General features: G+C 45.9%; 9 protein-coding genes, 1 long non-coding RNA gene and 1 pseudogene across 10 annotated transcripts; 7 read left to right on the top strand and 4 right to left on the bottom strand.

The window, feature by feature from the left end:
• Positions 1-491: 491 nt before the first annotated feature.
• On the top strand, positions 492-2,714 carry LOC129598448 (cyclin-K-like). Its single transcript, XM_055496351.1, has 5 exons — positions 492-501; positions 685-967; positions 1,101-1,321; positions 1,713-2,386; positions 2,472-2,714. The coding sequence occupies exons 1-5, from the start codon at positions 492-494 to the stop codon at positions 2,712-2,714; spliced, it is 1,431 nt and encodes a 476-aa protein (XP_055352326.1).
• Positions 2,715-12,996: 10,282 nt separating this feature from the next.
• Positions 12,997-13,738, bottom strand: LOC129598447 (uncharacterized). The gene is made up of 3 exons (XM_055496350.1): positions 13,409-13,738; positions 13,157-13,323; positions 12,997-13,006 (listed from the first exon to the last, which is right to left on the bottom strand). Exons 1-3 carry the CDS (start codon positions 13,736-13,738, stop codon positions 12,997-12,999), a joined length of 507 nt encoding a protein of 168 aa, XP_055352325.1.
• A 35-nt stretch (positions 13,739-13,773) lies between these two features.
• On the bottom strand, positions 13,774-16,277 carry LOC129598446 (uncharacterized). Its single transcript, XM_055496349.1, has 4 exons — positions 16,062-16,277; positions 15,926-16,005; positions 15,656-15,866; positions 13,774-14,092 (listed from the first exon to the last, which is right to left on the bottom strand). The coding sequence occupies exons 1-4, from the start codon at positions 16,244-16,246 to the stop codon at positions 13,774-13,776; spliced, it is 795 nt and encodes a 264-aa protein (XP_055352324.1). The 5' UTR covers positions 16,247-16,277.
• A 169-nt stretch (positions 16,278-16,446) lies between these two features.
• Positions 16,447-20,833, bottom strand: LOC129598445 (uncharacterized). The gene is given in 12 exon segments (XM_055496347.1): positions 16,447-16,604; positions 16,764-16,857; positions 17,083-17,276; positions 17,549-17,975; positions 18,026-18,163; positions 18,301-18,501; positions 18,561-18,943; positions 19,001-19,246; positions 19,249-19,669; positions 19,948-20,258; positions 20,325-20,402; positions 20,487-20,833. Coding segments are annotated over 12 exon segments (2,958 nt in total). The 5' UTR covers positions 20,794-20,833.
• Positions 20,834-30,812: 9,979 nt separating this feature from the next.
• On the top strand, positions 30,813-31,784 carry LOC129598444 (melatonin receptor type 1B-like). The gene has a single exon (XM_055496346.1). The coding sequence runs from the start codon at positions 30,813-30,815 to the stop codon at positions 31,782-31,784; it is 972 nt and encodes a 323-aa protein (XP_055352321.1).
• Positions 31,785-33,096: 1,312 nt separating this feature from the next.
• LOC129598438 (mucin-2-like) lies at positions 33,097-34,369 on the top strand. Its single transcript, XM_055496341.1, has 3 exons — positions 33,097-33,142; positions 33,270-33,348; positions 33,508-34,369. The coding sequence occupies exons 2-3, from the start codon at positions 33,286-33,288 to the stop codon at positions 34,261-34,263; spliced, it is 819 nt and encodes a 272-aa protein (XP_055352316.1). The 5' UTR covers positions 33,097-33,142; positions 33,270-33,285; the 3' UTR covers positions 34,264-34,369.
• A 1,089-nt stretch (positions 34,370-35,458) lies between these two features.
• Positions 35,459-36,163, top strand: LOC129598441 (uncharacterized). The gene is made up of 4 exons (XR_008691701.1): positions 35,459-35,640; positions 35,797-35,843; positions 35,975-36,026; positions 36,097-36,163. It is a non-coding gene; the product is annotated as an uncharacterized LOC129598441 (long non-coding RNA).
• A 180-nt stretch (positions 36,164-36,343) lies between these two features.
• LOC129598440 (uncharacterized) lies at positions 36,344-37,460 on the top strand. Its single transcript, XM_055496344.1, has 3 exons — positions 36,344-36,409; positions 36,470-36,516; positions 36,789-37,460. Exon 3 carries the CDS (start codon positions 36,868-36,870, stop codon positions 37,198-37,200), a length of 333 nt encoding a protein of 110 aa, XP_055352319.1. The 5' UTR covers positions 36,344-36,409; positions 36,470-36,516; positions 36,789-36,867; the 3' UTR covers positions 37,201-37,460.
• A 4,277-nt stretch (positions 37,461-41,737) lies between these two features.
• LOC129598443 (uncharacterized) lies at positions 41,738-42,342 on the bottom strand. The gene is made up of 2 exons (XM_055496345.1): positions 42,196-42,342; positions 41,738-42,096 (listed from the first exon to the last, which is right to left on the bottom strand). The coding sequence occupies exons 1-2, from the start codon at positions 42,326-42,328 to the stop codon at positions 41,738-41,740; spliced, it is 492 nt and encodes a 163-aa protein (XP_055352320.1). The 5' UTR covers positions 42,329-42,342.
• A 7,831-nt stretch (positions 42,343-50,173) lies between these two features.
• On the top strand, positions 50,174-53,773 carry LOC129598442 (uncharacterized; annotated as a pseudogene).
• A 1,099-nt stretch (positions 53,774-54,872) lies between these two features.
• LOC129598436 (uncharacterized) lies at positions 54,873-56,702 on the top strand. The gene is made up of 4 exons (XM_055496337.1): positions 54,873-55,009; positions 55,335-55,536; positions 55,624-55,873; positions 56,074-56,702. The coding sequence occupies exons 2-4, from the start codon at positions 55,501-55,503 to the stop codon at positions 56,430-56,432; spliced, it is 645 nt and encodes a 214-aa protein (XP_055352312.1). The 5' UTR covers positions 54,873-55,009; positions 55,335-55,500; the 3' UTR covers positions 56,433-56,702.
• Positions 56,703-66,231: the final 9,529 nt, after the last annotated feature.

Below are 66,231 nucleotides of genomic sequence, written 5' to 3'. Positions count from 1 at the left end.
AGCAGCAGGAGTCGGGTCCCTCATAGAGTTTGCCCAATACAGGTGGGGCAGCCGCAATACAAGTGGCGGCTGTCTCTACCAACCTCCCAAGTATTAGCCGAGGAGGCAGTTACGTTAACTGTAGCTACCTAATTAAGTGGTGCTGCATATGTATATTTGTGCACCTGTTGAATTTAAGTTTTAAAAAAAAATCATTCTGGATTTTTTTTATTATCAAATCTTCCTTTCTGCCATCGCCAGAAATCAGTGACGACGTCTGGTTGTCGTCTAATTATAGTGCGACGACCCTTTCATTCCCGCCACTGTTTCGGTAACCTTTTTTAGGCCGCACGTGACTGATTTGTCGTTTTTAGCCGTACCGGCGATAGCGACCTTCCCAATTTTTCACGGAGGCCTCGGAGTTCTCCGTCCCATTTCTCCTCCCCACCGACGCTCTCCTCTTCCTCTTTGAAGGGAATTTCGCTGCAACACACCAGCAACGCCCGCTGAGAATGGAAAGCGGTACGTGTTGGGTATACTGGCCGATTATGTTTTGCGTAATTCAACGTTGTGTACCATGCAGCGGTCTGCCCTTTGCGTAATAAATTCATTATTGTCACCCAAAACGCAGTCAGCTGCACGGTGCACAACGTGTTGGATTGTGCATATCGGCCGTCGGAAACTTTTGTTTCTTTAAAATTTCAGAAAACAACGCCGAGCGGCCGCAAATGAGCGCGCCCCAGCAAGGGCAGCCTCAGGGGCAACTGCCCCAGGGCACCGTTTCTGTTGCTGATGGCAGCGCAGCACTGTCTCCAACTCGCCCGAATACAGCCCGCGGTGCTGTGGCAGACACGGACCAAGGATCCAGAGCCAGAAAGGCGACGGAACTGGAGCGGATGAGTCCGCAGATAGCAGCCCCTCGCCTCCGTATTGATGCGCGCCGCTCACGCGCCCTTCCGAATGCAGACTCCGCCGGCAAAACTGATGCGTGCGTACTGCAGTACTTAAATATTATATTTTTATAGTTATAGTTACTAACATATATTTATATATATATATTGTTATTGATGATGTTAAACAGTTATTATTATTGTAATTAACAAGATCTTTTAATTTTAAAGTTCTCAGGGCAATACGGCTCCGGCGAAGAAAAAAGCGGCGGTGCCGCTCTCGTCCGAAGGCTGCTCCCCACGCTCTTCTTCCCGTAAGAAGGCTACAAACCAGCGACGAAGAAGAAAAGCCACAGCTGCAAAGGTGCCCTCGACTGGGAAAGCGGCACCGACATCCTCTGTGCCGAATACTGCTGAGCCATCCGCGACGCCAGCTGCCAAGAAGGGCGGCGGTAAACAAAGCTCCGTGTTCAGGGCAACGCGAAGAAGAAGGCGGCCGGAGCTAAGCAAGACTCCGAAGCAAAAAGGCTGCTTCCGCTGCCAAAAAAGCGGAGGCCGCTTCCAAGAAAAGCCGCTGCAAAGAAGCCAGCATCGGCAAGGCGTCCGCTGGTAGAAAGTCAAGTCGACTTCCACCGGCCTGTGGACCTTGGCTCCGCCGGCCTGGTCTCCGGCCACCAGTCTTCCGGCCACCGGTCCTCCGGCCACCGGTTTTCCGGCCACCGGTTTTCCGGCCACCGGCCCTCCGGCCACCAATTCTCCGGCCACCAGTCTTCCGGCCACCGGTCCTCCGGCCAACGGCCCTTCGGCCACCGGTTTTCCGGCCACCGGCTTTCTGGCCACCAGTCTTCCGGCCACCGGTCCTCCGGCCAACGGCCTGGCCTGGTTTTCCGGCCACCGGTTTCGGCCACCGGCTTTCCGGCCACCGGCTTTCCGGCCACCGGTTTTCCGGCCATGGTTTTCCGGCCACCGGCTTTCCGGCCACCAGTTCTCCGGCCACCGGTCCTCCGGCCAACGGCCCTCCGGCCAACGGCGCTCCGGCCACCGGTACTCCGGCAGCCGGTCTTCCGGCCACCGGCCCTCCGTTCACCGGCCTGCCGACCCTGACCCCAACTACCCGGCCTCCACCGTCCAGGCCTCCGCCGACCCGGGCCCAGCCGACCCGAGCTCCGCGGACATCCGGTCCGTTGACCAGGCAACCCGCTAAGCGAACCTTGAGCCCGGCACGTTTCGACCAAGAGCCCAGCACCAGCAGTGGGCCGAACGGTTCTGTCCGCAAGCAACAGCTTGGGCCTGCGCAGAAGAAACAGCGCTCAGCTGCCGCTCCGGACGGGATGCATCTGTGCAACCGCATCACGAAGTTGAAGGTCGGCAGGAAGACCCATCCGGTCGCCCACTGGAAGTCGACCGTACTCGAATTTCGCCATATTGATGTACCGTCTGACGCCGAGCTTTCCGAAGAAGAAGGAGAGCTGGAAGATTTCGTGGATGCCCGTGACGGGCAAAGTGGATATGTAGAGGTAGGTCACTTTCATACACCCACGGCAACACCCACGGTACACCCACGGCAACACAAACGTCAGTTTATTTTATGTTTAATTGCAGGCTCGTGAACGCCTGGAGAAGCTGCGTGAAGACATCCAGCTGCGCGGCGGCAAAAGGTTCCGTTGTCCATTTTGCGGCTTTCTTGCCGGCAGTACTGGTCGTAAGGAGACCGTCGCGCGTCACGTGGGCGGGATTCCAGGACACGGAGGTCAGCGGTCGTGCTGGGCTTGGGCCACGTCGGATGATCCAGTCTCCGTCACGAATACCTGCGGCGCTTCCCCACCCGCAAGGTGCAATGGGTGATGCTGAACGAGAACGGGGACGAGACGGGAGAATCGGGCGAGGAAAACTGGCCTCCGGCGTGGGTTGGGCGCACTACTTACCTGTACCCAGAGCACGAACTAGACGCTCATGTGGTCCAGCAACACGCGCAGGCCGATGGGCAGCAGCCTGCACTGGAGGTCCTGGCCGGTGGCGACGCAGAAGAAGTGCCGCAACAGCCGGCAGCGGCTGCAGGGCACGCCGCGCTGGACAGCTGGACGGAGGAGGACGAAAACCTGGTGGAGACCGGGGCAGGTTGGGACGCTCTGATGGCTGGTGGGGAAGCGGTTCCCGAAAACCCATTGCTGTCGGAGGATGAGGATGGAACTGGCGGGGCAGCCTAATGTTTTGTTTGTTTTTTGTAGTTCGTTGCGTATATTTTTTGTATACTTTCAAGGAACCGTAGGTGTTCAGAATACACGCTGTTACTGCACTTGGTTTTACTGGTAAAGATGATTACTGTTATTATGGTATTATTGATTTTACTGTGTTATTACGTTTTTTTTTTTTATTTGCTAATACGATTCTTGAGTTTGCAGTTGTTGGTATTTTGCTTGTACGTAAACGCTAAATAAGCTGCGTTATATCAAAGTACAGTAACACTGTATTAAAATTTACCGCAGTAATTACAACTTGGATTAAAACAGCAGGTAAGTTATAAGAATCCTAAAATTTTCGAGATTCGACGGCTACCCGTGGCATTATCAGATTCAGATGCAGCGTAGAACTGCAGCGGACTCGAACTGCCATTCACCGGCAATTTAAATTCGAATCTTGCACACGGTACGCTGGTGACGTAATTGAACTCGAAGAGAAGAATGGGAGGCAGGGCTTCCGATTCTTCGTTCTCAGTATAGCGAATCGTGGGAAAGCCAAGTCCAGCTGGTTTTGCCTTGCAATTTTAGCCAGTTCTTCTACAGTCTCCATTCTCACTGAGTCAAAGTTCTCTTCTTCCACATTTCTGGCCAATAATTGTTTTCCTATGGTTTATAATGGACTTCAGCTGGTTAGATTTTGATGACTATGATGCCGATTTTAATCTTGATAATCCGCCCGCATTATCTACAAATAGCGGGCCAGTGGACGCCGACGCGCAATGGATCGCTGATATGGCTGTGGTTCTAGCTGAGATGGGCATGCCGAATGGTGACCCTACAGAGCAGATGGAGACCGGAGACCCATTGGTTACGGAGGTCGACGCCCGTGTTTCTTTTGAGCAATGCGGTATGCAAACGGTGGAACCGGGTACGCAGAGCAGCTTTCAGAGAACCACGCCAATTTTGTAGCTGAGGTTAGTGCTTGGACTGACGTTGATTCTGCCGGACCAACCAGCTTGCCCCTATTGCTACGCTTATCGGTCAGCCAACTTTTGTGGATGGAGTTCTCACGGGCGGAGCTGGGAACATTTTCAACGGCGGTGTTGGTTCTCCCTTACAGCCGATTACCGTAGAAGTCTTGCAAAGTGGATTCAGCGGTTTGGAATCGCCTCCGGACAGTGGCAACGAAGTTATTCAGGGGCAAACGGTGAACGAATGGGTGGACCTATGGAAAATTTTATCGTCGCCGTTACCGCAATCAGCAGAACCGTCACCAAGGGATCAGTTTCTGCGAGGTACTTAATGTTTTTGTGTGGATATACTGTATTACACTGCTCAGGTTGTCAGAATTTGATTAGTTTCGTCGCTAAAATTGCATAACTCTATCAGAAGTACGAAAACTTCGTAAGTTGTATTTGCAGTCGTAATAACCAACACCCACGTTCACACCCACGGGTGTATATTTTAGTTCTTGTTTTAAGTAAAGCGTTAATCCAGAATGACTGTATTAATTTTTGGATTGTTATGTGCAGAAAGCGAACCCGTAGAACGGATGAACTTTGGAAACGCATCGCTTGCACTCACGAGGGACAACCGCGGCGAGGTCTACACCGTTCAGTTAATGTCTCCCATGGGAGTACTTACTACAGGAAAAGCTGAATTCGTAGCATTCCTCCAGTATATGCTTTCGTATAAAAGCCATTTGGACTGGAAGCGACCAGCCAACATCAAAGTGAAGCGACGCCACGCCATGATTGAATGCCCTCTGCACGATTTTGGCCCTCGTCTACGGGGAACGTTTGTCAGCATGGGTCGCGGTGAAGCGCACTTCAGATTCGAGGCTTTAGGAAGGAAGATATTGTATCGAAGTGCGCGATACCGAGTCTTCAGAGATTTCCGGGATGCCGACGAGGTACAGCAACTACAGCTGCTGAATGAGTTTGTGCCGCGAAAAGACCGTGGATATGCAGGTAAAAGTACATGGAATGAAACAGCAAATTCCGGTCAGTCAAATGTATGTGTTTTGAAGAGCTGCCAAACGCATTTTGGAGCATCTATCTCGACAACATCAACGACGAAATTCAGCGTTTTAAGCCGGACTTCATGGGCAGAGACCTGAAGCGAAACGTGGAGAAACGTCTTTACAAGAGCTGCCGACGGGATGTTTCTACGTGCTTGTATGATCATTTGGATTTGTTAGCATTGTATGACTTGCGACAGCTGTCTGATTTGAAACAGAAAGTGACGAATCAGTTTTTTGATGAACTTAAGTTTTAGTTGTTCAATCGTAATTCGGCGCAATTGCAAGTCAGTCAAATGTGTTTTTGAAGAGCTGCCAAACGCATTTGGAGCATCTATCTCGACAACATCAACGACGAAATTCAGCGTTTTAAGCCGGACTTCTGGGCAGAGACCTGAAGCGAAACGTGGAGAAACGTCTTTACAAGAGCTGCCGACGGGATGTTTCTACTCGTGCTTGTATGATCATTTGGATTTGTTAGCATTGTATGACACAGCTGTCTGATTTGAAACAGAAGTGACGAATCAGTTTTTGATGAACTTAAGTTTTAGTTGTTCAATCGTAATTCGGCGCAATTGCAAGTTTTCCTTTTTTTTATTTCACCCCGGGGACACCCGGTAACAATGAACATTCTATGCATGCAGTATATCTCGGCTACTAGAACAGGCACATTGGAAACGTCTTCGTAAGAAGGTTATACATTTATTCTCATGGTATGAGACTGTGCTGTTGGCGGTTGATCCACGGGCATATTTTTCTAAAGAACAGCGAGTCGATCAGTAGCCACCACTCAACCTTACATACAAAGCGCTTTGTCAACTAACCTTTGCTAGCTCGTCACGACGTGAGATTCCGAACAGTACTGTTCCAGTGATCGGTTTGCAGGACCTTTCAAACGCGTCTAGTAGAACAAAGAACGTAAATAGTGCGAATAACAGAAAATAAAAACTGCCACCGTGACCTTTTCCCATCGCCGCTCGCGACGGTTAAGGTCGGGTAGCATAACTTGGAGATTAGACATTTCGACTTTCACTGCATTTGCAAAAATCTGTAACTGTCGTGATTACAGGCGTGGCCTTAAATGATTGCAAAAACAGAAAAAAGCAAAATGCAACTGAAAGCTGACTTAAAGCCTGAGTGCTCAGCGCTAAAATTTGCAGTATTGTTTCTTGATACTTTTGCAATGGAATCATTTGGCACATCTGCTTATAGTTCCGTGGAAAGTCGCGTACAAACGTTCCTGCTGAAAAGTTTACTTTACGTATTCGAACTCCACGTCGTTTAGCCGAATGTGGATACATTTTTGTTCCTTCGGAAGGTTACTTTCTCGCTGAGTGTTTTTGTTGTGGTCATCAACTGACACACTGTGATAGTGATACCGACTTTTGGGCGGCTCACGCTACGTATAACCCTGACTGTCGCTACTTGCAAGCACTGCGACCGGCTTTTGCGCAGAAATTTCGAGACGTAAATAAGTACTGGCAGGATTACTGAGGTAAATTCGTTGTTTTTTTTTTTAACAGTACACGTATCGCCTGCCCATAAGACATAAGCTCTAACAAAATTGATGTTTTCGTGTGTTTCGTAGATTAAATGGCTCCGTACAACAAACGGATGGCGCATTATCTAGCCCGCCTTAACAGCTTCAACCATGTCAAGCAATGGCAGTTCACCACTCAAACGAAAGAAGAGATGGCTGCATCTGGATTCTCCTATACGTGGTCGAACCTTATACACTGCTATCAGTGCGGACTTGGATTGAGGATTTACTGCCGTACGAAAACGTAGATGTGCACCATGCTCGCTACCGCCCTCGGTGTCCAGTCATTGTGAGTCGAATCGGTTTGGATGCTATCGACCAGATCCGCCAGCTCAGGAAAGCGCTTACGCATCAAGCTACCGCGTTCGGGATCTGTGGGACCGGGAAGGACCCAGCAATGGTAATATATGTTTCTGTTGCGACGACGACGCTTTACGACCCCTAAAGTTATGAAGACACCGGAAGAGCGCTTGTCTTCATATCCAACAGAGTGGAAATCCATATTGTCCACCCAGTGCGACTGGCTGCAGCAGGATTTCAATGGAACGGAGGGACACGGCTGGGTGTGTTTACTGCGGACTGATAGTAAGCAGCTGGAAAAAGGCGACGATCCCGAAGAAGTTCACCGTACTCTAAAGCCTGAGTGTAAAAGCTTGTGCTGTTTGTATTAAAGCGGGTTTGTAGCTTTTGACATAAGTTTTCCACCACCATGTATTGTGTTAAAGAACTTCCGCGCTTCAAGCGCCGTTTGGTATGTGTGTATGTGGGCCAACCATGTCGGGCAAAACGCAGTTCGTGTTATCTTTAATTAAAGACCGAGAGCTGTTGATTAGTCCACCTCCGCATCGAATAGTTTACTGCTATGGTGAATGGCAAAATGTTTTGATGATCTACAAGCGTCTGTTGAATTCATTAAGGGCATTGAAACAGTTCTGGAGTCTCCTAATTTTTCGACACTAATCAACAAACACTTTTAATAATCGATGACTTGGCTAGCGACATATGCAAAGACGTGCGCTGCTCAAATTTATTTACGCGCGGCATCCATCATAAGAAGGTTTCCGTTGTGTTATTGCTTCAAAACCTGTACAAACAGGGAAAGTCAATGAGGATATTACGTTGAACTCTCAGTACCTTGTTTTGTTTAAGAGCGTGCGTGACGTTAATCAGATCAACCTACTTGCTCGGCAAACCGGACTCAGTCAGCTGCCAGACGCGTACCGCAAAGTCACTTCTGTGCCTTTTGAACCGCTCATTATTGATATGAGATCAACGTGCCCGGACTATTTAAGGGTGAGATCACACGCACTTCCCGAACAATCGGCGCGAATTTATGTTAAAGCTAATTGCAACGATATCCCCAACCATGTCGGAACGAGTCAAAGCCCTCGCCCTTTTGTGATTACTTTGAAAGGCCTCAAACCAAAACAACGCCGCGTCTTGATGGGATTTGCCAACAAACCGCAACTAAAGGCCATAGAAGAAATCGCTGTGAACATAATCAAAACACCGTCAGCCTATCGCCGACTGAATTGGACAAGTGCAAACGTCATCGCAAAGCATTAAAGCTGCTTGCATTGCGACGGTATCCATGAAAGCTAAGAAGCGCATTCTTCAGCAAGGAGGATTCTTGGGTGCAATTTTACCTGTTATTGCTGGCGTCTTGACATCGTTGATTGGTAATGGATGAATACTTTATTGTTCCTCGCCGCGTCATGGAAGAAAAACTTCACGAAAAGATCCAAGTCAACAGGAGCCTCCCGAAGCAAAAGCCGTTGTTTCGTTGGACAATTTAATTGCGCAAACTTTGCAGCGAAAGGATATAAGTGAATACGAGAAAGCGAGCCAGCTTTCCAGTATTCTGGAACGTTTTCTTGCTTTAAAACCAAAAGCTATGCCGGATGAAAACCCCGTAGAGCCGCCCAAATACGTGCCTCCAGTACCACCATCGCCACCAAAGAAGCCGCGCCCTAGTCGTCCCAAAGAAAAATCTGAGGAAATACCTATTCCAGTTGAACGGTTGCGGTCTGGCAGAAAGCAAACAGGGAACGGGATGAAACGCAAAATTAACTGGATTACTTTATCATAATGTGCCGGATTTTTGCCGTCGGTTATTAGGTTGTGCCGCTTCTTCAAAATTAACTGTGTTTCTAATTGCTGCAACGATGGATCGTCTAATGAGAAAATACCTCGACCCTCGTCATCCCGGAAGTTTTGGAGGCGTCGAGGCGATTCCGAGAACATTAAAAACCAGGACCAACAAACGGAGAGCCCAGGAGATACTGGAAGAGATCGATGCATACACTGTCACCAAAGAAAGTCGGAAACGGTTTCCACGAAATCCAGTGATAGTTACCAATCTGCGGCAGCAGTACCAAGCTGATTTGGCAGACTTGTCGAAATATTCCAAAGAGAACGATGGGATAAAATACTTGCTCTTTGTCATTGATTGCTTTTCCAAAATGCTGAGCATCCAAGCCTTGAAGGCCAAAACCGGAAAAGAAACACGTGATGCCCTTCAGAAAGCCTTTTCGAACAACTAGGATTTCCTGAAAAGCTGCAGTACGACAAGGGCACGGAAATGCTGAACACAACTGTTCGCGCATTTCTGAAAGACCACGACGTACAGTTCTTTACCTCCCAGAACGAAGACGTAAAGTGTGCCATGGCGGAAAGAGTAATACGTACAATTAAATCCCGCATGTTCCGATTGTTTCGCTACCGCGTCAGCACCCGCTACATTGACAAGTTATCTGATATGGTGCACTCATATAATCACTCACCACACAGCGCTCATGGAATGCGACCCATCGACGTCAAGCAGAGAATTCTCTGCTTGTCTATAACAAGTTATATCCAGCGCTAACAGTGAAAAGACCTCGGTACAAGGTGAACGATGCCGTGCGAATTTCGATTCGAAAAGGAAAAGTGGAAAAAGGATACACCTACCGATTTAAGGAGGAGATCTTCTTCATTCAACAAGTCATTCCTCATCCTGTACCGGTCTACGTTTTGAAAGACTATCAGGACAATACCATTGACGGAAAATTTTACGAACCAGAATTATCTCTCGTGCGCAACGTGCCTGACAAAGAGCACACTGTGGACTTTATTGTAAAGCGTCGCGGAAAGAAGGTGTTAGTCCGTTGGTTAGGTTACGGACCCGAACACGATCAGTGGATCGATGAAAAATGTATGAAGGTGCGCCGTTCTACCTAACTCTACCCAGCGATGTGGCTACCGATCCCGCCAACACCCCGTCAATTGGACTACCAAGCTAAAGCATCCTATTACATTGAAAGGCAAATGGGAGATGGCATTGGTGGAGTTACAGTACCTGAACTCTTTTTACACTCTGCCAGTTGAGCAGAAAATCCAAGTGGATGTTGTGCGAGAATTTTATTTGAGAAAAGACGGGGAGTTTATCCAAACTCCAAGATATGTCAGTGCCCAGAAAAGCATTGTTGTACCTCCGGGTAATTACAAGAACGCTGAGTTGCTTCTTCAAACCATAAACTCTCTGGCTCCCGTCATTAAGACCTATCTGTTGGATGGAAAAGTGATTGACGACAAGAGTGCACTGCCAAACAATAAAATGTTTGAAGTGCAGTTTTACGCCAACCAACCATAAAGTCAAGCTGAGTATTGGGAATGACCGAGTATCGTATACTTTCCGCCCGAATCTTCAACGTTGCAAAAGATTCTGGGTTTCGATCAAAGCCAGTTTGAACCTAATGTTCCTGTTGAAACAACTGATACCGCACAAGGTCAGGCAAGAGCAAAATACTTAGCATTCTGGGACAAGGCGCCAGCACCAAAAGTAACTACGTTCATTTCCGACCGGCCTGTAAACCACATTGCTGGGCAGTCAGGTCCTATTTGTGTACAGCGACGTGGCCGACTACAGTTTGATCGGTGACACAGCGGCGCAGTTTTGCGTGCCGTACCTATTAGAGGCGAAGTTAATCAGACCGTGGAAGCACGTTTTGACATTCCTCATTATGTTCCTGTTCTTCGTCAACATTTTGAAACCATAAATCTGATTATTGCCAACGACCTCGGAGCCGAAGCCAAGTTCCAAACGGAAAGTCTCTGGTGAAACTACACTTTCGACCACAACGCCTGTACTGAAAATGCCTTTCGTTCAGTACGTTCCTGATCCGCGACGCTACGAAGAAGTGTTTGTCAGCCAAACCGGAGGAAGTGCGCTCATTCGTTACCGCGGCACGCTGCAGAATGGTTCCAGGTTCCCGCAGATTCTAAAGAATTTGTTTGCAAAGATTTCCGCATTTGCCAAACCAATTATTCGTCGAGCAGCACCCCATGCTAAAGCGGCTTTGGAAGCGGCAGCGCCGCACCTGCAAGAAGCGGCTAGCGGGGCCATTAAAGACGTCACGGCTCAAGCCAAAAAGCTATTACTAAGCGTTTAGCACCTCAAGAAGGAAGTGGTATTCGTAAGAAACGTCGCACAGTTCGTAGTCGCCATCGCATTAAACGTATTCCACCAGCCAACATTCCTGACTACTTTTGAACATGGCTCTGCTGATGATGGAAAATTCCGAACCAGCGATGCAGTTGGACAACCAGCTGTTTGCTTTACCGGCGACCTTGACTGATCGATGGCGTACCGAGCATGAGAAACTTAATCCAACAACGATCCTGACAGACAACGGTTCGGCTGGTGACATAAACTTCTACATTCCTCCCAGTACCGCTGGTCTGCTCAGCCTGGGTGATATGATGCTGGAACTCGAGGTCGGTATAAAGGTTAAGAAGGAGCAGCCGATTGGGATCTAATTACCAACACCGACGGGTGGCTCCAGTTAACAACTTTCTGCATTCATTGTTCTCTTCGTGCCATGTCACCGTGGCGAATCGTCTCATCTCGGATGCGGCAACGTTTTATCCTTATCGAGCATACCTGGAATCATTGCTATCCTATGGCGTGGATGCCCAGAGATCACAGTTGACATCAGCAGGATATTACGCCGACACCTCAACTAAAATGAACGACGAAAAGAAAACAACGGTGAAAAAAGCCGCAAAGCCTTGTTCAGCGGAAGCAACTACGTACAACTATCAGGCAAATTGTTCGCTGATCTGTTCGATCAAAGTAAACCGCTCTGTACCGGCGTACCAATCAACATCCGACTGGTGATGAGCCGACCTGAATTCTGTTTGCGAGTGTGGGATGCTGACGCAACAAAGCAGTTCAAACCGTTTATCCGGAACGCACGACTATCTGTCCGTCGATACATTCCAGCACCAGATTTCATGACAGCTGTAGCGTCAGAAATGCTGAAGAAGACCGTGAAATACCACATTGAACGCGTAGTGATGCGTGTTTCTGATATTCCCCAGAAAACTCAAAGCACTGTAGTAAGCAACTTGCAAATCGGACAGATTCCCAAAGTTATTTTCATTGGGTTTTGGAAAGCGATGATTTCCACGGCAGTTTCAAGAGTAATCCTTTCAACTTTCAACATTTTAATATCAATCAGATCAGCGTGGAGGTGGACGGTCAAAGCTATCCAACAAAACCCTATACTGCCGATTTTGGACGTTCGCTGTCATTGGAATGTTATGATGGGTTGCTGGACATTGGGATATCGCACTCATGCGCACAACAGCCTCCATATTAATCGAACCGCTTACAACGGCGGATACACGCTGTTCGGGTTCGATTTAACGCCTGGACATACTGGAAGAGGACCGCTGACTTTGGTGAAGCAGGGCAATTTAAGCGTTTCGGTTAATTTTGACAAACCGCTGGAAAAGACCGTAATGATGGTGGCTATGTTAGTCTACGACAGCATCATTGAGATCAATCAGCATCGGCAACTGATTGCGGACTTTTCGACATGAACACCGACCAAATCCTCAGCGCTCTCCAATCAAACCCGGCTACAAATGCTGCACTACGCGGAGTGTTTGCCAGCGATAAAGTGCCCCTGCGCTACTGCCATATCCTGGAGCGGCAGTGATTAACATTGACCCAGCGGACCAAGATGGATCGCACTGGATTGCTGTTTACCAAGAAAAGATGGAGTTTTGGAAGTGTTTGATTCGTTTGGGAGGAAACTGGGTTCATATACTAAGAATTTTGCTGATTTATGTTCATCTAATCGGATCGTAGAGCAAGCCGAACAACTGCAATCAGAATACACTACAGTCTGGCCAATACTGCTTGTTTTTTATACTTCGTCGTGTTAGTGGCGAAACTTATACTAATATTGTGCACTTGTTTACTGAGAATCGAGCAAGCAACGACAAGATGGTCTGCCAGTATGTGAATTCTTATTTTGACATCAATACAAAGATAATTGACGGTTCATTCATCCGTCAAATATGTAAACGAATATCGGAATTAAAATGAAAAAAACCATTCTACTGCTGCCTGTAATGTGCAGTTCGTAAATGAAACACGGAATAATCCAAAACAAATACAGCTCGTTATTGACGCTACTTAAATAAGCTTAGCGAACATAGCACGAAACTCCAGAGCATTAAGTTCCAAATACCCTTAACGTCCAGTCCAACAACTTGCCCAAGATCCACTTGGTCAGCTTCCAACAGAACAGCCTCCACATAGCGCGACTCCACAATAGCCTTTTCAGCCGCTGCCCACTCGTCATCGCTGGCACTCCCACAGCTGACTTTTCCATTGCGACCGCGCATTTGGTGGATGAGTTCAGTGAACTCTTCAGCCACTTCCTATAATCAAAACAAACTGATTACCGCACAAGTCTTTCAGAAACAGAGATCAGCATAAAATTACACAAATAAACGGAATGCTCACCTCTTTGAGCTTGTCATAAGCCAGAGCGGATTTCAAGGTCTTTGGAACATTGTTGGCTTCATCCACTCCCAGGAGTTCTTTCAGCAGCGTCATATCCATAACCAGTTCTTTGAGACCGTCGTACGTCTTCAGTCCAAAGGTCACGCCAGCTTTCGTGGGAATCAGGTCTCCGTTCTGACCGAAGGTGTAACGTCTTACGGTGGCCGTGTTGACACGGTTGTAACGTCCCCAGCCAAAATACAGTCCACTCTCCAGCGCATACAGAGGCGTCAGCTTACCGTCGGTGCCACAGTTCTGAGAATTCTTGTCCAGGTCCGCTTTACCACTCATCATCAAGGCACACAGGCGCAAGAAACCAGGCTTCTTTACGGTGATGGACTTCTCCAAGGTGCGGCGGTAGGTGTCGTCGCTTTGCTTTCCTCCCCGATGACGATGGCAGAAACCCCATCTTGGAAGCGGGCGTAGACGTACTTCTCGAACCCAATCTTGTACACGTTGGATCCTTCATGAGAAAAGGCATGCCGCGGATGCTTGGTGTCATCTTGCTCCTTGAACTTCTTGGCAAGGTTCAGCTTGATATCGTCCATCTCCGGTGCGCGTCGCTTGGCAAAGGTGCGGGTTTTGAGAGGCGTGGCTGGAATCTCGCGGGCAATGTTGCTGGTGGAAGGCTTAGGCGACGCGGCGCTGCGAGGAAATGAAATCAGGGATAAATTCCATGGCAAATGGAGTAAGAAGTACTACAGCGTTCGAATAAAGTAAAGGTCAAACAAAAAACTGTTGCAAACTAAAATTGTCTGATATCTGGAACTGATCGAGGGTTTTATGCGTTGCCTGACATCTGCCTTCATATACAAAATTTGAAAAAGCATAATGCAAGACAAAACAGTAGCACTTTTGCCTTGCAAGTTGAAGGTAAACTTGAGGCGTACGAGCAAATACGTACGTTTTTTGTACTTGGGCCAGCTTTCCCTTGCAAAAATATTATTTTGAACCGTTTCAGTACAAAAGGAGGCGGCGCTATAGAGTACGGTTCAGTTGGTTCAGCCAAAAATAGTAAAATGGCTGTAAGGTGTGTTGTAGACGCTGATTGGTTTGTAATTGACAAACAAAAATACCTCAAGCAGTTGTCTTTTCTGTTTGGAAAAAGCCGAGGTCGGCCAGTACATTTACATTACCACGCACTGCTGCCAAATGCGCGGGTGATTTGGAAAGGCAAGCTCGTCACTCCACGGTCTGGTTTGGCATACCTACGGGGATTATCGCCACAATCAAACAGCACTGGCCTTTGAAGATATTTTACTAAAGTCGGGCGACCAGCTGACGTCACATTTTATGCGAAAGGGCTTGAAAAGTGCCGCCTGCTAGAACAGTTTCTGCCAGAAGTGATCAACTTGGAAGAATACCATTGCCCGCCATTTCGTAAATTGACTGCATCCAGACCAGACAACGCAACGCAAGGGCGGTTGTTTCCAGGATTATGGTTGTATAAGAATGGTGCGGACTACCAATGTTGTCGCCACAGCAAAGTTGAACTGTCACCTAAACCTCAGCGAGATTGAAAAACGGTTGCCCTTGGCACAATATACACCACGCTCCTTTTTCCGGTTTGCGTACTGCGGCCGGATCACGCTGCCGAAGGGCCACTGTCAGCTGTACGTTAACGGTAAAGTGACGGTCAATGGAGGGAAAACTTGGAAGCGCGTTCTCTTTGGAGTATTTCATACGACTACTACGTAATATTGGCTACGAATGTTTTGCGACTGAATATCGAATTGTAAACATTGTAGGCACTCATGATTTCGGCCAGCGGTTTGATTTAGACAGTGTCAGTAAACTTTTAAATGTTCCATACTGTGCCGACAGGTTTCTTGGCCTGCGCATAAAGTTACCAGAATGTACTGCAATTTTGTTTGCTAGTGGTCGCTGTAATTTTTTGGGAGCTAAAACAGAAGCCGATATGACATGGGCCATGATTGATTTAGTACTAAGTTTGCCAATAAACTGAAAATCACGCGTCTGTTTGCCGTATGCTTTAATGTTATAAGGTATCACTGCAACACGTAACCATACGGTAGAGTATTGTAACAGTTACCAACAATTCGCCTTTTATCGTATGTTAAGCTTAAACGTTTAGACAAATCAACTTGGCGCAATACCATAGATTTTTTGACACGCTGAATCGATTCAGGATATTCAGCTACCAGAAAATCAGTTTTCTTATGCAAAACATCAACCATCGATTCAAACGTAATGCTCTCGCTCGTCTGTCCGTTCAGCGTAAAACCTTTGACCTTGGCGACACTTTTCCCATCATTAGTCTTGTAGGAATACGTCTTGGGACCGAGACTGACAAACTGGGTGATAAACTGATCGGGCTGCAATTCGTCCGTTAGGTCTCCCAAAAACTTGCCAGTTGGAGGAACGATTGCTCCCGGCTTCTCCACGAAAATGATAGAATCTGTAAAGTAAGGTTCTTAGTCTCACACACTATCTAAAGTTTTTCAAGCAGTTAATTACCGGTATCGAAGTAGAGCAGTGTATCCTGGACTTGCTCCATATAGCCGTATAAATGGAGCCGGGCCCAGCATGTCGTAAACCTATCAAAAAGGTATTATCAGCAAAAACACCGATCCTTCAAGAAGCAATTGCTTACGCAGCTAAGACAACGTTCGTATGAGGGTTCTGGTCAATAAATAACTTTTCCCTGGTGTACGCAACTTGCAGAACATCCTCGCTGAACATATCCCACGAGTGGATGTGGAATTCACCAGAAAGAAGCATTTTGTAAAACTCCTGCGGGCAAGTTAGGTACTTGGTGTTCGGCTTGTTGTCCTGCATACCCAGGCGACCCCAGAAGCTGCAAGTACAAATCCAGTTAGCCTCAGTTTACAAAACGCGCAACAGCAGATATTACCTATTCAAACACAACTTGGCAAGCGCCCTCATGCCAGGGTTGTTCTCAATCTTTTCGCGGTCCAACTGAATGCCTTCATGATCTTTAAAATCTCGTAGAAATTGATCTTTCTGGTCGTCGGTTGTCATATCCGCTGGCCAGCCACTTGCTTCCGTTTTATCTTGAGGAACCGATCAATGTAGTCCGCAAACAACCTTTCTTCCGACTGCTCAAAGTGCCACACTTCCAACATCTTTGTGATGACATAACCGCGCTCGATTGCAGCGTGCAGCTCTGGCGTGCCTGTAAAGGTTACCGTGGGTGTTGTCGTGGGTGTTCAGAATTTCAACGGTACATACTTACACCATGTTCCAGTAAGCGTTCTTTCTTCGTCGGAATGTGCACAAGGGGCGTTAAGTTGTTTCGCAGCGCATGTGTGGCACAGAGGAAATACCAGCTTACCGTTGGAGCGGTATGGCAGAATCGGCAGGTAAAGATCCGGAGGCGGTAAGATTTTGCAGTGCACGATGCCAAAGTAGTGCGCGATTTCCAAAGTCTTTAACGATAATGATGGGGTGTCCGATCGGATATTTCTTGTTCTTGTTGACAAACGGATACTCGCTGCAGACATCAAAATGCAGGATCTTCTCTTCATTGCTAACGCTAGTGATACAACTTTGTGGCATTTGTTCGTCCGCCGAAGAATACATCACGTAGGGTTTATCGGTTGGGTGACGGTGATTTCGTCAACAAAATCCGCGAAATCTGGTACCTGCTTTACCTGGTCGTCGAACTCGTGCTCCCAGATGACAAACAGTTCGTGTCCCATGTCCCGGATGTACGTGTCGCGTTGCAGGGTTTCTTCGTAAATTTTGCTCATTGGTAAGTTTCTGAACGGGTGGACGGTATCCGGCGTTGTGCATTCAGGACATCCGTGGTACCAGCAGCCGTGGAACTCAAAAACCTTGCCTGTTGCTGCAGAGTACCCATCCACAAAATAAGGTCCAACTTTAAACTCATGCCCACTTGCTCGTGTCTGAATTGTGCAGTTCTCTTCCAGTTCCATCCACTGCATCCACTTTAGCGCTTTAGCCGACTGGTTGCGGTTTACGTTGTATCCTTGCGGTGGGATCAGTCAATCTGGTTCGCCTTCAAAATGTTTGACCTCCAATACAAACCACACAATCCAGCGATAGTCATCGAAGATGAGAATGGGCAAATGCCGTTACTGATGCCCAAAAACAAACTTCGAAATTGCAGACAGCACTTGCGGAGCACGGTGACATCGTTCCGACAATAATCCACAAATTCTTTACGAAAGTCGAAAGTGTTGTTCTTGGTGGCGACCTCCATATTGTACCACTGCTGAAATGTTTCACGATCTTTCTTGTTCATAAACTTGGAACCGTACTGCTCCATAGTAGGGAATTCGGTAACCTGATCCCAGTTTTCCGGCCGATTAAATCGATGTGGAAAGGAACCTTTTGACGTGTCCTTGATACCAAAGGTAGCCGGCCATTTGGACAAACTTTGCGGGTTGTAATTGATGCTGTCGCGGAATCGAATGTTGAATTGCGGAACATCCAGCTGCATGATCTTACCGCCGTTTAACACAACTTTAGGAGTTATACCGTTGCTGAGAAGCCAGTTCAGTATAAAGTAACCGTCAAAAGCCTATAAAACGGCAAAATAAAGGACCATAAGAAAAGACTGTACAATTTTACCTTGAAATTGTGGGCGATTATAATGTGATCGCGATGGTCTTCACTAAAGAGGAATCGACAAAGAGGATCTGTAATGTCGCAAAGCGATTCGCCGTCATTTGGAAATATCCACTCTTCGCCTTCATCATTCTGAACAACCTGTATAACATACCGTGGGTGTTACCGTGGGTGTGTCGCAGAACTTTTTGTTACACAAATAGTGTACGGCATAATGCCGTGGGTGTTACCGCGGGTGTCGTATAAAATTATGATTGCAAACTAGGAACTATGCTTACCGCGAGGTTTGGATACAGCCGCCCATCCTCAGCAACGTAAGTTTCAAAGTCGAAAAACAAAAATTGGGCATCCGAATACTGCATCTTCTGGAAAGGAGTAAGTTTCTGCGGCTTCATAAAACAGCGGTGATCTCCGATGACATGCTCCTGGCACGTTTTGCAAAACATTTCTCCACAACGGTGTGCGGATCCCAACTTTCTCTTCATTAAGGAGTACACACAACCACATTGAGTACACATTTTGACGGTACTGCAGATACTCCTTCGACTGCGAAACAGCACATCATTTCCCGGCCCAGCTTGTGATGGTCGAAGCAAGATTGGCCATGAAACTTGCGATTGCAATCAGCGCAAAGCATAATGTTGACAATATCCATGGGACAATCCGCTCGCAGACACTGATTACACTGACCGCTACATCTGTGACTTCTACGGTTGTTGTATCCTTTATTGCAGTTAAAACACCAGTAACAGCGACTGAAAAATGCCGGCATGGAAGTCAAGACATCAAAGTGCCGGTTATGTAATAAAAGGCAGATATGTTTGTCCTCCAGGTTCCCGCTGTACACAATGCTGCTGGCTTGCATCGTACTCACTACCACTATCTGGTAACCTGGCAATACTTTTTCAAAAGCCGAAATGTCTGCAAGGGTGTACTCACGGATTGAAGGCCGGCTTCTTCAATCAATTCCGGACAAACGCAGAATTTCTTGTTTTCCTTTCGCTATATGTCGGGCGTAATCTTTTCGGCCATCGGCAAACGCTTTTCCGATAACGAGGGCACGGGCCATACAGATATCGTCCACGTTGTTCACCAAAATCACTGACGTCATCCTCTTCAGTCTGTCGTACAATAACTTGGGTACGTCGCGGGCACACCGACCGGAAGGAATCTCCGTATGTTCTACAGAAACCCCAAATGAATCATCAATGGCAAATTCTTGGTGGAATTCAGCACTTTTGAGATTTCTGCCATCCAGCGGCGCACTGTCAGCTGTGATCGTAAAGTTGGTGGAGTCCAAATAGGGAACGACAAATACGATGATTCCACAGACACTCGGACGTACTGATGAGCGGCCACACCCGCTAGCACAGCATCCAAAACGTGGTCCAAGATACCCACTATTACTGCCGGTGCGTCACAAAATTTCACAGCATCCAAATCAAATACATGCACGTCAAAGCGTTTGAAATGCATATTGTACGTCTTCGAAAACCGGTACCCATTCCGTTCCACCGTAACATGATCGACAACATTAAAATCTTCAGGGACGCCACCCCAGCTTGGGATCTTCATGAACCCAGTCCTCCAATTCTGCCAACTCGGCAGCATCTTGGAGGTCTTGCTGCGATAAGGCTTCGTGCTGATCTACCCAATCATACCCAAATCGTATCCAAATAAGTCGCCGATCGAGTCACGCCGCATAATAGCCATTACAACGCACAGGTTTATACGTACGTACAACAATTAAAACCAGTACAAATAACAGAAGCACAAAATTAGTTTAGTTATGAAGAAACCCAGTTAGTACAATCATGACTGAAACAGTAAATAGAATAGCCATTACAACAAGAAAACTGAACCGTGGGTGTATTGCGCAAAATATAATCAGCGCATTCCGAAATAAGAAAAACAATTTACTCAACCAAAACAACGTCGTCGTCCTTGCCATTGTCGCTGTCCTTCTTGTCGCCGTCGTCCTGGCCGCCGCCTTCGTGGTCACTGCCGTCCTCTTCATCCACTTCGTCCTCCGCCTCCGAGCACGAGTCCGGAATTACGTCGTCGCCTCCACTGCTGTCTGCTTCGTCTTCAGCCTCCGAGCACGAGTCCGGAATTACGTCGTCGCCTCCACTGCCGTCTGCTTCGTCTTCAGCCTCCGAGCCCGAGTCCGGCATTTCTTCATCGCTGCTGTGCATCCAGTCTGGAGTTTCGGCACCAGGCAAAATCCAAGTGTGATCTACGAAGACACAAAAATTAGGCTTTTTTGAAGGCGTAACTCGAAAACTTCCTGAAAGTTGGTTACCTGATTCGGCCATGGATTCGTCGTCGTCATTGTCTTCTTCTTCGCTGTCCGTTGCCGGTTCTATAAACATGAAGCGCTCTGAAAAATTACATAATTTAACTAACCGTGGGTGTTACCGTGGGTGTTACATGGGCCTATCATTATAAAACTGCATTGACCAACCTTTCATTTCTTCGTCGCTGTCACTCTCAAAGTCCCCGCCGTCACCATCCCAACGCACGACCTGCGGTACCGCCAAAACCAGTTGCCGATGATGGGCTCTGGTGACGGTATTGGAGTAGAGGTCCACGGTCCGCAGGGCTGGCAGGTTCTTCAGTGGTTCCAGCTGTTGGACAGTGATGATGCCGTTATTGGCCAACGTCAGGCGCTTCAGATTAGGCGTGGTCCGGGCCAGGGCCGCCAGCTGGGGGTTGTTCTCCGCGAACCCGAGACGGTTGTCATTCAGCTGGAGGAACGTCAGGTTCGGCATCAGTGGCAATCCGACAACGGAGGTCAATCCGCACGCGTTAGCCGACAAACAGCGCAGGTTGTAAAACGCTGCAGCGGCAGACCCGTAAAGCTGGTAATGGGGAACTCGTCCAGGATGATGGTCTTGGCATCGTCCGGTTTGCCCTCAAATAACCAACAATGTCGTACTGGGAATACACACCGCTATGAAACATTGTAACGTATAGGAAAACCAGAGTAGTGAAAAGGATACTACAGTAAAGTATCGAAATAAAATGCAAACAAATTACAGGTATTACAAGTGCAGGCAATTACCGGACTGCAGTGTGCAGTACGCTTTATAGCTGCAAATTTGCCATGCAAAATTGTCTGAGCGTGAACACAATAGAAATCCGTAGTATTGCATGGGAAAAGTTTGCCTTGCAATTTGCCGGACAGAATGATTGACAGGCAGTTCGATTATTGGTAACCGCGCTATCGCAGGTGGTGAGTACTGCGACACACAATCTCTATTAGTGACTGCCCTACCTATAGCAATACACAGTACACAATTAACGTAACTGCCGCTTCGCATTTTAGTGCCAACATACGGTGGGGGGTTCTGGTAGAGACAGCCGCCACTTGTATTGCGGCTGCCCCACCTGTATTGGGCAAACTCTATGAGGGACCCGACCCTCCTGCTGCTTTCGTCGCACTTGACGCTTACTATAAAAACTGAATTCTAAATTGAACTACCGTGGTTTTCGTCATACGATGGAAAACGATGACCGTCGAAAAAACACCGCCAATCCACCAGCACCAGGATGCTTTTTATTCGACCGTATAAATTAGGAGGAGCTGTTGTGTGTTCGCTGTTGTGTATTTCACTGATGATGATAGTTCGCGTATGTTGAATCTTGCATGGATACTTTCTTCGAAGCGCTACGTTTACCCTAAAACTAACACCTAGCATTTCTGGATTAGCATTTAGTTTTTGCTAGCTCAATAAATCAATTTATACGCATCAGGAAAGTTTTCTTTTAGTATCGTTTTCATTGTTTGATGTTCGGGCTCTTGTGTTGTTCGCCCATCGTGGAGCGTAACAAGAAAATCATCGTTTGCAATTCGAATAAATAGTTAATAATGAGCAAGCGTTGGTATTTGTTCCATGCGCGCAAAGTGACTCATAAAAGTCAGAAGATTATTCTTGCAAGATTTCCTCTCATGTTTCGAAGCTGCTGCTGCTGGTGTGGTTGTCTCAGTACTGATTCTCTGACGCAAAAACTCCCCCGACCGAGGGTTACCGCTACATTCGCAAATCTTCCTTGACAAATCCCTAAAAAATTCTCCTAGTACGTACCATCGGAAATACAGTGCTGGTGCAGCGCGACAACGGCCAGTGGTGGCTGGGATACGTTCAGGATATTGACGGCGACCTGTTCTTCGTTGACTTCGACGCCACCAAGCTCAGTGCAGAATGGATCCATTCCAAGCAGTTGTGGCCGCATTATTTTATCTATGAATTGATCATTGACCGCCGGACACTTTCTAACTTTTCCGTGCATGTGGCACTGCCAGACAAGGACGGTGGGCCGTTGGTTTTCCGACCGGCAACAATTATTGAAAATCTGGGATGTATGTTCTGTTCTGTCCGCTTGGATAATTCCCCCGAATGCCGCATTGTGCCGGCGCACCACCTAATCGCGCAACTGCCGACCGCAAATGGCGAGCCGAGTTATTTCGGGCGTGTTGCCGGGCTCGTCTACCGCAAGCATATCGTCCCGTTGGATGAGGCGTATCTGTTGCGTCACGTGAAATTCATACCGTGCATCCTGATCTGGGCATGCCAGTTAACGTTGGCTCAGAGTCAACGTGAGTGCAGTGTCAACTGCCAGTTCAAACTAGATATGGTTTGGGCGGAACAGTTCAGGTTCAGCTGTAAATATCATCCGGGTGGTTGACACGAGTTTGAATGTCGTGTGTTCGCCCGAGCCGGCATGGATACGGTGACCTTTATCTGCAGTGAAATGCAGGGGAACGCCATCGGGAGCAGCATGTTCTGGACCGTGGAATCGCTGAAGGAAGCGTGCTGTAAATACCTCGCCGAGCAACAGTCGAGGGAGCTCAAGCAGGCACGCCCGTTGGTGGTTGAGAACTTTCCAATGGTTTCTCTGCAGCATGGTTAGTACTGAATACTGAAGCTACTGTAGATTAAGGCCTTGGAAAAAAATTTGCGGCTTTAGTTCTAAGGTGTCATTTTGCAAAAGCGAAAATGAAAAAAAAAATGTAGCTGATAAGTGGGTTCTTTTGCAGAACGCGAAGAAATGCACGTCAACGATCTCGCGATTGAAATTCTGCATTGTTTGTTGTGGAATCTGGATGCCGCTACTCAGTTACGAACGAGCCAGTAAGTTGGCGAACCAAATGTTAAAACTAAGAAATCGTTAAAAACAAATTATCAGGAAAATTCTCTCGGCTGTAACGTTACTATAGCTTCTCAATGAATTTGCGCCTGATATCGCGCCGGTGCCGCTGCTTTCGGACTGCCTTTGACTCGCGTAATCCACAGATTCGCGGGTAGAATAGCGCCTACCTGATAGTTAAACATTAAAAAACAACCACATGATACTATCGTCTTTCCGGTTTAATGATACATTGCCATTGTCCTGTTTGACCGTTAATGTAACAATTATTATTGGTTAAGAAATCCGTTAAGATTCGTAAAAGTGAAGTATTGTCCGAACGTCGCTTTACAGAACTTGTGCGTTGTGGAGATCCGTACTGCATGGTCCCTGCATCTTTGAAGCTTGTGCTGCAGGAACCTTCGTTTTCGTCATTCGGCCGTTGGTCATTAAGGAGCGCTGGAACTGGTGCATAACCGAGGAACTGAAGTTCAGTGAAGCATATAAGTTTGCAGCGCTGTTACAACGCACCATTTCTCAGCGCACACGAGCAGTAGCGTTGGTTGATGAGAGAACCAAGGCAGAGAGGAGCCAAGACCGTAGTGATAGAGAATTCACATCAAGAATGGAGAGTCTTGGCAATATACTGAAAAAAAATGCCACGCAGCTGCCACTGCTTATCGCCAAGAACGGCAACGAAAACCCGTTCTATTCTAGTGTGCCATTCCTGATGCTCGAATTCGGTCTTAAGAATGGAAACTACGAGTGCTGCCGGCTGTCAAATTGGATGTCCGCATGTGAACGCCTTGTGCTGGTTAACTACACCGCATCCGATGGAACCGGCAGCAAGTCTCTGCTGCAGTTTTTCTACGAAAAAGGCCGGACATGGCCATCCGCTGAGCAATCGCTCATGTGGGATGCCGACGAAGGACGGTTAGATGTGATGACTTCGCTGCTGCGGTTCCACTGCACGGAAACAGTCTCTGAACAGTGCCGGCGTTTTTTGGCAGCCGCGAACGACAGCTGTCCAGTCGGTTCTCAGCGGGTATTGGAGAAGGTCAAGGCGGTACACACGCGCTGGGTTCAGACACTGGCTTATCCCGAGCAGTGGGCGGGGATTCGCAGGTTCCTTCAGCTGTAAGTAAAAGTCACTGCATTATCCGTCGAAGCAAAATAATGAATGGGTAAGAATGCGGTTTGTTGCTACCAGGTTCAACGACGTTAGTGACGATAACAGTCCACAATGCTGGGATGAAATTGATTTGCGACAACTGGACTTTACGCTGCTGAACAAGCTAACCTTCGCCGCGCTTGACGCTTATTATAAAACTGAATCCTAAATCAAACTGCTGTACAGATGCCACGGGTTTTGTTATACGATGTTGTTTATCAATCGACTTTTTATTCGAACGTATATTATATGCCTAAATTAGGAGGAGCTGCTGTGAATCTGTTCGTCTTAGTTCGCTTATTATCGTAAGCGTATTTCGGATTTGGGTTTCGCGTATTCTGACTTTCTGCATGGATTTGTAACCTTACATAACCTTACATTCACCCGAAAATTAACGTTTAGCATTTTTCGGCTAGCATTTAATTTTGCTAGCTCAATAAATCATTTTCTGCGCAGCAGGAAAACTTGTTTTTTTACTGTATTGTTTATATTGCTTGATGCTCGGGTTGTTGTTGTTGCTCGTCCATAATGAAGCGTAACATGAAAATTATCGTCTGGCATTACAGCAAATATTGTAGTTGCTAACGACTAACGAGCAGGCGTTGGTATTCTTTCCTTGCGCGCAGAGTGACTCACAAAGTTTGAAGGTTATTTTTGTAAGATTTCCTCCCATGTTTTCGCATCAGCTGCTGCTCGTATGTTGGTAGAACGACAATTGGCCAAGAAGCACCGCGCCGGTATCCTACAGACGTATAATTATGGAGTAGCCGAATGCCCGTATCAGGGTTCTTGCATCGTCCGAATATTCTCCCATGTGCCATCATATGAATATTCCATCAGGTGAATATTCTCCCAGGTGCCATCGGATGTTTCTTATAGATACCAAGCACATCGATGTACAATGGCAAAATTATTTCCAGCAAGTGTTAACACAATCGCTTTACCATGTACAACCTTAAACAAGCTCACGTCCGGTTACATGCACGAGTACTTACGAGTATTTGCATCAATTAGGTGTACTTACTTTTTGACCCGAAAGAAGATTTTGGTTGTTTTCTAATGTTTAAAGTTTTAATTAATCAAGGTGCGCCAGCGCTTGAAATCATTGTTATTTGGGGGTATTGCCAGTTAAAATAATGTCATCTTCTAATATTATCAGTCTGATACAAAGCATGTAAATTTTGTGAATGCCAGAATAATTTGCTATTAACGTATTTTGTTTCCTTGATTATTCTTTTTGATGCTCATGAATTTTTAAAAGGAGAAAAACTAACAAAATGAAGAGGCGATACTGCACAATTTCACAAGACTTTCTACTTGTGCATACCTGGCATTTCTTTGGTGCAACAGGTACGGGTTTGTACGTACAAATGCAAATGCCCGAGCCAGATCTGACCATAGAACGCGCAATCCGGCTCAACAGCGCAGCTGACCAAGAGAACAGAGAGAGCTTGTCGGACAGCATTCAGTATGCTGCACTCGCGATGCGTGTGTAATACATGCGTGCAGCCCCTTACACATCGCAAGCACTGCATTAAATCATTAAGTAACTTCAGACTTCAGACTTAGCAATAGATATATTGCAGCATATCATGTTACTTCTACTTGTATATTTCGTGTAGCGAGATTTTTGCTGTGAAACCTGCGGCATGACGACCTTTGTATGTATGAGAAACTTTTCAGTAGTAAATTAATTTTGGTCATTCAGCCTTCATGTGAACAGTGTGATTACGCTTTTTCCTCTCTTGGACGGACGAGCTTTTCCTCTGTTTAATTCTTGATGAGCAGAAGTTTCGATTTCTGCAAAATGTCGGACAGTGTAGTGGGAGATCTGTCTGCGTCTTTTCCTTGCTTTTTCCATGAATTACCCGAGGAATCCGTCGTGCACGTCTTCTCGTTCCTGGACATCATTGATCTGACCAACTGCACGGCGTAAGTTTCTTAGCATCAGCAGCAGCCCCACTATCCTTGCAATCCTGGAGTATTATTCGCACAAATTCTGTTGACAGGGTGTGCAAACGATGGGCCGACATCATGGGCGATTCGCGTCTGCGGAAGACCGTCATTTTCGACCTGACCAAATGGGAGACCTACCATCCAATGGCGCTGTTGCCACGCCCACCGCCTTCCGATGCGGACGCGTTTCGGGAAGCGCTCAAGGTGGAGAGCGAGTGGCGCCGTCAGCTGCTGCAGCGCTTCTGGACGCCGAAGACCCGCAACGTCATCTTCCGACGCCCGCCCGGGGCGGCGGCCCCATCTGACTGCTGGATGCAAATGGGCTTTGCTGAGCGTGAAGAAGGCCAGCCAGAGCAGGTCGTGGCCCTTGGCTGGCATTATACAATGTACGACAAAAAGAGGTTGAACCGATCAGTCGGTTCGCGGTTCAAAATAACCTCGCAACGACACGCCACCATTAAAACTTGGATACTACTACTTTCAGACGCTCGCGCTCCGTGAATATCAAGTGCAGCTATACTAGTTGCATATCAGGTGTAGAAAAAATTTTAAACTTTTGATACTAAACTGTGGCTGTTTATGAACAAGCACAAATTCTAGCCATTTTGCTTTCCATAGACTTAAGCATTGATTGCAAGCCAAACGGTTATGCGCACAGATCCTATGCTGTGCCCACGAGAAAGCAAAATGGCTAGAATTTGTGCTGTTCGCCATAAACAACCACAGGTTTAGTATCAAAAGTTTAAAATTTTTTTCACCTTTTGATATGCAACAGATATTTACCACGCGCTACTCGATTTAACGAAGCTTCTGCCGGACGCATCCGAGGGCGGCCAGCAGCACAGGGATTGTCTTATTACGGTGCAAAACATTAACATGCTCACTGCGGATCTCAGCAACTTCCTGCCAAAGTTTGTCAAATCGGTGATCCTGGAAAATGTCACTATGCGCTGCTATTTCTACACCGGAATGTTCCCCCACTCGACAAGCAGCCACAGGTTCGTGTTATAAACCTTACGTCTTACACTTACTGGTATCAATATTATTATTAGTATGACTGTATTACACTGGATTCACCAATAGTTTAGTTAAGTTTTGGCGTGTTAGGTGACGCTAACTGTGCTCGTGGATAAAGCGGTGGTGGTGCGCGAGAACGGGGTGTGGCCATGGACCGAAGAACCCACTGACAACTTTATTGAATACATCACGCGAATTCGTCATCGTAACCTGCAGTTCTTCGGCCGGTTCGTCCCGGAAGTGTTGACTGCTGAGGAGGAGAGCCTCCTGGAGGAGAAGCTGCGGTCGGAGGGGCCCACTGGCTGGACGCTGTCCCGGTTCTTCACCAAGTAAGTCTAGACCATGCGGTTTCTGAGAAACTTGACATGCAATTTATAGCCGTTTTCTCAGGGTCGTGAAATTGCTGGGTGAAGAGGATGTGCATGATTTGGCGCCCATCAGTTCGTTGGGATTAACGCTGGAGCGGGTTCGGTCCTTCCCGCGCTGGCTGCAGTACTTGATGGTGGAGCTGCTGAAGGACCCGTCCATCGCAGTCTTTCCCAATATGTAATGTCTTTTAGCGGACCGCTTACTGGAAAGGTTTCCCATGGTCGATGTGTGCATGGTGTTAGTCATTCCGATCCTGCTTGAATGTGTGTTCCTTCTCGAATGTCTTTCTAACATTAAGTTGAAATTTTGGGCACTGTGCCTTTGCGTCGAATTTTTTTCTGTGAAGTCATTGGTTGTATCATGTGCCGCAAGTGCATAGATCTGTATTCGGAATGGTGACGGAGAGATCAGTACGATAGGAATAACTACCGTAATCTGTCCTACCGACCAATGAGCCAGCTAATATCTCAATGTGGCATAGCTAAGTCTAAGAATCTGCGCGAAGCGAGACCTGCATCTCCGCCGATAAATTTAATAATAACTCGGAAACTGCCAAAACTCAGAATGATGAAACTCACGATGTCAAAGTACTGCCTCACACGGACTTGTATAGACACGGCGCATCCGGTTAGAAAAACCCAGTATCACCAAAACAAAAGAGAACATTCTAGAAAGTAAATGGAATTATAGCAAGTACGAGTAAAGGGATTAAAGTACGTACTAATCGCTACGAGTACGGCTATATTCCGTCAATGGCACGTTTACCACAAAAATATTTGTCGTAACTTGTTCTTTGTTTTCAAAAGAAAGTGCTGCTAAGAACGTCTTCATTCGGTACGAGATAGGTGATAGCAGTTAAACGAATGGAAATTGTGGAAGAGCTCCGAGAGATATAAAGTCAACCACGTTGCTATGTGCGTTAGGCAGCCGGAAGTCCCTGCAATGCTTTCGTATGAAATGCTGTACTTTGTGTTCGTCGCAGAATGTTACTGTAATCAACCGGTTAATACATCTCGTTGGAAATAAGTGCTGTACTCTCGTACTCTAGCCCGGCACTTGACGGAAATTTGTACGCTATGAGCGACACGATGCAGTATACGTAACCGGATTCGTTCAACCGATTCGCGTCCTAACATGCACTAGCTGCAAGCGATGTCTGTGAATGGTGAATGCGCACGTACTCTGTACAGGTGCGTGTTGCTGCACTGTACAAATTTCCGTCAACTGTACCGTAAGGTCAGGGTACAGTACTGTACTGCGCAACCAAAGGGAAATCCGTCATACGCATTTTGAAATACGCCTGCTGGAAACGACGCAGTGTTGTCAGTGAGTATCGTGCAAAATGACAGAAGCATGCATTGGTAAACGGCTAAACGCTGTCCTACTACCGTGGGCACACGACAGAAGTTGCCGTACCAATCTGCTTGGACAAGGTGGTCCAAGTGCTCCGGAGACCGGAAGTTAATGTTACGCCGATGAATTTATGGCTGGCTTTACTGAATTCCATATTCTTCAGCCTGATCACAAAACCACTGCATGAGTATATACGTTCAGCCAGAAAATTACAAAAGATACTGGGTAATAATATTGACGTTAATTTTTTGCTCTTTGTTATGCTAGTAGTAGTTCCACTCCAAAAAAGCTTGTTTTCCAACCTCTGATCCACTAATTTGTGTTCGAAGACGTTCGGACAATAATTCGCTCATATAAATACTCCCAACCGGATAATCCGACTGCAGAAGTTTCTACACTAGCGTATGTATATTATACTCGTATATGATATTAGCATCATCCCCGACGAGGAATTCTATAAAATGCAGGTACTACCACGGCACCACCACGATCACCGTTGGCTGAATGCTATACAAAAAAATCACTAAGTAAATCTGGTTTTCTCACCGAGTATCCGTAAATCTGCTGATTTATGGGGGTGTTTTCGGAAAAATTTGTGCTTGTTTTACCAGTTTATGCGTGCAGCTGCTGGAAAAGGGGGTGTGGATCACGGGACGCCCATAAACTCGTTACGACTAACACTGGAACGGATTCGATCGTTGTTAGGCAGGACACCGCTGGATTTGCTGGAAGATCTTCCGTGTAAAGTGTTTTGACCGTTCACCTCCTAGTTAAATGTAATTTCTGAAATCGTGGTTGATTTTCTAATATGCGGTGAGTACGCTTATTCAGGTAGTTTTTATTGAATTTGTTGCATCCCATTAAACCTCCCGCAATGACGCGTTCGATTTACGGTACTTTCAATTGTGCATTCTTAATTCTAATACGTGGGATGTTATTTAGGTTGAAGTTTTGCAGAACAAGTTAGTTCAGATAAAAGTCATAGAAAATTTAACATGAACTGACAACATTGTTTCCGTCTTCCCCTCCAGTGCCACCAGAACAGCTGTTAGCGGAAACGCTAGTTGCTCGTGCTTGTATTTATTACACTGCAACAATCCTTTTCTTAACGATTCAATGGGTCTCCCTGTCACTGGACGCTAATATGTGTGAATGCGAAGAAATCTGCCTGCTCTGAAATTCTTATACCCTGATGCACGTGTTGAACGAACGCATCCTTATGTAAGCCTTCACGCTTCGTGGAAGATAATGCATAATTACATATTAAATATCGTCCAAACAGCTATTCTTCCATAAGCTACAGACGTCAGAGTATAATTAACTCTTCAATCGCGTGCGGGGCTCTTCCCGCGAAAACCGTTGCCATATCAAAGACTCCACCGACCGGAAACGTCGCCAGTTGGGAGAAAGGCCCAACAAAAGGCTTATTTCCGATGTTGCGATTCTGTTTGAATTTGACCTTTGGGGAATACCCACTGGCATAACAGCTGTATTAGTGCTTTATGCAAGGCAGTGTTATGCCACCCACACATTCCCAGTCCCACACCATCGCATTCCCTTTCAGACCTGCATAAAGCTTTTAAAAATGTTTTAAACCAAAGGCGCTGCTTTATCTGAACGGCTTGTCAACAAATCTTACCATTTTTGGCGCAAGTAGGATAACCAGTTTACTGCTCTACCGTATAAGTTTTCATAATTAATGTTATAACCTTTCCTTCATAACTGCAATCAAGTACATTAACTGGACATTGCTTGCTAATTTTTAATAAATCCCGAGGCACAGCACTTTCTGCCATGACAACTCGTGGTAATTCTTCCAATTTCTCAAATGGATTTGCCACCAACTTCACCGCTATACCGGCTTCATCTGCAGAATTCACAGCCATTACCGTGACGCGCTTTGTCCTCAACACCGGCGTCGTGCTGATCATGCTAAAAGACCGAAGCCTCCACTCGTCCTTCAACGTTTACGTTCTCGTTTTGCTATGCGGCAACATCTTGTACGCCGTAGTGGATGGTCCTCTGAAAATTCTGACCTTCGCTACCCGTTGGTGGTTGGGTAATGTAGCCTGCAACGTAGAGGTGTATTGTATACAGATTCTGGCTTCGGTGATCCTGCACACGCACGTTCTGATCAGTCTCAACCGCCTCTGGGCGCTATTCTGGCCGGTGTCCTACCGGCAGCGCCACACGACGACAGTCGCCTGGCTGATCTGCTTAGGCATGGTGGTATACGTCCACGTGTTTCAGTTACCAGCAGTTATTATTGACGCGCTGTATTACCGCAATCTGGACCGAGGCTGCTTCTTCAACCGCGCCGCTCAGAAAACTTGGGCGACTGTTCAGAGTGTCTGGTTCTTCCACATCCCCATCTTCTTTGTCCCGGCGTGCTATCCGTTATTGTTGTGGAAGCAATTGAGTCGGCGGAAGACGTTAAAGCGCACGGGTCCAACAACCGATGTCAGTTCGATGCGAGGCAGTCGCAACGCCGCCAGTCGCCGACGAACGAAAGGATCGCGGTCGTTTATCGTCACCAGTTTGTTTACGCTGGGATTTGCCGTGAGCTGGATGCCCAGCGATCTCTACTATATTTTGGTGGACTGGATGCCAATGGGTCAGCTGGAGACGTTGCGCAAAGTGCAGACATCGATGAATCCTCTCCTGTCTCTACTGGATCCCATATTTTTTAGCCTAACGATGAAACATCTACAAGACTTCATTATACGGTTGTGGCGGAAATGTACAGCATGGCTAAAACGTTTTTAAATTCGGCTCATGTACCGAAAAATGTTCGTATCATCGTTTGGTACTGGAGCAGCACTTGTGCGGCTGTTAGTTTCTTATTTCTTCAACTATGTTTTTTTTAAATAGCTTTCCATTTCTTCCTTTATAAATTTTCTTGCTGAGATGCTCGTACATGTGTGAATATATGTAATGGCAAAAATGCATCCTTCCACTAGCTATAAGACGTTTCGCAAAACTTTCTCGAAATGTCCGATAATTTTACCGCAGTCGTCTGAGCACGCGTTTCTAGTGTTTGCATTTCCTGCAAGCCAGAATTTTGGGGAACAAAAATTCAGCCATTTCACACCCCTTGTCCACAGAAACGTCCGACACGCTGAAGCGCGTCTACAACAATTTATTAATGTGTCCCCCGTGTCGAACACCAGTTGCGCAATTCCGGCAATAGTGCTCCCATTTCCGATGCCAAACGTAGAAAGGGGATATTAGTCCCTAAGGTAGAAGTCACCGACACGACGCCCACCATGCTTTCGGCTTTGTATCTAACCAAACAATTCATACCGACGACGTCGTTTATGCCTCCAGTATGGGCGACGCTGACCACTAATTCGACTGGTTGTCTGGCGTCCACTCGCCGTCCAGATCGCACAAGCCCTTGTATGGGTACTGCACAGAGAAGTCATACTTCTATCGAATCCAGCCAAGCATGGAGCTTGTTAACGCCTAGTAAGACACCCATGAATCGGCAAACCAAGAAAAATAGATATAATTTTAAACCAATTCCTTTAAAATTTTCAAAGAAATTTTAAAACGAGTAATCATGTTCTATAACGTGTGCGCTCAGTGGGTATAACGTCTACATGTTCAGACGTTTACACATTTTTTACATATTACTGTATATTAGTTAATAACGTACTGCTGTGCTAGCATTATTAAGCTGACAACAAGACTGATGCTTAAAGTTAGTAACAGTAAAGTTAAAGTTAGTTAACGAACGCTTTTCCAAAAATGCCGCTCGATTGTTTATGTCAGTTAAGCGAGCAGCTATTGGTGCTATCAAGAAATATCGAGGATCTGAAACCAGTGCAAAACAACAAATTGCCCGTTGGAAACTGCAAAGATAAAAGTAAGCCGCTTTCCTTGTGTGCTACGATATGTGTCCAAATGCGCGTACAAGTAGAACACGCTAACATTATCTGCCGGTTGGATCGAAATTCAATTGTTCAAAGGGCAAAAAGCGTTGAATTGTGCTGCAGCAAGCAACTGGTAGTAACTGCTGTAATACTATAAGGGCTATGTTTTCCGTGCATGTACGATACACGGCAAGCTGGTGAACGGTGAGCGGGTGAACCATAAGGCAGTTAACTAACGCCAGCACGAAGGTAATTTCGGCGGTTAATGCAATCTTTGCATTAGTGCTTCGTTCTTCACATTACAAATTATTATTCAATCGCCATATTCCCGGTGCATCGTTGCTTGTTGTAACATTTCTGTTCAATTTTTTTGTAGCCAATCTTCCGGTAAAATGCGTTCAGGGGCAAACGTCAAACATTTTCTTCTTGTTGCTTTTGTTCTGGCCGCGTTCTGGGTAAGAACAAGAATCCTCTGTTATTCACGCTGCATTCCTTTGCCCGAACACAAAATTGCGTACCTAATCAATTCCTTTTCAATGTTCGACTTTTATCACTGGTTTTTTTTCGTTATTACTGGAGCATGCCAGTTGCCCAGTACTACTACTGTTTTGCAGCTTTTCCAGGCCAATGTAATGCCCCGGAACAGGGACTTCCTGGACGAGTATCGCATTCAGCCAGGAATGGCGTTGGGTAGCGCTTACTACGCCCCTCACAAATCGGCAAAAACCCCACTAAAAATCCCCCAGTGGACGCCGGTGACCAAGCCGTACTACGCCGCTGCAGGTGCCGGCGACGGACCAGCAGGTTGGCGCGGACAGCACGTGTACACTCCGAAGAGTCCCTGCAGCCGGTGCATCCAGCCCACACCCACCAGCAGTTCCCCGGCCGCAGCGCCATCAACCTGCCACGTCAGCACACGCTGGCGACGAATCACCGAGACGACGACGACCTGCTCACCCACCGTCTGTACCGCGCCGTGCCTTACGTTGTCCACCAGCTTCACGGAAACCGTTGTCGTTTCCATGTGTATTCGGACAGCTCGAACCGTTTACTTAACGACCGTCAGAGAAGTCGATAGCAGCACAGTTACGCTGGTCGTTTCGAAGATAGCACCGGTACTGTGCAACCGGCACATCGGTCTCCAGACGCCTGACCCCGGCAGCGGTGTGACGCTGTCGACCGACGGGAATCCCTGCTACAGCATCGCCGTCACGCCGGCCCCGATCGTCAGTACGACCTGCACCCTGGATGTGCAACAGACCACCTATGAATCCGGTATCACCACCGGGTCCGACGGCTCGCCAACTCCCAATGCTCAAGCACAGCTGGATCCGGTTACGTCCAGCGCAACTACATGCACGTTTTCATGAGCATCGGCTTTCGGGTTTATCTGTTCGCGTTCGTGTCAATCAAACTGGAACAGGCCTGCTTTTGATGGCTTCTGCTGTTCTTACCGGCTAAACTGATTTCCTTGAAATTTTGCCTCATTAAAAATAAATTCAGATGGTGAATGATTTTCGTTTCGTTTCGTTTTTCTAACTTCGAAGGAGATTTGTGACTTTTTCAAATCACTTCGTCGAACGGAACAATTTTTATTAAGCATGATAATAAAATTATATTAACTGAACTGTATGGTGGTGGTTAGCTTACCAACCGGAAAACAACGGAGCAGGTTTTTAAAACACTCCACATTTTTCCTGACTAGGATTTAGGGGCGTGGCAAGGCATGAAATTGAAGATTTAGTTGAGATTTAGTCGACGAAAAACAAGAATAAAAGTGCACTATGTACGTACAGACACGACAAGTGACGTCATTTTATTGTGCGGTGCTCCATTTCTAAGGTGGCTCTTGTCTTATAGTTTTTTTTTTAAATTCCTTAGTTTCCATAATTTTATAGTTTTGTGTGGAAAAGATCGATTGTCGAATTCTTCGCACAGATCATTATGCTGACCTCTTTCCACTCAGAGCCATAGGTAGGCACACAATCAATGGCTGTTTTTAATCGGCTTTAAGCAGTGTATACATCAACAACGTATCTGTAGTCAACATGTCACGAGCCAAAGACAACAAACAGCATGTAAATAATGATAGGCATTACCAGCAATAAAATTAATAATACTCTCGTGGCAATCATAATAATCATTACTTACGTACAGTTCTTGTATTTACTTGTTTTAATATTGCAAAACAGAGCAGAGAAGAAGCAGTGGCACTGGCCGCGTGGCCGGTGTGAAATCGCTCATAGAGCGAAATCGTCCAGATTGTGTGGAAGTACCGATGAATGCCGCTGAGTACATACCAGTACGATAAGTTCGGCAACCTTTATTCTTCACACGAGAGGGACTCTTAACACGAGATTGTCACGTCTTCGTAAAGTCATTTATTCACTTAGCACTTCACAGTCATACTGGCAGCTTACGCTGCTGCTGTTCACACGTTGCTATGTCACATCATCACAGCACACCTATCCAGTTGACACATCCAGTCAGCTATAATAAAATTCCTCACAAGCTGCACTGTTCTACATGTGAATGCTTCGACTGTAGTACAGATCCTCAGAACGGATAAAATTTTCTCTGACATTTTTCAAATTGCTGTGGCCATAACGTCTCACCTACAGTATATTGTTTGCAATGTTCTGATTTGCGGTTTCGCAGGAAAGATCAATAATTCACCTTCATTGCTGTTGTCAGCGACTCGACTGTTAAGATTTCGGATTACGGAACTGGAATGGCATATCGTCTTGGTAAGTTCTACTCTACCATTGTACTACATTCCAGAAACCATTTTCTGATGTTTTGAGATTATAATTATAAGATGCGATATTTTGAGAATTTTTTAAATAATTATGAGTGTATAACCACGTGGAATGACCGTATTCTAAAACGTACGTAAATTGCAGGCAAATCGGACAAAGATGACGGAAATCTGTTCAAGAAAATAGATAAGGTGCGGCGGTAATACAAATATAATAATATATAGTTCGTATTCATTATGATATGCGCAAGATGAACTTAATAATATATGATAATTATGATCACCATCAGCGTGTTTGAGGCTGAACAGTATTTTGTCCACAGGAATACCGAAGTTTAAAGGAAGAAATAATCAAAGAAAGGGACGAAGACCGACGTATGCAGCGTTTCCGTACCCGTACAGATATACAGTATGCTTTACATCTATAGATCGTCGCTATTTTTAGAAAAGGTCATTACACTCCAGCAGAAGGTGGCCGAGTGCACCCACACCATCGAGCAACAGAAGTCCCGACTGGACGATCAGCAGTGCGCGATCAACGCAAAGAATCGCATAGTTGTCGCGCTGCAGCAGCGGCTGACGGACGGTGAGGCGCGTTCCCTGGTTGAGCAGCAGCGCTTCCGGGATATGGAGGAGCGCCTAGCGGCGGAACAGCGGCGCAATGCGGAGCTAACGGCGGTGAATAAGAAGCTCATGGGCTTCACCACGGCACTGCACGGGTTCATGGCGACCATCGCGATGTTGTGGCAGATGTGGTGGTAAGGGGGGGGTGAACCTTGTGGCCAGCTGCCTCAACTGTACCACATCGCTGTTTTTAGGTTCCGCAAGGACCACTGCCAGTTCCGAATCCGCTTTTGGCTGCAGTGTGAGTATGAATTATTGATGTGCGTAATACATATGTATATGTGATCATATTTTTCTTGTTTTGCCAGCAATTTATAATTCTTTTTAATTTATAAGCACTGAGCCCTATAGTGAATCCCTTAATCATCCAACATGTTACAATGTTTGCATTTTTTTCCTATCGATGCGCATTTAGGCTAGTATAGCTGTAGATGCGTGGATGTGCAGTTAGTTAAATTTTGAGTAGAATGTTTCGGCTGAGCACCAGCAAATAATTCTGCCCGTTAATTGTAGAAATCCCGCGGTCTTTGACGGTGCAGCGGAGGTCCTGCCAGCTCCGCGCGATGCAGCAGCGGATCCACTGCCAGCGGAAATGGTCGAGCCGGTTGAAGAGGACGGCGAGCTGATGACTGATCCACAGCTGCCAGTTGATGCCGAAATAGCGCTCGCCATCGTCTCTGCTGTACTAAGCAGTTCTACGACGTCTAGCGACGACGACGGTGAAGGCAGCGGTAATCTACACACCCTGGAAATGGCGCAACCGACGGCGGCAAATGAGGCCGCCCATAATGACGGCGGGAGTAAGGTGGCATGGCCGGTGACACCTCTATCAGTTATGGAGATTAACCATGCCGGCGGGAGTAAGCGGAACCATTCGGAATTGGGGCATCACCAGTGCTATGGAGTGTACGACTTTGAAGCGTAACTGCGCGGGTATGCATGTGGGAAGAATGGTTGTGGGATGGCCTTCCAGGAATAGCACAATTACGAGTAGCAGCGCGTATGCGTATACCTTTTTGCTGCAATCTGTTCTGTTCAGTTCGGGTGTTTTACGCGATTCATGGGCACTTGACAATTTCAATCACTAACCCCATGATTGTCTCAACTAAACTAAATTAAATTAATCCTGTACAGTCCTCTTTTGTGAGTGGAATGGGAAATGTTGCCATTAGATATTGTCAGTGTTTTCTGTAGAAGCTACCTGCTTCCGTTTCAAGGAGGTAGGTTTTGTTGTTCCCGCCTTTTTAATTGGTACGGATGTTAGGTATGTACAGTAATAATTATGTTGCTGCACTTACTGCATCTGAATGTTACACAATCTAATACACAATCTAAATATTTGATTCGAGCTTGGTTTTTTTAATAAATGCTGTTAATTGTGTGTACTCTCATCGATTTTGCGTGTTTAGACACTTCCTACAGTCTATATAAACGTATAACTATCATAAGTCTTCAGCCATACATTTTCGCCATCTTATACAATTGAACCGTCAAAATATTACTTAGATGTCAAAAATTTCCCACAAGCAATCAAATTTTGACAGCAATCAAACTATATGCTACGCTGTATGTAATTCGAAAATCTACAACGTTGGTAGGGTGCCGGTTTCCGCAAAGGGACAAGGTTGCTAGCCAGTACTAATGGCCACCTCCCGTTAAACGAATTTCACAATATCAAACCTAAACGGTTAAGGAAAAGCATTTGCGAGGATTCACTACTGGGTCTCTTCAAAGGGCATTAACACGGTGCAGAAGACTTTTATGTTCTTCCATCCCAGGAAATCATATATTACGTCATTGCACGAACTGAGTTCCGCACAGTGTCTTGACAACACTACAGTCTGCAACGGTAATGTCACGGTTGTCACCTACAATCATATTGTACAGATACTAGTACAAGTTGCACGGTTGTACGACGATATAATACAGTTCCATGAAGACAGAAATTACTGGCTTTGTCTGCTGCCTGTGAATGTGTGTTACGGTCACTGTTACCCGGGTGCCTGCACCTGGGTCTCACTGTCTGTAGCACAGAACTGGCATAAACGCTGAACTGTTTGCGGCAGTGTGGTCGGAAAAGTACAAAAGAAGTCACTTTAGCAAGAAGGTGTCTGGCGTCTAGTCCGGTTTCTCTAAGAGCGAAATTCTGTCTCCGCTTTCAAATTCTTCCCGGATGTTGGATTTCACCGACATACAATGCTTTAAGCGTGGCCTAGCGCAAACCTTTTGAAAACCGAACAGTTTTTCCTGTATTTCGAATTTATTTTGGTAAATAATAGGGCTCTCTATTGAGGCTCATACTCTATAATAAGGCTCATACTCTATTGAAGCGAAATACAGTAGTCAAAAACTATTTTGCCGCAAAGGTTGCGGTCAAATTAGCCACTTCGAAAATAGTAAATATTAGGGTGTGGCTATTCCCACCACTTTTAGGCTATTCGCGCCGCTGTCTTTTAAAAATGAATTCTAACACCACCTCTCGACTTGCCACCGCCTTTGCACACCTTTTTTGGCTGCTCTAGGCTCTTTATTGCATCTTCCACACAAATAAGTTGTCTGCATCCTAATTAATGACTTGGTTGGGTTTATAGACTCCGAATTAGTGGCGTTTTTCTCTTTAATATTCGGTTCACCGTCGGTGCGGATTCGGTGGTAGGGTTACGTTACCCAAAAGCACGCCCATCATGCTTTTTGCTTTTCATCTGACCCATTCGTCTAATGAGGTCGCGTTCGGCTGCGGCTTCCTGCTGATTTGGAGAATGGTCAAGGCCGGCTCCATCCTCCACTGGATCGCCATTGCTATCCTTATTGTCAACGTCTACACCACGGGGGGCGTGGTCTTTACCTCTCAAAAAGCCGCCACCCCAAGTCGTGACAGGTCTGCAGTACAGTTTTGCACTGACAGTCACTGACTGCAGATTCCGTTTTCCTCAGTTGGTGGTTTTTGGTGTGGCGGCAACATCGCCAATAAAGTCGATGCTTCCGGATTGTTTTGTCAAGGATACGCGTGACGCCCATACGGCCCCGCGTTATAGGATCTACAGCTAAATGTCTGATATCGGGAACTCCACCAACCCTATCGACGCTTCTCCGTAATGCACATTCGATGAAGTACCCATAAATGTTGTAAACAGCCACACCGGGCACACGTGCTCGCGCAATTCAGCCTCATCGTCGTCCTCCACAGAGCAGTTTTTTGCAGGTGTTGTGTGATCGTGTGGATTCCGTCCGTTTCCGCTTATTGCTTCCGGTGAGTTACGGGTGAGCTGGTGGCCTTCTCATTCGGCACTGCCGTTCATGAGGCGGTCTTCTTCGGACGAGAGATTTCCGCTGATTTTGGGATTGCGCTGCATTCGCCCTTCTCTTCGCTGGTTGTTGTGGGGCGGTTGACGCTATTTGTCATTCGCTATCTGCGTAGGAACTGCAGCCGTCTGGCTATTCATCCCATTGTGCACGGCGACATCGCCGGCTGGGAGCTGATTGGGTGCTGCTAACGAAGCAGCGTCCTCGTAGGGAGCAGGTGGGATAACCTGTGCCATCGGCAATCGGCGCGGCGGTAATCTCGGTTGTGTAGGTTATCGCTGTGTGCAGGAATGCCAACACACAGCGTCCGCTGTCATAAGCTGCAGCGGCCTTTTTAATTAAATTACAGTAAGTACATTACAAAAAAAGGAATTATTCTTGAGATTTCTTCGTTTTTACTTGCTTTGAATTGTGTTACCAGAGAGGGCACAGCACACTTAGTGGGTTGCATATTTTTGCTACTGCAATTCATTATGTAGTCTTATTACAGTCGTTTCTGGCGTTCGTCTGGGAGATTTTGTGTTTTCCTTATTACTGCTTCTTTTTTCCTGCTTTTTCTCCGCTGCGGATGTGTTTGACATTAAAAAGATTCTACGGGTACCAGTTCGGCCATATTAAGTCGTTTGCCGTGATTTATTCTTCGTTTACAAAACGAAGAATGAGTTGTGCAGGGACCGTGCGCGTGGCGGTCGGTACGAGAAATGTTAACACTCACCAGGGCACATTTTCCGGGGCCAAAATCAGAAAAATACTCATTTTTTTAAGAAATATAGTATAGCATCGTATTATTATTAAAAAAATAATTTAATCTGCTGACACTTAAAGGGCGTGGCCAAATAAAATTATTAGTACGTCATACTACATGCAATTCTTAATGCAATAGCTCGAACAGGCTGTTTGTACATATAACAGTAATATGTAAAGCACGAAAGTTTCATCTTTTGCAGAAACGTAGTATACCACCATATTATGATTAACAAAGTAATTTCGTGTGCAAAGGGTAAGACGACACACTACAAACTCCACTAAATTTTGGTAGTTATGATTCAATGCGTTATTGCAACAGTACAAACTGTCACAGTGCCGTTGATTTGTAATGATAACAGTTAAATCATGATTCAACAATCCCTAAAACTAGTTACAATAAATCTCTAGTACAGTAGCTCTCAAGCAATTAATTTTTGCATTCAGACATGAGTATCCATAGTTTATTTATTCCTCGCAATTCTGCGCTGGGTCTGCAAGCTATTCAACAAACAGCTGCAAAAGCATTGCGCTGGTGCTGTGCATTAGTATGTAGTATTACGTATTAATTAATTTCGCTCGGCCACACCCCGTGAGTGTCAGCAGATGAATTTATTTTTTTAATGATACGACGATAATATGCTATGTTCCTGCAAAAGATGGTATTTTTCTGTTTCTGGACCCGGAAAACATATCCTGGTGACTGGTCACTGTCAGACGACTGGAAATTCTGAAAAACTTCCAACAAACTTAAAGCAAACCACGCTGTCAGCGCTGCACGCCGGCGTAAGTCTCCGGGTTGAGCTCGTTTGAGATGATACGCCTACTAATGCGACCCTACATGTTGGATCCGGTGTCGACAGTGGTTGGTGATCATGCGCAAAGACAAAAGCATGCAATGTTGTCCTGCCGACGCCGCCATACGACAACATGACCTTTCTATACACATTACGTTGCGACGTATTAACGTAGTTTATCCGTTGCTCCAAAAACTAATCACTATTGCGTTAAAAACTGCAAACGCTTTACCTAAGTCAAAGTGTGCGTACTTGCACTTGGACTCACTGTCCTGTTTTCTGTATAGACTTTCGAACGTGTCAGATGGCGCTGAATAAGCGCACATGACCCTCGACCGAACAGCACGAAAGTTTCGAAGTTTATTTTGAGACTGCCACACAAAACAACCATCTACTGATATGAGCGGAATCTGTAGCCAGTGTCGCTGCGCTGCAGAATGCAGATCCGTGAAATAGCGGAAAACGGAAAATCCCCTAACACATGTACAAAACTGGAGCCACAATAAGCAAAGCAGTTGCAACATTCAACAAAATATACGCCAGTCCAGGGAGCTCGTTTGGATATTCCGAGAGTACCAGTCGTGATCCGTTGCCGCACCCACTTGTCTACTTGACTATCTAGGGCCTGCTTTCCTTATACTGATACTGTGTTGCGTTATTAATGTCGTGGGTCAGAGCGGTCAGGGCACGGAAGGCGCACGTATCGCCGAAATCCGCCGGTTTACAAAAGGGCTTCGCGTCGGAGTGCATCTGCTGATCAACGTCAGCGGCAGTGTGACAGTAAGGCGCCAGCGTCTTGTCCACAATGTCGTCGATGGCCTTCAGCTCTTTGGCTGGCATTTTATCCGGTCGAACACGGGTCATCACGTGGAAGACCGGGTCGTCACAAATGCCGGTTTTGTAGTTGGTGGCGCGGCAGATGTATGCGATGTACACACGATTATAATCCACGTACAACATGTGGATGTTATTGGTCACTAAACAAAATTCAAAATTGTTTGATTTTGGTTAACTGGTTTGTTTTTGAACCGATGCAGATATTAATATTGAAATAATAAATCTAGATTGCAACGTACCAGGTATGTCGGAATCCACTGAAGACAGCGCTTTGCCGGGGCACTGTCCGTTGTGTCCGTATAAGCCGAGAAACAGCCGATACACACAATCCGTATCATTAGGATTGTTGTACTGTGAAATGTGCAGGATCATTCCGGTAGCTGGAATGTTGGTAAACGCCAGCCCGGTGCGGTTCAGCGGAAGGTGGTCAAGCGAAACTGTACACCAAATATTATGTATTGCTATTAACGAAATCATGTACATGTACGACCTGTGGTACATGTACGACCTTCGTATTCGCGTGGTAAAGAATTATTTAACCGTGATTATTCCTCAGATCCTTGGCTACCGCTATTCTGCTATTGCTGTGTGCAACTGTGTACAGCGGTCAGTACATCTGCTGCACCGCCAGAGTAAACATCAATAAACATTAATGCAGTATTATACGGTACGTCTACAATACTTCATAAAATCGAAATGAACAGTTGACAAGTTGTGGAAATTTTAAGGAAATATAAATACAAACGCAATTCGTACCCTTTCGGGTTCCGGTATGGGCACCGTTTTCACAGTGATTGGGACGCCGCACCCGACTTTCCTTATTCGATTTCCGGAGGCAGCAGTTACTTGTTGACTAGCCAAAAGAAGTGGCTTACCAGCAGGAGATCGCTCCGGTTTCTTCTCGGGATTGAGTGGATTCTGTATGGCCTGTGCGATAATAAGGATCATCGATAGGCCCACTGAAAAAAATTACACTGCCTAATCTTGATAGGTGGAGTACTGAAGCAGTTCCTGTTCTTAAATTGTAGACAAGTTGTTTGGTTTCTAAAACAATTAATAAATTAAACACAATCTAATTAAACATGCCGTAACATCATCACATAATTATACTCTGTAGTCTATACTGCGGTAACTTACAAGTTACCACAGAAAGGCGGTGTAGAAGCAGCAGTTCATGGTGCGCGCTGCTTCATCGAGAATGCCGTCAAAAGCGACAAAGCCCAAGCCTTTTTGAAGCTGGATGTAAGAAATGCGTTTAATTCGCTTGACCGGAATAAAATCCTGGAAGCAACGGAAGAATTTCTGCCACAATATTACCGTTACGTCTGGCAGTGTTACGGCGCACCATCAGTCCTGCTGCATGGCGCCTACCGCATCTCTTCACAAGCAGGAATACAACAGGGCGATCCCAAAGGTCCGCTACTATACTGCCTTGCCACCATCAAACCGCACCGTCACCTGAAATCAAAATTCCGTGAGAGCTTTTTGGATGACGATGCACTGGGAGGCGACCCAGAAGACGTATACGATGACCTGTGTGCTTTGCGAGAAGCGCTGAAAAAGGCCGGGCTGCATCTGAATATCTCAAAATGCGAATTGGTAGTAATTGGAGGCTCCGAAATCGATCGCCGAAGAGTAACTGACGCATTCCTTCAATCGTTTCCTGATTTGCGGCTGCCACATCTGAATGAATTAAATTACCTCGGCGCACCACTCCACGATGACGCGGTAGCAGGCACCCTAGCTGCTGAAACCGAGAAGATTGCCCGGATGACTCAGCGTTTAACTCTGCTACCTGCCCACCACGCGTTGTACCTTTTGAAATGCAGCATGGGTCCAGTAAGAATGATCTACAGGTTGCGAACTGCACGGTGCTACCTGCAAGCAGAGTTGCTGCGACAGCTCGACAAATGATCATCGACTGTCTGTCCAGAATTACAAATGTGGATATCACCGACGCCATATGGATGCAAGCGGCACTTCCGGTCGCACATGGTGGTCTCGGAATCCGGAGCATTGAGAAGCTGGCCCTCCCGGACTTTTTGGCCTCGGCTTACTCAGTTGCTAAACTGACAAGTGAGTTAGTGGATTTCGACCCGGAAATTTACTGCCGCAGCGCCACAGAAGAGTGGCAACGAATGAGCAAAGCTGATCTCCCAGCCTTTGAAACCAGAAAACACCAGAAGATTTGGGGCGAACCGATCATTCGGGACACGGGGGAAACCCTACTGGTGACAGCCCAGTCGGACATGAGTTTAAAGCGTGCCTTTGCTTCCGCCGGTATTTAAACGGAACTGGAACCACCTGGTACTTGCCTCACCAATGGAAAGCGCCCAGACGGAGTGACCTTGGTTCCGTGGGAAAGAGGAAAAATGTTGACCTGGGACGCCACATGTGAGTGCACGGTAGCTTTGTCGCACATCGCGGCAACATCGAAGCATGCGGCGCGCGCAGAGCAGGATAAAGTGGCAAAGTATCGGGAACTCACCCGAGATTACCTGTTCCGTGCAGTTGGCGTCTAAACACTCGGACCACTCGGACCGGACGCCTCTCGTTTGGTCACCGAAGTCGGGAAGATGATACAACAGGAAACAGGCGAGGTACTGGCGACGGAGTTTCTGCGCCAACGGATCAGTATAGACATCCAACGCGGGAACGCGGCCTCAGTCATGGGAACAGCACCAGCATCGGCTAATTTAGACGAAATGTTCTGTGTGATTAGGCCGCCCATTTCTGTAATCGGCTGAGTTGTGTATTCAGTAAAAATCTTTCACTTTTATAGAAAATTTGTGACAAATACTGATGTACGCAACGACAGTAATAATAACTGTACTTACAAGTTACGTCTACATATCTTTATATGTCACGCATGTATGTGTAGTGCCAACAACAAACTTGATTACGGAAGAAGTTGTTAGCGAAAAACGATATGTAAAGACATTATACGAAGAGCACCGGGGACAAGTGTCAATAAATTTGTTAAATCGTTACGATTCTGAGCGCAATGCTGGTGACTATGGTATTTGTAAATACTGTCTTTACCTGAACTGCATATCCATCGTCCGCGTAGTGACATTTTGAGGAAAAAAAGGGAGTTTTCATAAAGTATTAGCTGTGTGACTGCGCTACATGTTTCGATCTGGCTTTATACAAGTGCATATTATATAGTGCTACTGTATAGTGTATATCAGCGAAACTTTCTATACGGAATTAACAGAAATCGGCAACAGTATCCGGTAGTCTGGTACCAGTTGTCACCGCAATGCCAGAAGCAGTCACTCAAAAGAATAAATAAGACCGCTGTTTGGAACTTGCCTTGTTTACACTACTTCCTTGTTGCTCGTGTCTGCTCTACAAAGTAACGATTTTAACGGAAGATACGTTATTATTATTTTGATGCGTGATCGACATCGTACGCTTTCGGAATGCATGGTTACTGGAGAAAAGTGTTATATAATTACCCACTAATCGATGATGGACGTATGAATTATCGTGACAACCACGTTGATCAAGCGCATCCGGTGCTAAACGCTCCGCACTTAATCATACTTGCTGTCACAGAAGCCAGCACACTAAACAAAACCCGGTTTCCTCGCATTATGAAAAGCCTGGGAGCGACTTTTATTGCACTATCACTACAAGGTAAATTGTATGCTTTGGAAAGATATCGAACCACGCAGCGCGTGATTCGATATCTTTCCAAAAAATTAAATTTACATTCAAAAATGTTTTCTGTGTTCAAAAATTGTATATCTGGTGCAAGTGAATTGGACAGGTGTTAAGAGGAGCCTTTGAAAGTCGATCGCCATACTACGCGTTTGTATGGTATTTTCACTTACCATACGCTCGCACTTAACCATACGCTAAGGTTAAGCGGAGCAGTTGCTCAAAGGCTTAAGCTGATGGCTGGATATCTTTTCTCAGAGTGGGCTGATTTTTGCAGTTGACATATCATTGAATTTGCAAACGAATTCTAAACAAAACGGCATTATTAGGTTCCTGACACATCAGCAGCACTTCTTGAAAACTCTTCCAACGGCTAAAATCAGCTTAATTCTTGACAATTAAACTGAGCAAAACTGTATAGTCCCAGATATTTGACGATGCAAAAAACACAGATCAAAGTTTCTGACTACTCAATACTAGTTTAGAGTCTACACCAAATTACCTACAATCTGAACCATATAGTCACGATATCAGGGAAAGATGAGGGAAGATATAGCCTTACGAAGTCAATCAGCTTAAGTCGGCAATTTCTCAGTTAAATTCACACTACTCAAAGCTTCCAATGCGATCGTCCAAACCTTGGAGCTAAATTTGTTATGCAGATACAAGGACACCTGGAAATATTATTATTTTTTAAAAACTTATATTAAAAAAATACATTTAAAAACATGTAAGGGCGGGACGCCCCGCCCTCCTGAGTAGCTATTCGCTGTTTCTGGGGATTTCCACCCCGCACATTGCTGCGCTGTTTTGACGGACCTGCAGCACAGTTGCACTGGCTGCAGGATCCTTCCTCATTAGTCTGGTGTTGCTGCGCCACGGTGCGCATTAGATTCGGCAATAAAGCCTCATCCGGGTTCACCGCTGTTCGCTGTCGAGGATACGCGTGGCGCCCATACGGCCCCGCGTTATAAACAAATTTAAATACGTAAATTTTATTGGTCAAATCAAACACAAGGCGCAATGTATCGAAACATAATAGATTAACACAAAAACGAGTTACAACAGGTAAATCTCTCATTTAATTTATCCGCTTCCCCAACGGTCCTGAGTATAGATGTCGCGTTTCCTCTTTGGATTACAAGCGACAATCGTTGTCGCAGAAATTCGTCTGAGCGAGACTCCCCGGTATGTAGTTGCAGTCTTTTGCCTAATTCTTTGACAATGGCAATTGCAGAGGGTCCCCATGGTTCCATCGTTTCAAAGACAATTGGTGCAAAAATTTAACGGCCGACCAGATAGGAATACAGTCTCGATTTCTTCTCTTCGGCTTGTACCGCTGCCGCTCCCGCACTGGTGGAGGTGGCTTTGAGATGAGAAATCGCCACCGTGTCTACACAAGTCACGTCCCAAGCCAGACACATGCCGCGCTTCCAGGCGAAAGTTGTGCAGCCGTCGGGACGACGATCCGACGTGCGGGATGTTCCCTGGGGTTCCAGTTTGGCAGGCACACCAGCTGACACCAGCCCACGGCAAACGATGTTGTTCAGGCCACCATGACGTGGATGTCTACCCGCAGAGAATGGGCATGACAACCCGTGATGTCCAAGGCCGTCCACAGGTCTATGGCATTTACTGCACTGGTGTGGCTCACAGATTTTTGCGCCCAAGCGAAGCCCGACGCTGATCTTCAGGGTGTCGTCGTCGAGTAAGTTTCCGATGTGGGCCGACGGCAGCGCGTTCAACCAGATGCCGGCCTCAGGTTTGGACTGGGCGAGTAGGCGGGCTTTGTTGACATCATCGTTCTGAAAAACGTTTAACAAAGCGGCTTATGATACATTACAAAGAGTCAAATCCCATGCTTTCTGCGACTTTCGGAAAGCAGATTCGGGGATTTCTGCTTGAACGGCCTTTACTTTCCATAGGTCTTGGGCTTCGGTACTAACAAGTGCTCCGCGTGTAGGGAGTAGCGCTGACACCAGGTTGAAAACGGAGTGAATCGAAGCCAAAAAGGCTAAGAGAGATAATTCCTCCGACCGGTGGATGCCAATACCTCCTCTACTGACGGGCAACGATGCTTGGCGCCAACACGGGTAGTCGTCGTGGTTCGTTCGAACATCTGATTGGTCCTGAAAACACATCCGCAGTGCCTCATCGAGTTGATAAAGCTGGTTGGGATATTTCCACGCGTTGCAGCAACGCAGCATATAGATTATTTTTGGGGCACCAAGACAATTCTTTAGGAGGAACAAGGCCTGATGATTTGGTAACAACTGCAGGCGCTCGCAAGCCGCAGTTAGTGCGGTGGCTTTTTCCTTGAGCACAGGAGCGATTGCGTCATCCAAAACGGGAGCACCTAGGAGGGACATGGTAGACTTCGATAGTACGCGCAAACTGGGATACCGCTCGACAAAGTGTTCGGTAACTGTCCGCTGAGACTCTTCGGATCCGCCGATGACGATTAGTTCGCACTTTGCCTCATTGACGTGCAGACCGACGGCTTGTGCATCGTGTACTAACTTTTCGAAGCTTTCGGCAACTGTCGCTGGTTTATCACCCAGGGTTCCGTCGTCAAGGAACCAAGCATTTAGCTCCGCTCGCAGGGCTGTGATAACAGGACGGAGAACGAGACTAAACAAAAGCGGGCCCAACGGATCTCCTTGTTGCACTCCAGATTCTGACGATAGCAAAAGGTCTTCTAAGAACAAAGAGGAGTGATGTCCATCGGCACTGCGTATAAAGTTGCTGTATTCAGGAAAGTGTTTATCCATGGCGGCTAAAACAGCTTCTCTGGATATCGTGTTGAACGCATTTTTGAAGTCAACTTTCAGGACAACTAAAGTATCATCAGCGGCAGACTCCATAAACTTTCGGGTGGCATGCACGATCGCTTCGGCACCGCCGCGCACATTCACTCCGAGCTGAAACGGCGACAAAATGGCGGCTGTTTGGTCCGATACACGTGCACAAATTATCTTGGCGGCCAGACGGCGAAGTGTGAGGCCGACCGCTATAGGACGGAGGCCTCCATCCTTTTTCCGCAATGCTATCAGCTTACCACCGAAGAACACATGGCGGATTTCTACTGGCACGTTACCGTCCACGACGAGGTTTAGTACCCCTGCCAAAGCTTCGCAGAAAGGGCCGGAAAGGTCGTCCAGTTTAGGTCCAACCATGTCGAAGAGGTGCTGCGGTCTTAATCCGTGCGGTCCGGCGCCCGATCCTCTGGGGAAACTGTGGACAGCAGCGAACACCTCCGCGCGAGTGACACGTGGGGCTGCGGGAGGGGGCGGGTCGAGGCGAGGTACAGCTGGAGGTGGGCTACAAGGGTGCTTTAGACGCAGCTCCAAAAGAACCTCTGCGGACGGCTTAAGAAGAGCGTCGGTGGACAAGATGACGTTCATCGCACCCGATATTGAGCCGTCGTCAATTCGTTGCCCGACTCTGCGGACGAGATCTTCGTCAGTGCGTCTCTTCCGATTGTGTGGTGGTGTAGTCGGGAGCTGCGCGGTATTGCTGTCATAGCTTCCGAGGTTCTTCTTTACCTCCGAAGCCAGAGAACCTCCTCGTCCTGATTTAGGCTTAGCAGGCAAGCGGAGTGCGGAGGGAGCGAAGGACAAGAGCTTCAGCCATGAGCCACTGCTGTTTGCTGTGGCAACCTGCACAAGCACTTGTTGCATGGAGCTTCTGGCAGCAGGTCTTGCTCCATGAGGGATGCGCCGCATTACACGCTCCTCTGAAGGCCGGAAAATGTTTGCCGCTGGCGGAGGCGTGGGTGCTGCTCCGGCAGAATTACCAGCAGAGGCGGGCACAGGCTGGTTTGATGTCACTGAGCCCGTGGAAGGGGACTGAACGACGCGGACAAGCTGCAGGTTCTGCGAGAGGTTCTTTGGGCAGCTTTGTTTATGTCTTCCCCATCCATGCAGAGGTTTTCCACAACCCGAGCACTTGTAGGGATGGGGAACTGTTGGTGGAGGCATCACTGGTTGTAAGCTGAAAAGCAGTGCAGGAAACCAGACAAGAGCTCTCCACTAACGTTGCACATTTCAACGAAGAAACGACTCACCCCGATTACTCGGGGCTCACAAATGTTAACCCCAAGTAATTTCGAAAGATGCCCAAATTAATCCAAGAACGAATCAATCCATCGAAGATGAGAATAATTGTAATATTTCAATATGAATAATTCAATGAAAAATCATATGCATGCAGGTCAGGTCAGCCGGATAATTGGTCAGGTCAACCGGATAAAACTTGGATTCTTTGAGGACTAATACAACCAGGAGGCCAGACACATCACGGAGCATTTCCAGCTACTTTCCTTGCAGTCGGCCGGACACAGGAAAAATTAACACAAAAACGTTTTACTCGAAATCATAGAAATATGATATGCATCATAGAAATCATGGAAATCATAGAAATTTAAATTACATTGTTTATAGCCAATTAATAAATTTTTTAAAAACTTTCTGTGTGACCTTCGCTTGGCTTCGGTGAACAACGTATTGTAGCTGTCAAATGCAAAACAGAGCGTGCCTTTTCAGACAAATTATGGAGGAAATCGAATATTACGAAAACGAAACGGAAACGACGACCTTCGCTGAAACGGCAGGATGCGGAAAGGACATGACGATTCTGCTTCTGGGTGAATCAGGCGTGGGCAAATCAACATTTATCAACGCTTTCGCCAACTATATCTGTCATGAAGGACTGAAAGAAGCGAAAAAAAACGTTATCTGTCTGATATCCTCCTAGTTCACGCATTATGACCCGGACACGTTCCGGACCACATCGGTGACGTTAGGCAATCCGGACAAGAACGAGAAAAGTGATAACGTATCTGGTACACAGTCGGCCAAGTGCTACACCTTCGAGACCGGTGATGGAACGGTGCGGCTGATCGACACACCCGGCATTGGCGACTGCGCTGGCGTGCAGACCGACGGCACCAACATGCGCAATCTCCTGACGTTCCTATCACAGTACAAAGAGATCAACGCCATCTGTACAGTGTATCCTGCTGAAGCCCAACAACGCACGCGTCTCCGTCGTCTTCCAGTACTGCATTTTTGAGCTGCTGAAGAACTTAAACAAGAGCGCCAGTAAGAACATCCTGTTTCTCTTCACCAACTCGCGGAATACTTTCTATGCGCCCGGCGACACGGCACCCACACTGATCAAGATTCTGGACACCATCAAAAGCCGACCGCCCCATGTGGCCATTCCGTTTGGCGCGCAAAATGTCTACTGTTTCGACAACGAAACCTTCCGCTTCCTGGTGGCCACAGCGCCCAACAACGTCCAGTTCTCTCCGGACAACGAACGGGACTACGGAGCGAGTTGGGATCTCGGGGTGGCCACGTGCCAGAAAATGATGCAGTACATCCGCTCCTTGCCACCCCATAAAGTGGAGGACACGATCTCCGTCAACAACGCCCGCACTTCCATCCAGGTATAGATTACAGTTCCTAAACACCAAGCGCTGTTTCTGTTAAAGAATTGTCTAGGAGTACCGAAAATCGTCCACATTCTCCGCACCTCCCTCGCATGGATGTTTCCTCGAGAGTTGTACAGACTGGACCAGGTTTTCCGCGACGCGGTCGAATCCATCACCAATGTGCGGATGGATCACCCGACGTGGCTACAAGCATCACTGCCCGTTCGTCTGGGTGGTTTGGGGATCAGACGCACCGAGAAGCTAGCTTCCCCCGCCTATTTGGCATCGGCTTCTTCGTTGCATCCGCTGATCTCCAAATTGTGCCCTACGTTGCCCGCCACGGATATAACCACTGCTACACTAGCATGGAAATTGTTAGCGGATACGGACGAACTTCCTAGTGAGGCGTTCAGGCATGTCCAGAAAGCGTGGGATACACCGGCAATACTACATGCGTTTTCCAGTTTGACTGAATTACGGACTACAAAAGAAGAAGTCGCACACTTGAAGGCGGTGTCAGTGCCTGAATCCGGTGTATGGATTTATGCTTTGCCTGCAGCATGTCTCGGAAACTTATTGGACAACAACTCCTTCCGTATAAGTGTAGCGCTACGTCTGGGAGCACCAATAGTCACTCCCCACGTGTGTGTTTGTGGCGGACAAGTCGATGAATTGGGCCGGCACGGGCTCCGTTGTAAGCGGTAAGCCGGAAGGCTGCCACGGCATGATGGCATCAGCGCGGAATTCACCCGCGGACTGAAGACTGCCGGTTTTCCAGCGAAAATGGAACCAAAAGGTCTCTCAGTGAAAGATCGCAAGAGGCCGGACGTGATCACTCTTATACCCTGGGAGCGCGGTAAACCGCTTGCTATTGACGTGACCTGCGTTGACACACTCGCTGCTTCGTATATCGACCGCACCTTTCTGAACGTTGGAGCCGCTGCCGAGCTGGCGGAACGGGCCAAACTGATCAAACACGCCTGGCTTTTACCAAGATACAACCTCACAGCGGCAGCGATTGAAATTTACGGACCATGGGGGGATGGTACGAAAATGCTCGTTGACAAGGTTGGAAACGGGATAGCAACCGCCACAGGCCAGAAGCGGGCGAAAGAGTTTTTTAAGCAGCGGCTATCTGTTCAAATTCAACGAGGAAATGCTATATGTGTGATGGGTACAATCCCCGATCAGGATAGCATTGAGGAAGTGTTTTTCTTATGAATTTGTGTTGTTTTGAGTACTTAGTTAGTACTTACGAGTGATACTTATTAAAGGTGACTGCCGAGATTACAGTTCAAACTGGATTTTCTTAGGTTTTGCATTTTAGTCTTCATTTCATAAATGTTTTCCAAATCAAATGGTGCTCGTTGTACTTTTAACGATTTAAAAATTGCAAAGACATATTATTCACAGTTACGAGTACATGGGTGGTAATTCATTTGAAAAAAAGAAAATTCAGTTAAATCAATTTGATAACCGAAAACGATTCAAACTCTGTAATAAAAAGCCAGAACACTGGAAAACATGAAGTAAATAACCGTAATAGCCTAAACAATAAAACATTTCTATGCATAACTTGGCGTTTTTCATCTGACCTGTTTCAAAACCAATTCATAACTGCTTCAACTTCTTGCGTGTTCCAGGCGTTGACGCAGCCGCTGGCCGAGATCAGTATGCAGATCGGAGAGAACGTCCGTCTCTGTGAGATACAACGTAAACGCGTCAAGGAATTCCAGGGCAATATTGAACAGCTGCGGAAAGAGCTGTTTACGCCGGCTGTCGACATTATCACCACGCCGTTAGAGCATCCGCGCACAGTGTGCGGTCACGCAGACTGCTGCGAGACCGTCAGCGTCAACGGGTTGAAGAAAGCGCATTAGAAGTCCATCTGTCACGATCGCTGCTTCCTGGATAACGACGACGCTAATTTTGTCGGCAATACGGGCTTGCTGGACTGCAATGCCTTCAATAAGTACGTTAAGGTGGGAGAAACCCGGCGCTTTCGACCGGATAACATGCATCCCGACCAGGATGTGGAGGTAGGAGAGGATGGCCTGGTGGAGGGATACAGTTGCAATCGGGAGAAATCCGAGAACTGTTTCAAGTGTGGGCATTCCTATCAGGTGCACCTGCATATTAAGAGCGTCACCGAGCGCCGCAACATCAAGGTACGCGATGAAGCCAAACGGGTCCAGATTGATTCCGATGAGGAGAAAAAGAAGGCCCAGAAAGCCATGGTCCGCGAGCTGGAAGGGACCATTGCGCAGTGGAAGAAGGAGAGCGACGAGATCAATCGCTGCTTGTCGATCTTCGCCTGCTTTCTCAGCCACAACGCTCTGACACCGTTTAATGACGCGTACGAAGACTATCTCTTGTATCTGATTAAAAACCAGAAGGAGAGTCCAAATGCTGAGGTGCGCGCCAATGCGGTGCAGTTGGAACAGTCACTGCAGCACTATCGCCACGAAAAGGAGACCTTTGCCAAGGCGTATGCCCAGCGCAAGAGTGGTGCGGATATTTCCGCTAAAGCGGTGACACAGGCGATTGAGAGTCTGTTCAAACTGGAGAAGAGCGGTCCCAAGATTAAGAACTTCCTGGAGCTGATGAAGGAAGTCAGGAAGGCCGCGCATGTGGAGCACGCGGAGGTGCAGGTGGAGACCAGTCGCGGTGGCATCCGCAGCCGATTGAAGAAATGGATTCTTGGAAAAGATTAAAGGGTGACTCACTACAGACTACACGGTGCTTGATTTGCTACCATGATTTTGCGGGTGTCGCGCCTTTTGTTTGGCTGCCATCAAACCCAGTTATTACTAGTAATGCTTTAAATAATTTTTCTTCTTTCATTCGACGTTCGGTATGGTCCTTCTTTTAACCTGTTGTGTGCGTTTTCTTATGGGTTCCGTCCGCTTTCGCTTGCTGCCTCCGCCAGAGCACCATTTGTGTTTTCCTCGTTTTTTTGTTCCTGTGAGTTTCTGTGTATTCTCCTTTCTGCTGCTTTCTTCCTGCTGTTATTTTCCACGGCGGATGTGTTCGGCATTAAAAAAATTCGGCCACAATAAACTGTCAACATCTGCCGAACAGGTAAATGGAAGGTTTGAACAAAGGTTTGAACAGGTTTGAACAAATCCCGACCTGTCGTTGTTATTAGAACAGCGTATGCTTTACGTAAAAATAATAAATATGTAACTCTTTTTTGACAAAAAGTTGTGCAGTTGTGGCTAAGCACGCCAGAAGCCGTGCCCCTTCAAACATCTTCCAGAACGGATTCGAATTGCTATGGGAAGCCTGTCAATTGGTTATTCGGCTAAAAAGCTTGGATTAAAAACAATGCATGCTGAAATGCAAGCATCTCTAAACAGTGTACAGCTGTAGTGCAAACTGCAAAATACTCGCTTCCAGGCTCGTTAACGAGCAAAAGCCGGGTTTCGTTTAGTCGACTGGCCTAGTGACAGCTCGTGTGATTAAGTGCGGAACGTTTAGCACCGGATGCGAGAGAAAAACGTGGTGATCACGAGAATGCATACGTCGATCATCGACTAATGCCACAATTATACAGCACTTTCTCCGCTAACACTGCCATCCGAAGGCGTACAAAATCGATCATCGATCATGTTAATGGTGTGTCTTCCGTTGAAAGCGTTACGTCGCTTAGCAGACACGAGCAATAAGGAAGTGCGGCGAACGATTAAATTTCCGAACATCGGCCTCAATTAATGTTAATTTATGTTAATTTATGTTAATTAATGTTAACTGTTTCTTGGATTGCGGCATTCTATTACGCTGGTGCTGGAAACTTTTGACTAATTTCTGATACCGACACATTATATAAAGCTACTCGAGTAGATGTAAACAGGTAACGTAGCGACGTAAGTGATTTTCTCGTTGTTTTCATAAACGTCAGTTTTCCTTATCAATAATGCCTCTACGCGGACGATGCATATGCGTAACAGGTAAAGATTCATTCAGTATTGCACTTAAAATTGTAATATGCGTACAGTGGTATAAAAGCTTGTTCCACGAACCTTTTTCATAATTTTACAAGTACTACTTCAATTTCTTGTATATATATTTTCAATAAAGTATAGAAGTATATTTTTTTGTAAACCGCTTTTCACTTTTGTCATGATAACATCGATATTGACACACCCAAACTTGTTTGAGTAATACAGATGGCTACACAATTTGAAAACTGTAGCTTACTTACCGGCAATGTACATAGTTGGAAGCGTTTTCCTTACGCGGAGTTTTACTGCAAATTCATACGTTTTTCTTCAGTGAGCCTGTCGATGTTCCTGGTTATCGTACGAGCCATACAGAATGCACCTAGTTCCGACCAGAAACCGGCGCCATCTCCAGCTTCCATCCCACCTTTTTCAACAGTCAACAAGTAACGCCTGTCCCTGGAAATAAAGGAAAGAAAACGGGATGCGGAGTACCCAACATGGTGAAAACCGTGCCCATTACGGAGCCGGAACGGGTATGTACGATAACATCATTCCCTTAGAATCTTCTACAACATGCCAACTGTTCATTTCGCTAAGAGCATTCCATATTTGCTGTACAGTTTGCTGGCCACTGGTACAAACATCGCCACTCTGGCCTAAAAACTTTGAACCAGTTTGTGGATCACATTCCGCTGAACCGCACCGGATTGGCGTTTACGAACATTCCGGCCACCGGGATGCTCCTGCACATTTCACAGTACAACAGTGTTAATGATACGGACTGTGTGTATCGGTTGTTTCTCGGCTTATTCGGACACAACGGACAGTGTCCGGGCAAAGCGCTATCTTCGGTAGATTCCGACATACCTGGTACGTTATAATGCTAAGCAATCTGGATTAGGTATTTCACAAATATCTGCATTGATTTAAAAACAAACCAGTTAGTTGAAACTAAACACTTTCGAATTAACGTTTAAATTTGAACAATTTTAAGCAATATTACGCGAATGCATTTTTTGTTATAGTGATGACCTTTGCCCAATATAGAACTGATTTGAATTTCTGTTTAGTGACGAATAATATCAACATGTTGTACGTGGATTATGACCGGGTGACCATCGCCTATATCTGTCGCTCCACCAACTACAAAACCGGCTTTTGTGACCACCCGGTCTTCCACGTATTGACCCGTGCTCGACCGGATAAGATGCCCGCCAAAGAACTGAAGGCCATCGACGACCTTGTGGACCAGACGCTGGCGCCCTACTGCCTTACTGCCGCTGACGTCGACCCGCAGATGTACTCCGACGCGAGACCCTTCTGCAAACCGGCTGATCTCGGGGATACGTGCGCCTTTCGCGCCATGACGGCGCTGACCGAGGACATCAATAACTCCACACAGTATCAGTACAAGGAAATTAAGCCGTAGTCGTTCGAACACCTGGGTTCGGCAACCGATCACGATTGTTACTCTCACGGTCAGTCTTGGAATATGGGAAAGGAATTCTCTGGACATTTTAATGTTTTTGTTTGTTGAGTATTGCTTTGCAGTTTGTGGTTTCAATTTTTTGTACAGTCGACAATTACAGAGGACGAACAGTACGTGAATGTTGTATTCTGGTACCGTTATTGTGATTTGTTAGTTGTGGCATTTTGTGATGCGTTATATGTGTATACGAAATAATAATCATGCAAATTCGTTCGATATTCGCAGCTTTTGAATTTTCGCACTTGTTCAGTCTCACAGAGTTTACTGTATATCTGTTTTTTTTTCAATAACCATTACCTTTTAAATTTTTCAAAAATGGTTGAAAATTGAAAGTAAGATGCAGGTGTCGGCATAGCATACCACGGAAGAATAGCGCAAAATTTTAATTTGCGCGCTGTGCGCATCTAATGCTTGGGATATCGCTTAGATTAAAGTTTTGGAGAACAAGGTAGTTTGGAGACAGTCGTAAAGAATCTCACATGAATCCACATGACGTCATACCAAAGCGACTGTCTCAATGGAAACTTTCATTACTCATGCTTGTACTCGCTACAATGCAACAGTCGCTTTCGTAACGTCCCAGTGAGTCTCCCTGTCACTGGCGGCTGATGTTAGTGAGTGCGAGCTGCGAAACAATCGTCCTGATTTGAAATGTTCAGTCCCCCCTTCACGTATCAAACGAACGCAACTCGAAGCCTCCACGCTTCGTGGAACACAATGCGGAATGACATACTAAACACCATCAAAACAGCTATTCTTCCGTAAACTACAGACTATATTTTTTAGTATGGGGATCCATATTTTTTAGCTTGAGTTTGAGTCTGCTTGACTATGGAACATTTGCAAGCCTACATAAAATGGTTGTGGCAGAAATGCACAGTACAGATATGTGGAAACCTTTATATAATGTGGCCTGGAGACATTAGAGTGTACGAATGACAGTCAGGTAATACTAGAGTTCAATCTTGATGAACTGTTTTTGGCTTTCTAGAACTTTATGTGTATATTTATATTTTTTCCTATAGTACAAAAATACTGCTAAATCTTACTATTTACTTACTATTTACAATTGCTGCTGAATATTATCATATAATTTTTATTTGTTTGATGCAACTCACAACGCTGAAGATTTACTGAATCCTAGAGCCTAGAGACTGGAGTATGCTAATGTCACATGTGGTACATAATTACATTCAAAGTGCTGCTGATGTGTTTCCCCATTGCCGTTGCTCTAGGAGTGCGAGAGGAATGAATGAACATTCCTCTCTCATGTTCATTCATTCATTCCTCTCGCACTCCTAGAGCAACGGCAATGGTTTCCCCTTGCATAAATCGCTACTTCCTTACGCGTATGTACTGTCATTGCCGTTGCTCCAGGTGTCCGAGAGGAATGGAATGAACAGGAATGTTCATTCATTCCTCTTGCACACCTACTCTAGAGCAACGGCAATGGTACTGTACGGTAATATTCTAATACTTTATGTAATGGTAGGCAACAGTTGCATACTTCTTATAACGTTAGTTTTAGACCAAATTTTCTCTGTGATTTAGACCAAATTTTCTCTGTGATTAGGCCGCCGCTGTCGATTGATGCTTAATGAGTGATAGTTTCCGAAGCTTTTGTTCAAAGTACTCGTGTTGTAATTTGTAATAGTGAAAATTGCAAAGCACTGTAAAACAGTCATACACACCGCAAAAAAAAAAACGTTAGTTATAAAAATCTTTATAATCTTTATTCTTTCCTTATAAACCAACTTACTGGCAGATACCATATCAACTATAAATAACTTCAGTTACTGCATTACACATAATTATGTAAGTATCGTCACTCGTCAGTACCTAGGGCCAACAAAGCATCGCTCGACAAGCATAAAAACTGCAGGGACAATTCACATGTTTCATTGGCAGGCCAACAACTTTTGCAGGTTGCTGACATTTTGTCAACTTAAAGTCGGTTAGGCGGTTAGTCATGCATGCAATGTTATAATTAAATTTTTCTCATTACATACACATACGATGATTTCCAGCGTAGATGGAAAACGGCCGTTATCAGGTTCTCCCGGATGTAGCTAGTTAAGATAATAAAAATATTTTATACTAGGTCGTCACATTCGCTTGAGCAGATGTCTATTGTTTCTACAGTAATTATGGTGGCGCCAGCTTTAAGCAAACAATTTGTTTTGAATGCGCTGACCTAGATGCCCGCGCGGAAAGAGATAGCGGCATGTGACACTTCTCTGTTATAAACCGTGTGGAATGTAACAATAAATACCTCATATCCCTACTCATTCCACATACAGCCTCATACTCATTCCACATTTGACGGACTTAGTCGGACTACCCTCGTATGGTTCTCGTATTTTAATCATCTTTGCTTTACGTATCCCGCAATCGTTTCGTGTGCATTGTGCAAGGCTTCGCACTATTACAAGGTGCCACGAATATGGCCGTCCAAACAGCAGCACAACCGAATTTGGCCGTCCAAACAACAGCACAACCGAATATGGCCGTCCAAACAGCAGCACAACCGAATTTGGCCGTCCAAACAACAGCACAACCGAATATGGCCGTCCAAACAGAAGCACCGCCCGAGTCAGAGTCGCCTTTAAAGGTTACTTTACGTTGCAAATGTTTTGATTTTCAACATTTTAGACTAAATTAGCGATTAAATTTATTATGGTAGAGACTAATAACGCAATAAACGATGATAATCGTAAAACAATATTGCCCTTAACCGAGCGTAGAATTCAGAGGGTTTACTTGAATAGAGGCTACAATGCTAACTTTTCTGCATAATTTAAAGGTAACTTTAATTTACATACTACTAACTCTGTGCATAATTTTAAGTAATTTAAAGCAGAACAGAATACTTTTTTCCAGAATACGTTTAGTCGTGCTGTGAACTGGAAATCTGCGGAAGCAAGCTGATAGTCGTGTGACAGTATAAGGCATATGCTGTGTTCACATAAACATAATTATTATTCGTATTACACTGATATACATATTACGTGCATTGGCTGTTGCCGGATAAAAAGGAACATGAATTTTTTTAACAATGACGTATGGGTCATTATTTCAATAAACTGGCTTCGCTAACAATTGAATCAGCGCTCAGTCGATCTAGCCAAAATTAACTGATTTGGTAATATTCTTACCGCAGTAGTCTATTAACGTTACACAGTATTAATATTGAAACGAGGCCGTCGTTTTCAACGGCTCCGTGGAATCTGACCGCAGAGAGGACGATTATCTGTAATTATCTGAAATATTATTAATGATTAAGTAGAGTACCTAAATTATCTACGATCAACGGTTTTTTAACATTTTAGGAGAGCTGCGCATCAAAGTGAACGGTAGTCTTGTTGCACTGCGAATTAGAAGAAACGACGCTATAGGAAAAACGATCTCGCTTGCAACCCATGGTGCCGCCGCTGGATTCAATATTTGGACACTGAAGAAGAACGCCAGCCGTAACGCGTGAATAGAAGCTGGAGTAATGGCGGCTTTAAACATTGGAATGGCGATTTTAAATGTAACTTTGTACTGCATTTCGAGCCAAGATATAGAAGATTTGGAAAAAGAGTACAAGAAGATTTTGGAGCTAAAAGAAAAAGGACTAAAGCTCCAGAAAGAAATCGACCTCGCAGGCGAAAATATAATGCAGTACACAGAAGCCCGCGCAAGCGGCATAGACATCAGCCGATACCTGTAGCATCGACAATTTGCCAGGTCATTGGTCTAAAGGCGCCGTGTATCCGCCGTCATGATACTTCATACTAAGTACTTTAATGCGCTTTTGTTAGGACATAGCAGGTCAAAGTTTTAAGGCATACGTGGGTAACGGTTCTCCAGTCGACCGGAGAGCGAGATAATGACATAATGATATTTGACGATTTTATTGTCCACTGTCTTAACCTATTTTCGAACTATTATCATGCGATCGGTGATACGAAGTCAATTTAAAATAATGTCAATTGTAGTATTACGATAACCAGCGTGAAGAACTTCTGAGTACTTATCAAATTTTTACCTTTTTGGTTTTACTTAATTCGATTTTTCTGTTGCAGTTGGTAGATGGGAATATGCGCGTTTTACGTCTTAATTGTTTAATGCTGTATTGCCCAGTGTTGTTAACGCTTACTGAAGTATCTACAGCGTACTGGTTACGAATAACTAGCTAGCTACCGATAAAACGTATTCTTGCTGGAATCAAAAACCCAACGTTAAACGGCCACCGAAGCTAAGGCTCTGCGCACCTTTGTCGGCTGCCTATTACTTTCGGTGTCGCACCCGAATAACATTAGCCGATTTCTGCTTGAATTAACTGTTAGCATAAGTTGCTTCGCGTAAGTGTTGTATGATCTGTTATGGTAACGGTAAATCTTTGACGATAGTAAACGTTAAGCTAACGGTAAATGGCTACCGTAGCGGTAAAATGTTATGTCATAGTATCCTTTAACGGTATCCTGAGCCTATTACATTAGCTAGAATTCGGAAACGGAAGGTTAGTGCAGTAACTGTAATCGGTTCAGCAATTGCTACCGTAGCGATGATCTGCTAGCATAATTGTAGTTTTTAATGGCAGAAGTCTACAGATCTTTATAGTAACGGTAGACGTGTTGCGTGTTAGCGTGAATTTACGGTAACTTTGGATTTTCACGGTAGCGATGACTGAGACCGTGATTCATTACGCTGACGAAGCCCGTAACGGTTAACAGAACTCGTTACAGGAACCTAAGTCAGCTACAAAAAAATAAAAAATTAACACATGCACTGATAATCGGTACGGTAACGGTTCATTAGGGCAACAGTGTACCGCTAATGGCGTTAAGTCTGAAGATGACATTATGTTCTGTGATTGGTTGCAGTAGAACAAACATTCTCGTTAAACTTCAACTAAAATGCTAAAGGTAACCCGCCTGACTGTGAGATGGCGGATAATGCTATGTTCCAACTTACAGCGCTAACGTAAACACTGAAAAGCAAAAAGTATGGTTTCCTTGTGGAGGCAGATAAACCTGGAAAATAAGCGCCTTAGAATCGCAGTTGTGTAGTTTAAGAACTTGAAAGTCACTAAAGGTCACGCGACGCCCTTAAGTTCCGGGTCGCCATGTCTTAGAACCGCAGTTTCCGGGTGTCGGGAACCCAAAGGCCACAGCGATTACTAAAGGTCACCCGGCGACCTAAAGGTCAGGGTCGCCGTGTCTTAAAACCGCAGTTTCGGGCTGTCGGGAACCTGAAGGTCAAGGTCGCCGTGTCTTAAGAAGCTCAAGTGCCTATGTTAATTAACATAATTAGCATAATAAATTTTAGTAACATTTTGTCACTTCAAACTGTGCGTGTCTTCGGTCTGTCCAGAAGGCGAAGGTTACTGAAAATTCACGGGATGCAAAAAACGCCAGTACAGAATCAGTTTGTGCTGTGGCTAAACGTTTTGCTTCAAAACGATTAACCTAAACTTAAGCATCTTACTGATAGTCCTGTACTGATTGGTGTTTGTCCGCACTTTTTTGTGCCCGCAATTGTGAGGTTTCGCGTCGATAGCAAAGTAATCAAACGTCTCAGTCACGCGTTTTACTTTCCGTTTTAGTTCCTCCCGCCAGAAATTTTGCGAACATTAGTTTTTTATGACCTCTTGATACTGTGAATGAATTTTCTTGCAGCAACGGCAAAAAATTAAACTCAGTATTATAGTATGATTAACGGGAGGTTTCCAGCGATTCGGTCATTTTGCGGCAACTGATATCACGCGGTCAGGATACGATTTTGAGTGATATGAATGTAAAGATGTATCAGAAGAATGATTATACTATACTACTACGTTGGCAGAAAAATTATTTTACTTTCAATCAATCAGTTATAAGGTTTTAAAGTCAAAAATTTTAGGCTAAATTTCACTAAGCGCTGTTTGGTAAAAAAATAATCTAGAAACGCTATCTTGCGCAGAAACATTGTAAAAGCTTATCACACACAGGAAATTTGAATATCGTTTCATTTGAAAATGTAAAATATTCAAAACTGATTTTGGGGGGTTGGGGCAGTACTGCCCCTGAACGTTTACAGTTATAACTCTCGTAGTTTTCATGGTATCGAAAATCGGTGTGTGTGAAGGTCTAAAGACAGAGCTCGATTTAATGACATTTTCCACTCAGTTTTTTGGTAACGCGTTGATTTGTTATGCAGTTAAGTTCAATTTCTCACAATGCGCATTCAAAGTTTACGGTGTTTTGTTGCGCTATGTTCGGTACAGAGAATGTTCAGCTGGACCGCTGAGTAAAACAAATGAAAGGCAGATGAGTTAGAGACGGCGAGCGACTGCGTGCCGCATGATAAGGCAAAGGCCGTTGGTCAAACAAGCTATCACACCGTCGTGTCACTAATTGCTTCGACTCGGCATTTCTTTGATGAAGCTGATTACTCTGCTTGCTTACACAATGGCTTCCAATGAGAATCACTTTCTTCGCTGCTGACCATAAAAGATCGGATGTGATAACCCGGATTGTCTTAATGCAGCGCTAGCCGCTTTGTCTCTGTTGAACAGCGCTTTCTCCTTCGACACCCTTGACGGAAAGTTGTTTTTTAAACTGAGCAAATTTTTTTCTTGAATGATAATGCCCATATTCTGGTAGAGGAGACCCAGTTCTTTACAACTAGCTAAAAGCCCCAAAATCATTAACCGCTGGAAACCTCGCCTTAATAAACATACTGTAGGATTTGTATCCATAAATCCTTGTACAACGTGCACGATTTTGGTCATTAACTGTAGTGTATAGTAAAGGATTCTCGTGAATGCCAGTGTAAAGATGTTGTGCTGTACGAATGTTGTACCTGGCAACTGGCGTAGTTAATGTACATACGCAGTTGCGTTGTTGATGTTTTAGTCTTCTCGTGAATGCCAGTGTAAAGATGTTGTGCTGTACGAATGTTGTACCTGGCAACTGGCATTAACAATTGCGCCCGGCGGGAACGTAAACGTTAACATTTTCGCCCGGCAAACATCTTAATGCGTTAACCGTTAACAGTTTTGCCGGCTAGATTCTTCAGTACACTGCAGTCAGTTTCCGGTAAGTACTAAACTAACTTTGGGTTTTAAAGAGATTTTCCCACTGGCATTAGATCGCTGGAAAAGATTACGCTTCATGTAGCACAGCGGCCGCATGCATAGTACGAGCACCGGTCAGCCTCATTCATTCATTCATTCATTCATTCATTCATTCATTCATTCATTCATTCATTCATTCATTCATTCATTCATTCATTCATGTATCAGGAGCAGACAACCCGGTGAACGGGACTTCAATGTCTGGTCGGTAAAACAGATGCGTCTTCCGCTAGCGGTGTCACGCAGTGGCGTAGGCCATCGTCGTCATATTGTACATGCCGGCGTCGTCGTTGGAGAATCCCATCTGGTCGGCGAGGAGCCAGGCGGGTTTGTGGGGGGAGATCGAAGACCCCCACGCCGGTGGTGTGGATGTTGACGATGAGGATGACGATGGCGACGATGGCGAAAAAGGCAAAATAAAAAGTCGAACCCAAGGAAAACAATCGCTAAGTCCAGTTCAAACTCCAACGACTTTGGGAAAACACAGGACCGTTTTAGCTGGCATAGCAGCCATCCAGTATGTGCATGGCTAATCGACTCAGGATGGATATGTCGAGTTCCCGCAGGTCCTTTTCATCCCAGCTTCGTAACATGTAATCGAGGTGAAAGCTGCTGAAACTGAAGCAGAAAAACAACAGGTACAGTTATAACCGACGACACGCTTTCCATGGCTGTACCACCACTCACAGTTTGAGAAACGAGCGAATCCCGGTCCATTCCCGAGGATAGACGAGCGTTTGCACCCAGCCAGCGTGTACCGCAGCCACCTTCTCATGTACACGCTGACTAACATCCGGGCAACTGGCGTTGACCGCGGCGAGGAAGCGTCGGCACTGCTCAGCCGGTGTTTCCGTGGTGTGGAAGCGCAGGAAGGGAATAACCACCATCGGTTGCGGGTCAGGCCGTATGCTGATTTTTCTCAGGAACGGAGAATTGTAGTCCCCAAGCATCTTCCTCACCTTTCTCCCGATGGTGGTAGCATCCGACGCGGTGTAGTTGATTAGCACGAGCTCTTCACAGATCGCTAACGCTGCTGTCAGCACACAGCAATCATGTGAATGATGCGATTGGTCATCATAACTTTTACTGAGGTCCAGGAAGGCGTATTCTGCGAACCAGTAATCCTGATCGTTCTGGACGATTATCTTTGGGATGCGGATGCCTTTGGCTTCTAGTATCGATGCAGCAATGAACATTCTGTCGGCGAATGATCTACGAGAGTGATTCTTGGGATCACCATGTGTTTCGGGTTCCCGGAACAGCAGAGTCTGTGTATGCCGGGTGACAGTCCGGTCGACCAACATTACAAATTGATAGTAGTAACAAAACCAGGCAGCGGGATAATCTGCAGTATTAGATTTCTTGCAAAGCATAGAGGTATCCCAAATTACGTGCCGATTGTCTGCAGATTTCCCCAAAAGGAGCATCCATAGAGCGCAAACTCTGAAAGTAGTGCTGTTTTATAAATAGTAAACCGTACTTAGTTGTTATTTTGGCCATTTTTAATACAGTACCTGCGCTCTCAAACAGTGCGCACACAAGATAATTTTAATTTGTGTTCATAAATTTGTTTTAATGAATGAATTTGGTTACAATTTGGTTTCTTGTAAAGTTAATTTTCTGAAAAAAAGTATTAAAACCGTTAATTGGCAATTTGGCAGCGAAGTGTTGCCAGTGAAGCGACTGTTTTCACTGATCGGTCACTCTACAGTCCTTATATGCCATATGCCTGACAGTCACGTAGGAAGAAAAGCGCCGCAAGTACGAATACCTAGCCCATGTTGGCTTTGCTCCTTTAGCTGTTGAGATTTTCGGTGTCACCGGCCCAGCAAGTTTGAAGTTTTTACGCAAACTGGGCATACGGTTAAAGGATGCTACTGGAGAGCGACGCTCTTATGAGTTTTTGCTAAAGCGTCTTAGCAATGAAATACAGCGGAGAAATGTGCTGTCGATATCGTCGACTGTTCCTGTTCTGACGGTCTTAATGCTGTTTATGTTGTTTTGTAATGTTTTTAATTCTGCCTTCTAACCAAACCAGTAAAAGAAACAACCCCCGTAACCTCCCGTCAAGCGGTTCAAAGCGTCTGCGGAAATTGTAACGCTTTCTGCAGAAAACCTGCATTGCAAACGTTACGGAAAACGCCCACAAGCCATGTAAAACAGAACTTCGCTGCTGCCGGCTACTTTTATTTTATTTTACTTTTGCTTACTTTTACTTCTCAAGCCTCGTTTCAAGTCCGATTATACTTTACTTTTCTGTTTTGCGGCCTACTTACTTTCTTACTTTTTTACCTAATTAGTAAAAGGCAACAATGACTTTAAGACAGAAAGGTAGCACAAGAGCGGCCGTGTTATTCAGTCAAGCAAGCTCATATATCGTTAACTATTAAGTATTTTTTTACAAATAAATATTAATACCGATATCGATTAAGTATTAGTACTCGTATCAACAAGCTTATCGGCTGGCTTACCGTCCCGTTCGCAATTGGGTAATGGCATCCAAATCGAGCAGAACACGTGCGAGAATCGGATGCGGGAGCTCATTCATGCTTGTCTCTTCCACACCGGCTGCAAAAAACTACGATGGAATTACTGTTTACAATTTTGTTATTATGCTTAAGTACTGGTCCCACGAAA

This window comes from Paramacrobiotus metropolitanus, unplaced genomic scaffold (assembly GCF_019649055.1).
Source record: "Paramacrobiotus metropolitanus isolate TYO unplaced genomic scaffold, Prichtersi_v1.0 Parri_scaffold0000122, whole genome shotgun sequence".
Taxonomy (NCBI): domain Eukaryota; kingdom Metazoa; phylum Tardigrada; class Eutardigrada; order Parachela; family Macrobiotidae; genus Paramacrobiotus; species Paramacrobiotus metropolitanus.
The sequence above is the reverse complement of the archived record's forward strand: the minus strand, read 5'-3'. Positions and strand labels throughout refer to the sequence as shown.

Excerpts from the sequence above, each read along its gene's own strand:
- LOC129598446 (XM_055496349.1), bottom strand. The coding sequence starts at position 16,246 with ATGCAGGACAACAAGCCGAACACCAAGTACCTAACTTGCCCGCAGGAG. Across the intron at positions 16,006-16,061 it reads ACGAACGTTGTCTTAGCTGC|GTTTACGACATGCTGGGCCC; the intron begins GTAAGCAATTGC and ends CCTTTTTGATAG. Across the intron at positions 14,093-15,655 it reads CAGACGAGCGAGAGCATTAC|CGCCGCGTCGCCTAAGCCTT; the intron begins GTTTGAATCGAT and ends ATTTCCTCGCAG.
- LOC129598447 (XM_055496350.1), bottom strand. The coding sequence starts at position 13,738 with ATGAGTGGTAAAGCGGACCTGGACAAGAATTCTCAGAACTGTGGCACC. Across the intron at positions 13,324-13,408 it reads CTTATGACAAGCTCAAAGAG|GAAGTGGCTGAAGAGTTCAC; the intron begins GTGAGCATTCCG and ends TTTTGATTATAG.
- LOC129598444 (XM_055496346.1), top strand. The coding sequence starts at position 30,813 with ATGACAACTCGTGGTAATTCTTCCAATTTCTCAAATGGATTTGCCACC.
- LOC129598448 (XM_055496351.1), top strand. Across the intron at positions 968-1,100 it reads TCCGCCGGCAAAACTGATGC|TTCTCAGGGCAATACGGCTC; the intron begins GTGCGTACTGCA and ends TTAATTTTAAAG. Across the intron at positions 2,387-2,471 it reads GGCAAAGTGGATATGTAGAG|GCTCGTGAACGCCTGGAGAA; the intron begins GTAGGTCACTTT and ends GTTTAATTGCAG.
- LOC129598438 (XM_055496341.1), top strand. The coding sequence starts at position 33,286 with ATGCGTTCAGGGGCAAACGTCAAACATTTTCTTCTTGTTGCTTTTGTT. Across the intron at positions 33,349-33,507 it reads TTGTTCTGGCCGCGTTCTGG|CTTTTCCAGGCCAATGTAAT; the intron begins GTAAGAACAAGA and ends ACTGTTTTGCAG.
- LOC129598443 (XM_055496345.1), bottom strand. The coding sequence starts at position 42,328 with ATGATCCTGCACATTTCACAGTACAACAATCCTAATGATACGGATTGT. Across the intron at positions 42,097-42,195 it reads AGTGGATTCCGACATACCTG|TGACCAATAACATCCACATG; the intron begins GTACGTTGCAAT and ends AATTTTGTTTAG.
- LOC129598440 (XM_055496344.1), top strand. The coding sequence starts at position 36,868 with ATGGTCGAGCCGGTTGAAGAGGACGGCGAGCTGATGACTGATCCACAG.
- LOC129598436 (XM_055496337.1), top strand. The coding sequence starts at position 55,501 with ATGGTGAAAACCGTGCCCATTACGGAGCCGGAACGG. Across the intron at positions 55,537-55,623 it reads CCATTACGGAGCCGGAACGG|TTTGCTGGCCACTGGTACAA; the intron begins GTATGTACGATA and ends TTTGCTGTACAG. Across the intron at positions 55,874-56,073 it reads GGTAGATTCCGACATACCTG|TGACGAATAATATCAACATG; the intron begins GTACGTTATAAT and ends ATTTCTGTTTAG.